The sequence below is a fragment of the Motacilla alba genome, chromosome 17 (assembly GCF_015832195.1).
Source record: "Motacilla alba alba isolate MOTALB_02 chromosome 17, Motacilla_alba_V1.0_pri, whole genome shotgun sequence".
In the NCBI taxonomy this organism is placed as follows: domain Eukaryota; kingdom Metazoa; phylum Chordata; class Aves; order Passeriformes; family Motacillidae; genus Motacilla; species Motacilla alba.
Window position 1 is genome coordinate 8,942,212 of NC_052032.1, and position 51,389 is coordinate 8,993,600.

Genomic DNA, 51,389 nt, shown 5'->3' on the forward strand with positions numbered 1-51,389 from the left:
TGGGGTTGGAAGCTCGTTATATAGGGAAATAATTAAGGTAATAAGTGTAATTATAAATAAATAAATAACAGGAATGAGATTAAATGACAATTATATTAAATGAAGTGAAAAATAAAAAAGAAAAATAAGTTGTCAGGTAGAAAAAAAAAAGAAATGAAAAGGAAATTAGGAAGGAAATAATGAAATTTATTAAAAATAAAAAACCAGACAAAATAAATGGAATTTAAAAAGTGAAAGAGGAAAAGGAAATTAAAAATATAAACAGCAAAAAAGAAATAATATAAAATAAAAGAAAGGCTAAAATGAGATTAAATACTAAGCGAGGCTAAAATAAAATAAAAATAAAATAGACTAAAATAAAAATTAAAAAAGAGACAAAAATAAAATGAAAATAAAAGATAAAATTTAAAGAATGTAATAGAGAATAAATAATTAAAATAAAATTAAAAATAAATAAACTACAAAAAATGATGTTAAGATAGAATAGAATAATATTAAAATAGAATAGAATAGAATAATATTAAAGGAGAATAGAATAGAATAAAATAATATTAGAATAGAATAGAATAGAATAGAATAATATTAAAGGAGAATAGTATAGAATAGAATAGAATAATATTAAAGAATAGTATAGAATAGAATAAAATAGAATAGAATAGAATAATATTAAAGGAGAATAGAATAGAATAATATTAAAGAATAGTATAGAATAGAATAGAATAATATTAAAGGAGAATAGAAAAGAATAATATTAAAGGAGAATAGAATAGAATAATATTAAAGGAGAATAGAATAAAATAGAATAATATTTAAAAAGAATAGGATAGAATAATATTAAAGGAGAATAGAATAGAATAAAATAAAATAACATTAGAATAGAAAAAATAATATTAAAATAAAATAAAATAAAATAAAATAAAATAAAATAAAATAAAATAAAATAAAATAAAATAAAATAAAATAAAATAAAATAAAATAAAATAAAATAAAATAAAATAAAATAAAATAAAATAAAATAAAACAAGTAGAACACCTTCCGAGCCGAAGGCAGCAGCCCGAGCCCCGCGGTTCCCGCCCCGCTCCGGGCCGTGCCCGCCCCTCCCGCGGCCCGGCTTTGGGGCAGCGGGCCCGGGGGGGTTCGGGGTGTCGCGGCGGGTCCCGCCCCCCGCGGCTCCTCCCGCGGCTCCCCCCGGGCCGGTGCCGCCCCCCGCCCGCCCCCGCCCCGCGGGCGGCCCTGGCGCGGAGCCGCTGCCGGTGCCGGTCCCGCCGGGCCGGTCTGTGCGGCGGCTGCCGGCGCTGCTGGGCGAGGTCAGGGAAAGTCCATGTGAGGAGCGGCTGGAATCACTTCCTGCCGCCGCCCGGCCCCGCCGCGTCAGGCCCAGGGCAGCCTCGGGGGCCGGCGCCCCGCAGGTGAGCGCAGCCCCGGGACCCCGGGCCCGGCCCCGACCCCCGGCCCGGCCCCGCCACCGGCCCCGGCAGCGCCCGGGGCAGCGCCGAGCCCGCATCGCCCCCGGGCCGGGCCGGGCCGGGCCGGGCTGGGCTGGGCTGGGGGGACGCGCTCATCGCGCCCGCAGCCCCGCGGGGCCCGGGCAGGGCGGGAGGGGACGGGCAGGGGCGACCCGCCGGGCTGAGCCCCCGGGACCCCCTGGGGAGCGGGGTTTGGGGGTCCCGCCTGGCTGTGCCCCCTGGGAAGCGGGGTTTGGGGGGTCCCGCCGGGCTGAGCCCCCTGGGAAGCGGGATTTGGGGGGCCGGGCTCCCCCTGCCGGGCTGAGCCCCCTGGGAAGCGGGGTTTGGGGGACCCCAGGGCTGTGCCCCCTGGGGAGCGGGGTTTGGGGGACCCCAGGGCTGTGCCCCCTGGGGAGCGGGGTTTGGGGGGTCCCGCCGGGCTGTGCCCCCTGGGGAGCGGGGTTTGGGGGACCCCAGGGCTGTACCTCCTGGGGAGCGGGGTTTGGGGGGACCCGCCTGGCTGTACCCCCTGGGAAGCGGGGTTCGGGGGGTCCCGCCGGGCTGAGCCCCCTGGGAAGCGGGGTTTGGGGGTCCCGCCGGGCTGAGCCCCCTGAGAAGCGGGATTTTGGGGGCACCCCTGGGCTGTACCCCCGTGGGAAGCGGGGTTCGGGGGTTCGTGGCGGTGCTGCGGCCATGCGGGGTTGGGGTGTGCGGGAACCCCCCTCGGGGGGCTGCGGGTTCGCGATAAATGCAGGCGCAGGCTCGACTTTCGCTCCCAGGGGAGGGAAACGCTGCGGAAAGGGTGAGATTGAAATCCAAAACCCGGCCGAACCTTGACAATTGGGGTTTGGGGATGGACCTGCGAGCCGTGGGGGCTCACGGGGGGGGTCTCCTTGGAGGGGTGCGATGTGCCCCCATCCCAGCGGGGACCGGAGCCGCTCCGGTGCAGGGAGCGGGGTCGGGAGTTGGGCTCGGCCGGGGCAGCGCTGCCCTGCCCGCCGCAGCCTGCTGTAGTTACAGCGCTCAAGGACTTCTCCAAACATCTTCCCTGCCCTAGGAAACCCCACCGCCAGCGGTACATCGCGTGCTGCTCCGCCGGCCCGGCCGACGGCGAAGTGCAGGATCACTTCCAGCCGAGTCTCCATTACCCGCCGGCTCATTAATTTGAATATTCCCTTTTTTTTTTTCCTCCTCCTCTCTCCCCCCTCCTCCTTTCCGGAGGCATTTGCGAAGCTTGTGGGCAGCTTGATGTGCTCGCTGCCTGCCAAGTGTTTGCCTCTCGCCCTGCGTAATTGAGGGGCTGGCGTGCCGGCTCACCTTCTCCAGCTGAAATATTAAACAGCAGGAGAAGCTGGGATCGGTAAACAAACCGGGATGATTGCTGCTGCTGCTGCTGCTCCGTGGGGATGCTGCCCCTGGGGTCCTCCAGAGAGCCGGGGCTGCTCCAAACTGCAGCATCCCAGCACGCCTCCCCCCCCAAATTTCCTGCCAGATTCGCAGCCTGCTCTGAAATTCTGCAAGCTCTTAGCTAAAAAGAGCAAAGCTGAGCTGTTCCTTAGGAGCTGGCTTGCTGTGGCTTGCCCAGCTGAGGACAGCTAAGGCTGTGACCCCAAGGTGAGGATGATGGAGGTGATAATGTTTGGATTTGAAGTAAGTGGCAAGTATAAAAAAAAATTAGGGGTCCCATCCTCTCCCTCCTGAGAGTAAATGTCCTTCTGTGGCTGTAACTGCTGTGTTTTGGAGCTTTTCCTCCTGCAGAGGCCTTTTAATTAAGGCTTCACTGGGTAAAAACTGTTGTATTGGGACAGAGGAGGGTGGGGATGGATTTCTGAAACTTAAAATTTGTCAATAAAACCCCTCCCAAGGCGGCTGGAATTACAGAGAGGGGAGTAAAGCCAGGCATCAGGGCAGGAGCAGGGGGTCCCACGGGGGCCAGAGATGTGCTTTGTGACTTGGTTGGGCTGTGGCTGTGCAGGACAGTGTTCCCAAAACATTGTCCAGGGCTCCCCAAGCTTTTCCCAGAGCCCCCCCTTTGTTCTGAGAGATGGATGCCATTAGCCAGGATGCGTGCGTTGATGCTGGATCACTTTGGAAGTGATATTTTTGGAGCCCTCTGGCAGTATAAAAGCCTTTTAGCTCCCCCAGCCATGACTGTGCTTTCCTGAGGGAGCCTGCTGGAATTGGAGGCAGATTTTGGCTCCTCTTGGCTGGTGCCAGTGGCAGGGCAGCATCCCCACGCTCGGGGGGGACACAGAGCATCCTCACTGCTCGTGAGTCCAGGAGAGAAAATTCCCTTCTCCTTGAACTTGAGCCTGGCTGGAGCATCCAGGTGAGTCCCCCTGGGCTGGGCTTTGGCTCAGAGCCCAGCTGGAGGTGTCAGGAGGAGCGAGGCCACTTTGCAGCACTGCTGGCCAGGGGAGAAACACCAGCAGAGCTCCTGCCAGAGCCTGATCCGCCCGGGGAGCTCTGGGCTGGCTTGGGAGAAACCTCCAGCCTGCGCTTTCCTGGCTGGGGACACAGCCCAGCTCACCTTGGAACGGAAATATTTATTCCAGGCTGTCCCGTGGCACAGCCCCGTGTCCCTGCCCAGCCTCCTGGAGGGCTGTGGAGTGGCAGGGATGGGATCAGAGGTGGCTCTGCTGGCACAGCAGCACTGGGGGGACACGGATTGGGGACAAACACCCTGGAACAACCCGGGAAAGAGTGCTGGGACTCGGCTCCTGCTTTGCTCTGTGTTTAAAAATACTCCAGCCTGACAAAATGGGGTTAGAAGGAGGGTTCAGCCATGGCTTTTGAGTTTTTCCAGGTTTTCTGAGCCAGCAGCTTTTCAGGTGGGGAAATAGGGTGGGATGTGCTGGGCTGAAGGGATCTGCTCCGAGACAGCTCCAGGGATGCTGAGGAGCAGGGGGGGCTGCACTCGAGTGGCTTTTCCCCTTTCTTTCCTAACCTTTGAGTTTACTTGAATGTAATGAAAGAAATAAAACCCAGGCATGCAGCTGGAGGAAATTAAAGGGAATTGTGAGTTCCCTGCCATACCTAATGGCCAGAGCAAGCATCGAGCATCGGATCTCGCTGCAATTAGGCTTCAAATCGAGCTGAGCCTGTGCTTGGCATCCCAAGAGCAGCTTCCCAGCCCATTTATTCCTCATCCAGGGAAGTGGCAGCGCATCCCATGGCCCTCAGCACCCACTGGGATGGGCACACCTACAGGAGGGCGTGTGGGGTTTTTTTTTTTTTTTTATTTTGTTCAATCAAGCCTGTAGAGCAATTGAGAAATAGGTGAAGCGTGCTTAAAAGAGGGTGAGGCTGTTGGTTTTCTCTACCTGACTTTATTTGCAGAGTGACAGGAATTTTGACAGGCTTTGTGTCTTTTTTAGCAAATCAAGTGTCATGCCAGGTTTGCCTGTGGATGAGATCATTTGCAAAATATGTTTCCCAGCTTGCTTCAGGCATAATTCATTGTGTCAACTGCAATTGCTCATTTGCTAGGAACTGTGATTCATTAGTGGTTTATTTTTTGTTGGGGTTTTGGGGTTTTTTTTTTTAAGTTCAACTTGTTTTTGAGCAAATGTTTGGAGGCAGAACAGGCATCTGAAAAAAAAAAAAAGAAATTAAATCTTACATTCTTCACAAATTCTGCTGTGAAGGGAAAACTTGCTAAAATGCTGTGTTCCTGGGGAGGGAGAGGCAATCCCAGGCGAGCTCCCCGGGCAGGATTGCACTCAGCTTTGTCATGTGGTTACTCCTAAATGGGGACGGAGGTAATAAAAATCACACTGCTGGGACAGAGGATGGAAGCAGAGCGTGGAGCTTCCTCCTTCTGCTGCTGGGGGGGTTCAGCCCTGTGAAGGATCCCAGGGATGCAGGCTGGGCTGGCCAGGAGGGATGGGGGATGCTGTTGGGACGGTGGTGACGAGAGCAGTTCTTTGGTAACTGTGACCAAGACCCCCTGAAAGCTCCAGGCTGAACGGGATAAAATGAAGATAAATAGCCCTTGGCACAGGTTTTGTGCTGTGTGTGTTCCCGGGGCTGCTCGCAGCCGGCGCAGTTTGGCCTCAGGCTTTCCAGAGGTCCTCACGTCAGACTTTGCACAGAATTTTGCATGTCAAGTACATTTTTTGGTGTTGCGTTTCCTATGAAGACAAGTATTTCAGTGAGTTTTTTTTCCCCTAGGTGGGTGGATGGAGGGGGGGGGCAGGAATTGCAGCCACAAACTACCCAGCACTAACAGCCTATGTGGGCTGAATAAATTGATACACTTTCCACCAAAAGATTGAGTTTATTTTTTTTCATAAAACATCTAAGTGATTATGAAATGTACATTTAAGCATAACTAACTTGACAGCTTGTTTTTTTTTTTTCCCCGTGCAACAATTCTCTATAAAGCACTCTTAAAATGTTTTAGGGTTGTTTTATTTTTTTTCCCTGAGTATTTGCGCACTCTCTCTGGTTTTTAACTGATAAAAGACTTTTTACAAGCCAGAAAAAAATTGGGAAAGGGGGAGAGGGAGCACAGGAACGTGGGGAGTCTGCTGACTTCTGGCGCGCCGGCGCCGTGCCCAGGCCCTGCCAGTTTGCTCAGTGCCAGGAGCCAAGGGCAGCAGAGCGTGAGCAGAGGGAGGTGGCTCCATCACAGTGACCATATATAGGCACTGGGATGAGATTAAACCCTTCACCTCCCCGGTGTCATCCCCACGGCCGTGGAGCCATGACCAGGAGCTGTTCATCATTCCTTAGAAAATCCCTTTTTTTTGCCCCTGCGGCGTCATCGGCAGCGCTCAGGGCTCCTCTGCGTGAGCAGGGCTCCTCTGGGTGTGTGGATGGGGGGACAGCGGGCAGGTGTTTCTCATCCTGGGGTGTCCGGGGGCTGGATTTCAGCAGCACAGCCTGTGCAAGGGGCTGGGGGTTCAGTGGGGCTGAGCTGGGGGTGGAGCAGGGTCCTGGCAGCCGTGGCTCTGCTCCACGCAGCGTTCCTGCCGTGGTACCCACTGGCAAGCATATGGCAGCCTGGGATATATATATACATTTTGTGTGGGGGGACATGTTTTACATGCCAGTTCTCCCTGTCATAGGACAAACATTTACACTTGGATTATAGGAAGCATTAGGGAAACGGGAGAGAGAGCATCGATGCTTGCAGGGAGGCTGTAGGAGAGGCTGGGCAGTGGTGACAAGGCAAAGGGGGGATGGTGTTTTGGCCCTCCTGAGCTTTGTGGGGTGATGCTCCACAGAGGTTTAGTAAAATTCAGTCAAAGGTTGGTGTTTCGTGGTGTGCCGTGCAGGAGGCAATGGCCAGGTGCCCAAAGGAGGTGGGGAGTGAGGGTTTATCCATTTGAAGGTGGATAAAAGGATTTGATTTCCAAGGGAAGAGGCAGATGGGGCTTGCTGGGGGACTTCCAGTGGGATGCATGAGCCTGGCTGCCCTGTGGGAGTGCAGACCCCTCCTGGCAGAGGCACTGCTCCATGGCTGAGATCCTGGGGATGAAACCCCCACAAGCAGGAGTAACCTCTCTCCATAGGTGCCCCTTCACTGGAAACCTCCCTCAGCGCCTCACCAGCTGCAGAAACCTTAGAAGGTTTAAACCTGAGTAGGAGAATGTGCATTTTGGTTATTCTGTTGTGGCTGGAATCGCATCCTCATGGCAAATCTAGGGATTATGATTTCCTGATGGGTGTAATTGCTCATAATTTGAATTCCTCTCACTGGACTTTCTCCCTTCTAAGAAGTTCTGATGGACTGGGGAGGAAAACTTTGTGGTTTTTGCATCACCCCTGCAGCTGCAGCTTGGTCTCGGGGCAGGTGACAGAGCCATCTCTCTCACTCATTTCTACAAACCAAAGTTGTTTAAAACTTCATCTGTCTGCTCCCCAATTATCTGCTCCTTCTGTGCCTCCGTTTATCCACGCTAACATCATCAATACATGCCCATGCTTAATGAAACATTATTGCTTAGCTTTAATTGTCTTCTAATTAAGTAAAATAAAATTTTGCACGGCGGTTGCAGCAGCATCTTTCCTGTCTGGGGATTCTGCTGTGCTTGAGGTGCCAGAGCCCAGGGGTGGTGGCAGCCACAGCAGTGCCATTCCATGGAGAAGGGGATGGACAGCTTCACCCCTGAACCTGCTGCTCCTCTGTCACCCTGCTTAAATCAGATTAATTGCCAGCTTTTTTTTTGGATAAACCTCCTCATTTGGTAAAGCTGCTGTGGTTGTTTTTTCATAAAACTTCTAAGTGATTGTGAAATGTACATTTAAGCAGCAGTAAGTTGACAGGTTGGGTTTTTCCCCCCCCGCCTAAAGACACAACGTGGGGTTGTGCACCTGGGGAAAGGTGCCTCTGCTCAAAGTCAGGGCATGCAAGTGTGGGGCTGAATTTTTGACTCTTGTCTGAGCACAGTTTCTACTCTTAATGCATCATTAACATGGTTTTCTGCATTTCATTCAGTTCCCATTACAGCGCTCAGTTCTGTCTGTTAATTTTGGTATGTTGATATTTTTGTTGTCAGCAGTTTTTGGTTTTTTTTTTCGTTCTTTTTTGAAGCATATAAAAACCATTAGTGTGAAAGAAGATTAAAAAGATACATTACAATTAAAATGTTAATGAAATCGGCATCATACAACTTTTGAAACCATTTAGGCATTAATCTTTCTTGGTCTCATGTCCATTAACTCGGGCGATTCTTATTCCACACTGACCCCTGCTGAGAGAGTCGTGCTATAATTGGATTTTAAGAACTGGGGGGGGGAAGAAAAAGGAGGGAGAGAGAAAAGCCTTGGAAAAAAGGGGAAGTTGGGAAGGTTGCCTGGGCTTTCTGCGTGGTGTCTGTGGAACTGAACCCAACACAGCCCAGCCCTGTGGCTCCATCGCTCCCCAGTGACGTGTTCCCCCCAGGTCACACCTGGCAATGTGGGAATGCCAGGATCAGGGGCTGGGGCAGAGCCCTGGGAAGCTCCAGGAGCTCCAGACTGGGCTCCTCCTGGGCTCTGGCTGTCACGGTGACCTTGGGCAGGACACGAGCACCAGACTCTGCTTTGGTTGATCCCAGTGTAACGTGAGCAGGGCCAGGGCAGGATGGTGAGAGGCCTTTTTAAGGCCCTGGGAGGAAGGGAATGGGAGAGCAGCAAGGAATTGTTTGTCATTATTGCTTCAGCTTTCCCCAGTTCCTCCAAAATAGTATTTCTGCATTTTATCTGTTTGGGTTTGTTTTTTTTTAAGAGGCTCTTTTTCAGCTTACACAATCTTTGAACTGGGACCAGCCCCCCTCCCCAGGCGAAAGAGGAGGATTGACTAATTCACAGGCTGTGTAGTGAATCCAACATCAGGACTTCTTGACTCACCACACGGCTCCCAGGATCCGTGCCATGGCTGCATCAGGGCCATGGGCTGTGCTCAGCCCCTCCAGCCTCGCCAAGGCTCCAGCCCATCCAGAACACTCTGTGCTGGTCAGTCCCAGCCTTGCACACTCCTGGACGCCTTCTCCAGAGCTTTGCCTGTGCCGCACAAGAGCTTTACATCTCCTGTGGGATGTTGGATCAATTGGGAAGGGCAGGTCCTTCAGGGAAGAGCATTGTCCTTGCCAGCACGGTGACAGGGTTTGGGGTTTTTGGGAGGGCGGGCGTGCTGCTGTCCAGGCAGTGATGCACCTCAGCACTGGCTGAGCTGGAAGTCAAGGGATGAGCACATCCCGCCGAGGGAGGAGTGGAGTACCAGCCCAGCTTGTGTTTATGCTGCAAGCATGAATTTTTATTTAGATTTTTTTTTAAAAAAAAGCAGAAAGCTGAACAGATCCGTGCCAGCCGCGGAGCTGCCGCCTCCCAGCCGCTCGCGGCGTTCCGGGGCGGGCAGCAGAGGAGGGCTGGCTGCTGCTGGGCTGCCCGGGGAGCCCAGCGGAGCTGAAACAGGCAGCTGAAACATCTGCAGGGCTGGGGAGAGCAGGAGAGCTCCGGGCTGGCAGGGCCTGGGGCTGGGTTCGTGCCGTGGGCAGCGAGCTGTGCAGCACAGAGCGTGCCGCTGGCGCCGCATCACAGGGACCAGCGCTGGGCACCCCGGCTGGGGAAGGGCTTCTTGGAGCTCTGCAGTGCCTCTGCACACGCAGCAGAGCCTGGGGTTTAATTGTTTTACTCCCTTTTTATGTGGGTAAAAAAAAAAATATATAATAATTTATAGTGGTGTTGTTTTGCTGTCGAGGCATCGCGTGAATTTACAACCTGAGAGAGCTGGGGATGGGGATCCAGAATTGTCAAATAACGGCAGGGATGGGGGAGGGCCTGCCAGAGTGGGAGCCATCCTTGTCCCAGCTCAGCTGGTCAGATGAACTGGGGGTGTATTCTACAACAGGGGGTGGTTTGTGCCTTTGGGTGAAGCCAGCAGCGTTTGTGCCAGGCGAGCTAAACGTCCTTAGGGGAAGGGAAGGTTCTAGGCCCAGGAAGAGGGAGCAAGGAAAAGCAGCCCTGGACATTCCCGGTGAATTTTCTGGCCCAGCACACAGGTGGGATTTCTAGCAGGGTGAATTTCTGTGCTGCAGGCTGAGTGAGAAGCACACCAGAATCAATATCTCAGTGGTGCAATAAAACCTGTGGGAATTTCATTTCAGCTCATTTCCAGTGATCTAATAACTGGCCTTTCAGATGACTGCTGGGTGTTCGGTTTCTTTGTGCAACTGTAAAAATGCAGATGGAGCCCAGGGCCCTTGCAGTGCTCTGTGGGCAGTGGGAGCCTCCATCCCAAGGTTTGCTCTGGGGTCAGGCAGTGAGGGCTGGGGGTTTGCCTCTGGGTGGTTTCAGATCCACTGGTGGATTCTAATTCCAGCTGGCAGCACTGATTTAGTGTCCATCCCACCTCTGCAGTCCCTCGGGAGCCAGTGGGAGCTTCAGCAGAGCAGCTGGAGGTGCCTGAGCCACGGGGTACCTTCATGAATATTTTTGCAATCAAGTTTAGAAGTTTCCTCATTTACCTTCCCTTTAAGATCCCAAACTGGCTGTTGCTTTGTTCATGAGTGCCTTAGGAGAGGTGTATCCTGCAGCAGTTGCTGACTAATCTGCATTTGGCAGGAGCAATGGTGCAGGAGGGAGGGCTTAACTCTTTGCAGGGGGACAGGAGGGCAGCACAAGTTGGAGGGAGGGTGGAGAAGCCAGGAGAAGCTGCAGCCTGTGTGTGTCTGGTCCAGGCTGTCACCCCAGCACAGCTTGGCAGAGCACTGAGCTTAATTTTTTTTTGCTTGACCATCATGAAAACCCAGAGAGCTCCAGTGGCACGCTGGTGATGTGCACAGTGCAAAGTGTTGCGAGTGATTTTAAACAAAAATATTCCAGGGGTTTTTACCACCCTTCTCTGAGGTTCTGTAGAGTGACAGTCATGATTTCTTGGCTCTTTTTCACACCTCCCAAGTGGTTTTTTCCCCCCCCAAAATCCTGGAAGCACAGTTCAGCTGCAGTGTATTCATGAAGCATTGCAAGTGATGCCAAGTGCCAGCCCCACGGGAGCCCTGCTCCTGCAGCCTCCCCTGGCTGTGCCTGAGGGATTTGTGCTGTTTGGCTGCTTTGGTGTCCGCTCCCCGCCCTGCAGCCTGCTCCTGACCTCTCCCGGGTGCCTCAGGAATGTTGTGTGAGACCCAGGGTGCAGCATTAGCGATGGAAATATTTGGTGCAGGCAGGTCCCACACCCCTGGTGCACGTGCTGGCAGCTCTGGTGTTGCCTGGGAGGAGTTTTCCCTCCTGCTGTCCAGGTGATGGCTGTCCAGGTGCCAGCAGGTGGGTTGGGAGCTTAGGAGTTGTGTCTGGTGGTACCACCCACCAGTATGGATGGATACGTCGGTTTTGGGGGAAAAAGGGAGAGATTTGCTGGCGGTTTTTGGAGAAAAACCCAACCTCCCAACGCTCGCAGACACATCTGAGGAAGCCTGGGCTGAGGTGTAGCAAGGAGCTGCTTGGAACTTGTTTCAAAAGGTATGAAAAGGGGAGGTGGGATGGGGTGAAGGATTGCTCTCCTGCCCATCGCTAGATGTAGTTGGACGAGCTCTCCAAGTTACCAGGGAATGATCTCATGGTTGTGGGATGGTTTCATGGCCAGGGCAGTGCTCGAGCTGCCTCAGCGAGCCCAGCCTGACATCCCAGAGGCTCCTTTCTCCTTGCCTTGGCCGCTCAGATCTGGTATTTGAATTTTAGCCTTCGTTTTGTAGGTGGGACGAGAACCACCCACCCCACAGGCTGAATGATGCCCTGTTGTGTGTGTCACAGGCGTGGGTGGCACTGACTGTGCGTGCTGCCCACTGTGCTCCTCAGGCTGCCGTGGGCACAGTGGCTCTCTGGGACACACTCTGGTCTTGGCACTGCCCTTGGGAGCACAGCCCGCCCTGTGGAGCCTGCTCCATGCTTCACCCCACATCTGAGCTGCAGCATTTGTGTGTTTGGTCCCAGAGTGTCTCTCTTTGCTCCTGATCCCACTCCTGATCCCATCTCCCCCTGTCTCAGGAGCCTCCCTCTGTTCCTGGTAGCTCAGGGAAGGCTGGCTCAGGTTTTAACCACTTGCCTGTGGCTGTTAATTCCTGGTGACATATTAAGTGTTTAATACCCGAGTGCATTAGCTGCCCAGCCACATCCCCCTTTGGAGGTGGGCTGAGGGAAGTGGCCCACACCTGACAGGATGCTGCCCAGCAGAGTTGTACAAATGGCTTCCTCCTGGACCTCTGCTGTGGTGTCTGGTTCCTGCCCTGATTAGCCACGAGCGATGGCGTGAGCAGAGATCTCTGGCTGCATCCGGCGCCCCGTCCCTCGCAGGGAATTTCGGGAGATGCCTCCCTGCTGGAAGGGACACCTGGCCCTGCGGGGTGTCACAGTCTGGCTTGCCAGTGCTCCATCTGTGAGGCAGCTGGGCCAAAGCAGGAGTCACCCAGCTCCAGCAGTGTCCCTGCACCTGGTGGCGGGCAGGGCATGCCCTGGTGGCAGCGTGACAGGGGAGAATCCACCTGAGCAGCCCCGGCTGATGGTGTTACAGCTTCATTTCTGGGCCCTTGCTTAACCCCTGCAGCACATCGGAGGCTCTTGTGAAATGTAATTGTGCTGGAGCAGCAGCGCAGGAAAAAGCTCTGCCTTCTGTGAAGCCAGACTGTTGCAGCGTAATTTGTTTTGTAAGATTTTGAAAGGCAGTGTTGCAATCTGTAACAGTAGAATAGTGGGAAGATGGTCAGGTGGTTCTTGGGACTTCAACAGACAGATTTCATGTCTGTGTGTTTTTGCAACACCTTTCTATAAAGGGAAACATAATTTAAAATATGATTACTTAGTGTTGTAACAGTCTTCTCAAACGTTTTTGCATTATGCAGAGATCATTATCAGAGGCTGATATTAACTTGCAAAGAATATTATGCAAATCATTCTCCTGTTCTTCTAAAAAGAAATTTCCTTCATAATGCAAAGCGTGACAAAAAAAAATTGTGCAGAGGCTTTTGGCAAAATTACATTCAGAAGATGTAACAGTTTTTCTGCTTACTAGCACAATCCGTTTCTGCCTTTTGACTGGATTTGCTCAACTCAAGCTGATAAAGGCTGAATTTTAAAAGCAGGCTGGGGCTGGGGGGAGTGAGTGGGACCTCGTGGGTTCAGGGATGGTCAGGGAGGGTTTTTGTGCTTGGATCTTTGTTTCCAGCCTGCCCTGATGGTGATGCCAGGCTCTGAGACTCTCAGCCGTGTGGTGCTCTCTGGAATGCCGTGGGGTGGGGATGCTCAGCACCACCCTGGGCACCAGCAGCAGTTCTGGGGTAGATTTCACAGGGACAGACTCCCCAGGTGTCCAGTGCCACCAGTTTGAGCCTCTGGGTCACTGGGACCAGCCAGACCCCCCTGGATGGGGGCACTGGGAGGTTGGACCCCAGGCTCTGGGGGTGGGATGGGTGGTCCTGCCCCTTGCAGCCTTCACAGGATCACTGGGGCTGGAAAAGCTCTGGGATCATCGAGCCCATCCTGTGACAAACCCCACCCTTGTCCCCAGCCCGGAGCACTGGGTGCCAGCTCCCAGCCTTCCTTGGGCACCTCCAGGGATGGGCACTCCCTGGGCAGTGCCTGGCCACCCTTTCCATGGGGAAATTCCTGCTGGTGTCCAAGCTGAGCCTCCCCTGGCCCAGCTGGAGGCTGTTCCCTGTCCCTGGGAGCAGAGCCCACCCTGCCCTGGCTGCTCCCTCCTGTCAGGGGTCTGTGGAGAGCACCAAGATCTTCCCTGAGCCTCCTTTTCCCAGCCTTGGCATCTCCCTTGTGTTTCTCCAAGCACCAGCCTGTTCCTGGAGGTAATCCTGGCCCGGCTGAAGCCATTGAGGATTTTGCCACTGACTTCATCCCTCCTGTATGTATTTTTTTGTGTGTGTGTGTGTGTTGCAAACTGGCTGTATCAGCTCAGAGCTGCCCCTTTCTCACGCAGAAAGCAGGCCCTGCTGAAATCCAGCGGGTTGTTTTACAGGTATTGGCTGTTCCGCTCTTCTTGTGGATTGATTGACAAAAATAGAGCCTGATAAATATTGTAAATGACTCAAATACTTGCAAGCTGTGCATCGCAGCCAGCTTTGGAGAGGCTCTTTTGCTGTAGAGCCCCGTTCTCCTGACACTTAGCACCATTTTGAGAAAGCAGGTCCTGGTTTCTCAATACAAATGTGATTGAGAAAAGTCAGTAATATTCAGACATGCAGATTGAATTAAAGCAGCAGGGAGAGTTTTCACCAACGCAGGAAATTTTCAGGCTCTCTTTTTTTGTGTCTGGTTAGGTAACTCAATATTTAAAAATCAACCCAAATTAGATAAATAAGCTGGAAGTCATAGTTAGCATTCATCAAGCAACTTAGGCTGGATGTTCCTGCCCTGCCTGACTCCACCTCTAGCTGCAGGGTTTCCCTGTTGTGAACGGGTGAATTCTAATCCTTGTTTATTCCCTGCTGCAGAGAAATGGATTTATCCAGGGTTTTCTAAAGCCTTGCAAAGGGTGCAGGGGGTTGGAGCCCCTGGGGCAGGTGTGATGTGAGATGTGAATTCCACCCTTCACACCTTCCACCAGCCCCAAATCCTTTATTTCCGTGACACGGAGAACTTTTAACACCCCAAAAGTGGCCCCAGGGTGTGGCTGTGACCTGAAAAGTCAGAGCAGTGAGGGGTTACAGGAGTTGGCTCTGCTTCCCTGGCATCTCCTGGGGTCAGGCTGGGAGCTGCTGGGCGTCCCTGCTGCACCCACTGGGTGAATTACAGGGAAAAGCTCACTTTTTACTTTTTAAACCTTGCGAGGAAGGCTGAATCAAAGTGGGGAGGTGTTGTATTCTGAGCAGTGTGGCGGAAAGGAATCTTTTTATCTTCTGGGTTTCTTTGTTTCTGGAATGTTTTGTAGCACGGACTTGTAGCAGAGCGGTGTTAAGCACATTCCTGCAAATCTCTCTCTGGTAGCCTCTGGAAAAGGGTGATGCTGCCAAAATCAAATCAAATATTTAGCTCTAGACTCTTTTTTTTTTCTCCCTTCAAAGGATGAACTCTTTATGACTATTTTTTTTTTGGGGTTGTTGTATTTCTTAGAAGAGCATTTGCAGTGTTCATCGAGCTCCTTCCAGGGAAGCTGGGGCTGCCCCTGGGTCCCTGGCAGTGCCCAAGGCCAGGCTGGACAGGGCTTGGAGCACCCTGGGACAGTGGAAGGTGTCCCTGCCGTGGCAGGGGTGGCACTGGATGGGCTCTGATGTCCCTTCCAACCCGAACTCCTCCGGGATTCTGTGATTCCCTTTGTTTCCCCTCTATCCCAATTAACCTCATTTCAGTCTGTGAGCCCCAGCAGTGGCTTTTACCCTCTGCTGCCCTTCTGCAGGTTTTCCATCCCCACCTGCCTCCCTCCAGCCGTGCTCTTCCCACCAGGCATGCATAAAACCCCAGCAGAGGCCGGCGTGATCATCCCCTGCCTCGGTCTGCTGCAGGGAGACTCTTCCCAGCAGAGGGAAAATTGCAGGTGGTTATGGAAATTATGGGGCAGGGGAGAAATAGCATTCCAGCCTGCTTTAATTTGTGAGTGGATGTCCTGGAAATGAGGTAGAGCAATGCATAGCACAGGTTGTTCCAACGTGGATGTTGGGCTCGCCCTTGTGTGAGCGTGATGCTGCCTCACGATGTGGGAGCAGATATTATAACCTTGAAGAATCTTGTAGGACATAAAAGTTTTAATTAAAAATCCAGCTTGGTTGAGGGTATTTTGGTTTAGTATGAATGTCTTCATTTCTTTTGAAAAAAGAATTAAATGAAACCCTTAGTATTCCTTTTTTTTTTTTTTTTTTTGATTCCTGCATATTTATTCTTGAAGTTGAGGCATTAGAAAATAATTGAGTAAAACAAAATCCACAAGGCTTCAAATTACCTCTAGCTTAATGTTTTATTTAAAAGGTTTGCTAACTGACATTCTTTATAATGAATTAGGTCACGAGGCTCCGAGGAGTGTTGTCGGTTTTCTTTTTTACATTTAAATTTGAGGCTGCTTCCCTTGAAACTTGGGCTCTGCTGCCAGAGCTGTGACTCCCCGGCTCGGGGAATCTCACTCTAATTATTCTCAATCACACCAGAGCAAATGAATATATCCATGTTTGGAGGATGGAAGCGGTGTTGTCATGGCAATCTCCGTAAGGTCATGAGAAACTCATGGATATTGTTCCCTGCCTCTCCCGGGAGCTGCTCCTACCTTTGCAACGCTCTTGGAGGGTTTGGGAAGAACTTTGGAGCAGGATCTCCTTGGGGTTTGGCTGGAAGGATTTGCTGGTTCCTGCTGGGGGTTCAGCTCAGGCTGGTGGAGGGCTCGTGGCTCGCTGCTCCTCCTCCTCCTCTGGGCACCACATCCCAAGGCAGGACAAGGCCAGGCTTGTTCTGGAACGTTCCGGGATCCTCCTGAGTCTCAGGGGCAGCAGAAGGAGCTTGGGTTGGTGCTGGTTAATGGGGCTCAGTGCTGGGGTGAGCTTTGGCTTGGGTTTTGTTGGGAGAGCTTCGCTTGCGTAACTTAAAACTTGAAACTTACTCATGCTTGTGGGCTTTGGAACTTAAAAAAAACCCAAACCTAACCCCAAATAATAACCAGCCCCAAAACAACAATGAAATACCCAACTTTGTTTTTCTTTAAGGCCACCTTGGGTGGAGCAGCCTGGTCTAGTGGCAGGTTCCCTGTGCATGGCAGCTCTGGTGATTTTACAAATACGTGGTGTGGAAGGACAAAGGAATTCACTGAAGCTGGAATCCACTGAAATTGGAATTCACTGAAACTGGAATCCACTAAAATTGGTGTTTTGCAAGTCTTGGTTGAGGTGATCCTTGTAGTTGTAGTTTTATGGTTTTGTATTTCCAAATTCTTTTTGTTAAAAAAAGAAAAAAGAAAACCTAACCAGAAATAAATGCTAATGACAGAGAGCCATCAAAGCATTTTAATTTGCAACTAAATCTGTGTTAAAACTGTAATTATTTTGCTAACCCAAGACATAGATACATATATGTGTATAGATATATACATTTATCTCTTTGAGCCTTCAGACAGCTTTAGCACATCCCTCTGCCAGTTTTTTTGGTGCAGGTGGCTTGGTCTGAAAGATCTGACATTATTTCATGATTGATACCAATATTCTACAAAAAAGCCCAAAACCTAGAAGAAAACCTTGCCCTTTGCTGGCTGCAGAGGAGCCGTGGCTGTGCCCGCAGGGTGTCAGGTGAGCCTCTTGCATTATTTGTGTTATCTGCCCTTAATTGCTTCTGGTTGCTGAGTCTTTGGAGATGTTGAGCCTCTCTGATCTTGTCCTCTCACACCCAGCGTGTTGTCACGCAGCAGGGGAAGCAAACAGGTTTCCACAGGGTTTTGCAGCTGGCAGGTGTGCCCTGTTGGCCCATCCCTGCAAGGCCTGGCTTGCAGAGCCCCTGCCCTGCCCGGGTGTGCCCCTGTCCACACAGGACACCCCGGGCTGGCCCCTCTGCCCTGCCACTTCTCTGCCCACCGAGGAGCTGTTTGGACCTGACTTTCTCTAGGACTTGGCACGCAGCTCGGATTAAGGGGTTTTAAATTGGGATTTTAGGTTGGCAGAGCTGGAGTGTCGAGGTGAGTTGGTGTTGAAACGCTCGACAAAGCACTAAGCAAGTGGAATTTACAATTTCAGACCTATTTGCATTTAAAAATCGTTTCAGTCGACCTTCTGCCCCCCCTGGCTTTCTCATTGGCTGTGGGATACCCATTTACACTTCCAGGGCTCCTGGACTTGCCAAAAACCCTCTGAGCAACTTTGGTCCACTCTGCCTTGCCCACCCAGCACCTGGAGGAGTGGCCAGTGAGCTGTGAGGGGAAAAACGTGTCTGGTGAGGTCAAAAAAGGCACAGGGGAGCCTTTAATGCTGGGAAAACAATTAACTGCAGCTTCTGCAGTATTTAACAGGGCTTCAAACCCCTCTGATTATCCCTGGCCTTGGCTTTTGTCGATCCTAACATGTCCCTTTCAGCTTTGGTGACAATAAAATGTGAGTAAGCAGAAAACTCAAGTTTCTGAACGATGGCTCGTGGCAATTTCCTAATTTCCTGAGTGAGCACAGGCTTCTTGGAGTTTCATTCCCGTGCCAGAAAGACTATTTGCTCATACAAAGTTCTTCATTGTAATAGGAAAAAATCAATTTGATTACTTTCATGTCAGCATGCATGTCTAATGGCTTAGAAGTTATTGCAGCCATAAAATATACAGTATCATTTCTCTCTCACTCTGAAATTTGACAGGATTAATATAGTCAGCATGAAATCTTAGTCATAAAGTCGACCATAAGTGATGGTAAAATTAGCTGCTGAAATCGTCTGCTTATGGAAAGCATCTCCTGTTTTTCCTTCAGGGGAAAAAAATACCGAGGGGCTGGCGTGTGGATGGGAAGGAAGTGTTTGCTCTGGTGGGAAGATGTCCATTTTAGTTCATCTTCGTGGATCTGTGGTGCCCCTGAGAGCCCCAAGTGTGGCTTCACCACCCGTCCATCGCTGCTGCTGGGGCTGGGCTTGGTGTGCAGCACCAGTGTGAGCCACAGAGGAGCTCACTGCAGGCCCTGGAGAGCACCATCCCCTGCAGGAGCTGCATTTTGGGCTGGAAATCGGGGCTTGAGGTGTGTCCATTGGCACTGTGTGCTCCCCAGGGCAGCGTGGAGCGTGCTGCTCTGGTTTACCTGATGCAGAACGAGCCTTGTGTGGTTGAAAGCTGTTTTTTTCCCTTGGGTCAGTGAGGTTGGAGGGAGGAGAGGTGCAGGTGAGGTTGGTTTCACCCATGGAATCGAGTGGATGCTCTTCCTCCTGGTGCTGCCTGCTGCCACCTTTTTGGCCACCCTCTGTCCTCCTCTCATGGTGCCCTTGGGAGGTGGCTGAGCACCTTCAGGGGGGCACAAAAGGGAGCTCTGAGCTGAGGTTGAGAAAGTTCTGCTTAAAAGTTGAGTTTCCTTCTGTGTGGCTGCCCTGGGAGGCACAGCAGCCTCTCCTTCCTGCTCTCCCACCTGCAAACCTGCCCTTGGAAGTGGAGAGGAGGTGCTGGCTCAGGCAGGTGTGTGATCCTGCACCAGCCCAGCCTCTGAGCTCCTTCTCAAATGGTTTTGTTTCAGGATGGCTCATTTCAGCTGCATTGGGTAAGGTGCCCGTGCTGCTTTTTCTGCTTGTGAAGCTGATTACACAAAGAATTAAGGAGCTTGGTGTCTTTAATAGCAATGAGCTGCTATCTTTAATATCAACTTTAAAATTAAACCAAGGGGAGGCATCATCCTGCTTATGGACATTAATTGCCCGTTCCAGAAGGTCCCGGAGCTGGGTTTTCTTGCCAGCCCTTGGCCAGCTTGGCTTTGCAAGGGGAAATTTCTCCTGTTCCTTGAGCAAAGACACAAAGTTTTGCTCCTCTGGGGGGAATCGGGGGTCCCTCACAGCTTGGCTGGGAGCTGTGTCCTGCTGGTTTCACAAGTCCTGCCTGCCTTGGCAGCCCCGTGGTGAAAAGTTAATATCTGGTCATTGGTTTTGGCTGCATCTCCAAGGCAACTTCATTCATAGGCAGCTCGGGGTTGGGTGACTAACTCCAGCTCCTGTTACACCCCAGAGGAGCTGTTAACTCCTTGAGTACAGCAGGGAGCAGGCACAGAGCAGTGGATGCCATAAACTCCCAGCAGTTCTGACCTGCTCTGTTGGATTTCCTTCCCGGTGCCTTTTTCAGCGTGGAGAGAGCAAAGAGCTCGTTGCTGTTTAAGATCCTTCTCAGCGCAGAGAGGTCTCAGAATAAGTTTGTTTCTCCTGGAATTATTATGCTTCATTATCCTCTGGTTTGGGCAGAACGTTGCCTTTGGGATCTGCACTTACTGCAGAATTTCACTGGGGGGAAAGGAGCTTGGCTGGTCTCTGCAACACGCTCTGAAACGCAGGGGAAATGGAATTCTGCATTTCGTGCAAAGCCAGGGGAGGATTTTGCTCCGAGGGGCAGGTGATGAGGTGAGAGCACCCTGTTCCCAGCTGTGCTCAGGATCCACGAGCCTGTGGGATGCAGGGGTGCAGGTTAAACATGGACATGGCCTGGTCCCTCACTGCTCTGCCTGCTCCTGGGTGAGTTCTCCAGATCCAGATTTGCAGCCTCCAGAGACTGCTTCGATTCTCACCAAAAGATGTAGGAAGGAGGGGAGGGAGCCAAACTCCGGGCTTTTTGCTGTTTGTTTCTCTCAGGGCAATGCAGAGAGGTGCTGTTCCAGGAGATGATGGTTTGTCCTTAAAATCCTCGGTGCTGGCTGGGATGGATCCTGAAGCAGCAGTCCCCAGGAAAGCATCCCTCTCCAGGGAGGAATGGGGCTGGGAGAGGGGCAGAACGAGCCCAGCTCAAACCAGCACCAAGCAAAGCTTGGCTTGAACTGGCTGAGCATTGTAAAAGTGTGGAATGGTTTGGTTTGGGAGAGACCTTAAAGCCTGTCTTGTTCCAGCCCTGTTCCCAGAGCAGGGAACCTTCCAGTGGACCTGGGATGTGCCCTCTTCCACTGAGGTTTGGGTCCATGCTCCCACCCTGGGTGTCTGGTGCTCCTTGGAGGCCCTGCAGGTGATTTGGCAGGAGGGGACAGGTAGGAAAAGCTCACTGGGTTTCCCTGGACACATCCCTGCAGCTCAGCAGGGATCAAGGTCAGGCTGGCTCTGGGGGTAGCTGAGATGCACAAACCTGACACCCTGTCCATTGTTAATGCATTTTGGGAGATGTGTTATGCTCGGGCAGAGAGTGGGACACGCTGGGGATGTGAAGGTGCTGGGAATCAGGGTGGTGCAGTGGGACAGGGTGGGAGAGCTCGTTAGACATGGCACAGGTGATCCCAAGGACCTGGGGTGCAGCTTGGGTCCCCTAAAACCTGGCCAACCTCCCTGCTCCAGGTGCTGCTCTCCCTTCCCAGGGAGGGAAGCCTGCTCTCGGACTCTCATGGAGCTGCTATAACTCTCAAATTTTAATAATAGATTACCATTAGTATCAGCTTTATATAATGCACAGCTCATTATTGCTTACTCAGAATAATTTTGCAGCCTCCTTATAGAACCTTGGAACTTTATTTGCTGAGTATAAAATATGCAGAAATGCATGAATAGTTTTAAGACTTGGTACCCTAAACTAATACAGTGTGCTGCTTTTTTTTTTTTTTTTCCAATGCACCATGATTGAAGTCAAATTAACATATTTACCTTCAGTGCTCCCAGGAGTAGCATTAAAAAATTCAAGAGGTGATTCAGAATAGTCTCCGATTTACTGTGTTTAAAGCCGGATTTCATTTCTCAGTAAAACCATGCAAACACTTGACTCCCTTTCAGCTTTCCAGCCTCCTTGCTCCCCGTGCAGGTCCTCAGACTTACCAACAGATGGGAGCAATATTATTACCGCTGCGTTCCCAAAAGGAAGCTTTTTATTTTATTTTATTGGTTTTTCAGGATGGTGGAGAAAGCAGGGGCAGAGAGTAGAGGAGGAAATGAGTTCTAACAAATGGCACAGAAGTGTAGCTGCTGTTTCAGACCGGAGTAAGGAGAAGGATGCAGTGTGGTTTCTGTCTTTCCTAGGGCAAATCACCCAGGCTGACTTTGGCTCTGTGTTCCCATTTTCCCAGGAAAAAAAGCTGTGTAAAGGCCAGGGTAGGAAATGGAAACTGTTGTTTTATTGCTCAGTAGTTTGTTTATTCTCACGAATGACACCTGTGCCATCCTGCTGTGCTTTGATTTGCCCCTGCAGCTGTAGGGTGCAGCTCCTGTAGCTCCAAGGATTTCAGACCCCACAACAGTCAGCTTGTGCAAATCCTGCTCCAAAGCCCCCAGGCTGCTCCACCACCATCTCTGTCTTTAAAACATGGAAGTGCTGCAGGAAAACCTTTGACCTGAACACTTTTCCTGCCCCGGGGAATAAATATTCCAGGGAGAGGGTCTGTGAGAGGAGGCTGGGTCTGCTCAGTACCCTCTGAGCAGTGCAAATCTGCACTAGAGATGCTGCTCTGGGTTTTTTCCATGCCTGCTGCTAGATTAGGAAGTTGTTTCAGCAGATGTTGTTTCCTAAGAAAATGGGTTAATGCTTGGTGGTTAGAATGGTGTGGCAAAAAAGCTTATTTGTGTGAGGTTTTGGCTAATTGCCTTGCAAGAGTTACAGAGCGTTGCAGCAAATTTCCTGGGTTTCGCAATCGCCACGGCTCTGGTTTAACTGGCCAGAAAGATTTGCACAAATACACAAATAAATGGAAATGTAGAGGTAAAAATCACTGGCTGGCTTGCTGCAAAAAGCTGGGGGACCTTGTGGTGACCAGGTCTGAGCGAGTGGCTGAGGCTTGGGACTGAGTGGATCTCAGGGTTTTATAGAATTCCAGAATGATTTTTTTTGGAAGGGATCTTAAAGCTCATCCTATCCCATCCCTGCCGTGGGCAGGGACACTTTCCACTGTCCCAGGATGCTCCAAGCCCTGTCCAGCCTGGCCTTGGACACTTCCAGGGATGGGACAGGGCTGCTGCCCACGGCTGCCTGGGCTCCTGGGACTGGCCCCAGCGCAGTGATGGAGCTGGGAGCTGCTCTGAGCTGGGATCACAGGGAGGAGTTTCCATCTGGAGGCAGGGATTTGGTAAATTGGGCCAGGAAAATGCAAATCAAGTGTTGCTGTTTCTAAGGGCATCACCATGAGAAGACTTTTACTGCATCAAAAAGCACCACGGCGACGAACTGGTGGGGCTGGGAGGGACCTGGGGGCTCTCCTGGGAGCCCTGGGATGCTCCAGGGAGGGGTGGCCACTCCTGCCATCCTGTGCCATGGATAAAACTCTGTCTGGGCCAGAATTCCCAGAGCCACGTGCCAGCACAGTCTGGGCTGGGGGCTCTGGATTGGCCAGCTGCATCCCCCAGTGCTGCTAAAATCACTAATTCAGTTCTGTCTGAGCAGCAGCCTAAACCAGGAATAAATGGACTTGGCTCCATAAACTTAGCACTTAAATATTTTCCCAGGCAGGAAAAAAAAAAACAAAAAAACAAACCACCAACATTTGCTTTCCATGCAAAACATATAAATCTTGGAAAAGTTCCCAAAATTGTGTGTTTAACTGTTCATATCTGTGTGCTTGTAGCAGAGAAGTGGTTATTCCCCTGCATAATTATTTGCCTTTTTAAAAAGGAAGCTGGAATGTTTGTGAGGAAGACATTTTAAGCCAGTGGTGGGGATGAAGGAGAGTGAGGTTGGATGGGGAAAGGAAGCACCTTCCCCTCATTCCCTCCCTGCCAGGACTGACCACAAATGCTTGCTGTGTTTTGAGGCTGTTTCTGCTTGTCTGATGAGTTTTACTGAAACGTGGGTCTGGTTGTTGGTTTCTTGTTAATCCTACCCCAGTACAAGAGCTGTTAGTGGAGTTTTTTTAAAGTTAAAATCGTGGATGTTGCATAAAACTCAGCCCTTCCCTCCTTCCCAAAGGAGGAGCAGGTGGATGCTCCTTTATTTCCTGCTCACCCCATGACAGACCCCGCTGTCGTTATTCAAACAGAGATGCAGGGATGGATTTATTTTCATATAGAATCCCTGCTTCTCAGGAAATCCCCGAGGAGATGCTGAGGGAGAGCCTTCCCTGGGGCTGGGGTGATGCACAGCTCACACTGGCACCACCCTGTCCCCGTGCTGGGCGTGCAGGTGGCACTGGGAATGGGGACTGGGGAGGGAGGAGAGGGGCTGTGCTGACTGTCCTGCCCAGGGAGGGAATTTCCCAGCACACTGACCCTCCATCAGCCCTGTGAGCACACAGTGGGTGGAAGCTGGGACACGAACCCACCCAAACCCCATCTGCAGAGGCAAAAATCCCAATAACCACCCTGCAGCTTGTCCCTGCTGCTCTCCGTGCCTTGCTGTCGTTGCAGTCCCCGTTCCAGAGCTGGAGATGTTGAATTTATTTGTGTTCTCCTAACACCTCTGTGTTTCATAACAGGAATCACTCCTGGGTTTGGCCGGGAGGCAACGGAGCTCCCTGTAATCCAGGAGTGAATCAAAGCAACTTTTTACAAAACAAGATTCTCTCTCACTGTTGCAAAAGAGCTTTGGGGAAATCTGGTTTTTGTGGTTAAGGATCTTACTCTTGATGCACAAGGAAAATTATGTGTAGCTTTTATTTGGCCCAAAGGATTCTTACAACATTATCCGTATTTCCTTTAATTTGTGGGATTTCTAGTAAATGGGCTTAAAAATAGGTCTGGGCAAGATGCCAGGGTACATAAGAAGAGCAGAAAAGCTTTGCAGGCTGTGAGCTGCTCGCTTTCACTTCTCCCTGGGTGCAGGCTGGGGCCACGGGGCGGTTGCTCACCTTTTGGGGTTAAATTTAATGATGTCTCTGGAATCCTTTGGAAGTTGATATGGCAGGGAAAAAAAATCATTTAACTCTTTCTTAGAGTTGAACTGCAGTGCAGTTGCTGAGCTGGAGTCCAGTCTGGAAAGGGGCAGGATGAGCTGCAGCACCAGGGGAGGGCAAGAATTGGGGAGCTCAGGACCCATTCACTGATGGGATTTAGGGACCCTGGAAAACCAGCACGCAAGTAGGAGCAGAATCTGGCAGGAATGTGCTAATAACCATTTTTATCCATGGATATCGAGGTGCTTTGCAGATAGAAAGTCTTCTGGTGTCCCTGTGAGATGGGGGAAGTGGGGTCAGTTCATCTGTGCAGGTGAAAACACCTCTCCCCTGTGCCCTGCTCATCTGTGCAGGTGAAAACACCTCACCCTGTGCCCTGCTCATCTGTGCAGGTGAAAACACCTCTCCCCCGTGCCCTGCTCATCTCTGCGGGTGAAAACACCTCACCCCTGTGCCCTGGTCGTCTTTGCAGGTGAAAACACCTCTCCCCTGTGCCCTGCTCATCTCTGCAGGTGAAAACACCTCACCCCTGTTTGCCCCCAGGGTGCAGCCTCGGCTGATGCCACGCTTTTCCCTAAAAGCTGATAAATTGGGTGTTGCTGTGGACCAGTCCTCCAGGATTTTGGTGGTTGGACTGAAGTCCCACGAGGCGCTGCCAGCACCACGCAGCTCCCCAGGATCCTTCCTGGGGGAGGCAGGTGGATTTGCTGCAGCTCCCATGGAAAGGGCTGATGTTTGGGATGCGTCTGGAGAGAGCACAGGGCTCACTGGTGCCAAACCTTTCCATGGCAGGGGTGGAATGGGGTCTTGAGCCTTTTCCACAGGACTGGTGTCCCACTGAGGGGCAGCTCCTGCCTCTGAGGGCTCTTCCATGTTGCAGGAGAAAACACAGCAGAGGAGAACACGCTGTGCTGCCTCTGCCTGGTTTTGGTACATTGTGAGCAGGAATCATTTGTTTCCTTCTGGACACGGAGCTGCTGAGTGCCAGCACCCCAAAACTTCCCTCATGAAACCTTGGGAATGGGCAGCTCCCAGCCCCAGGGCTTTCTTTTTCCCTCTCCCAAATCCAAAGCCCTGACCTCCAGCCAGCCCAATTAGCACAAGTTCAGGTTTGAGCTGATGTTTCAAATTCACCTCCTTTGCCTGAGATCAGCTTTCCCAGGCACCCCGGAGCAAAAGGCTCCTGGTGTTCCTCCAGAGACCAAGGTTAAATGGGCAGCTGCAGCCCAGCCCCGTGGGAAGGGCAGGGCAGGTTTTTGGGGATGGTTTTGGGGAGATGGGCTGGCACTGGGGGAGTGCTGCTGGGTCCCTCACCAGGGCTGGGCTGGGCTGTGTCAGCTCCTCTTTAGAAACAGACAGAGTGAGCCCCTTTGATTTTTTCTTTTTAAAAATAATTGGGTTTGTGAGCATGATTTGGGGGGGGGTGCTGTTTAAAAAAATTTTAACTGAGAGCCAGCAAATTTAATATTTTCTGTGTCTTGGCTGTGTTGTGATTTACATTTGATTTTAGGCATAATTAGAAATGCAAGTGGAGCGCTTTGTGTTTTACCTCTGCTCCAACTATTTATGGCATGATATGCAAATGAAGCGAGCTATGAATATTAAAGATTAGAGTGTGTTACAAAGTATCACTGTCTTTAATGAGTTGGGTAATGGGCACAGGCTCTGGAACATGGAGGGATTGGCTGCCGTGTGCCTGCTCGGCGCTCCGCAGCCCCGGCTTTGGTTGCATCCCAGGAGAGCAGGGCTGGGATTTAAAGGCTCTCCAGCCCCTGCTCGGCTGCAGTAGGTAGGTGAGATTCCCCAGCGTTCCCATGACAAAGGAGGCTGCAGCTGAGGGCTGCTGATGGATTATTTCACCGAGGCTGTTGCAGTTCTTGTCTAGGTCAATCCGTTTCGTCTGCGGCAGCGCCGGAGATGGATCTGGGAATATGAAAGCGCTCGCCGACCTTTCAAGGTGCTTTGCAGCCATGGGAGGGAATCTTAAACACGCTCCTGCCAAAATGGAGCTGCAGCTCCCCCGGCACAGCCACCCCAAGAAATTCCTTCAGCTGCTCCTCCAGGATTAGGCTGGCTGGCAGGGAATTATTGGGGGGGTTATTGACACACGTCTTACCCACTGGAGAGCAGAGGGTGGGAATGGGGCTCCTTGGATTAACCCCTTCTGGGTGGAGCAGTCAGGACAGCCTGGTTTTAGCTCTGGATCACTGCCTGGTTTTAGCTTTAAATCAGGAACTGGGTTTAATTCTAAATCAGCAAGTAGTTTTAATTCTAAAGCAGCAACTGGTTTGAGCCTGAAATCAGTCACTGGTTTTAGCTTTAAATCAGTAACTGGGTTTAATTCTAAATCAGCAACTGGTTTTAGCCCTAAACCAGGCACTGGTTATAGCCCTAAATCAATCACTGGTTTTAACTCTAAATCACTAACTGGCTTTAGCCCTAAATCAGTAACTGGCTTTAGCCCTAAATCAGTAACTGGTTTTAACTCTAAATCACTAACTGGTTTTAGCCCTACATCAGCAACTGGTTTTGGCCCTAAGTCACTGACTGGTTTTAGCCCTAAATCAGTGACTAGTTTTAGCCCTAAATCAGTAACTAGCGTTAGCCCTAAATCACTAATTGGACTTAGCTCTAAATCAGTGATTTTATCTCTAAACCAGTGACTGATCTTATCTCTAAACCAGTGACTGGTTTTGTCTCTAAACCAGCCTCAAGAGCTGTAAAAGAGGAAGGGGGCTGTGTGCTTTGGGGTGCACACAGAGGCTCCATCCAGGAGAACCAGCTCTGCTGGGATCCCTGTGGGATGCAGAGGGTGCTGGGGGGCTGCAGGAGGGGGGAAAACCCTGCCAGATACAGAAAGCAATGGATTTTATTGCAAATGGGGCTTGGGGAGGGTGGGCGGTGGGGAGGGAGAATGAAGCATGCCCCAGGGAGCGTGCTTTTCAGATTTGAGGTATTTAAATTACAAATTTTGATGAGGAAGATTGTCAGCAGTATTCAAAACAGTGCTTAAATTCTTTTGAAACACTGTCGAGCTGTGCTGTGGCAGTTGAAAAGTTTGGCACACAAGAACTTGGCCCAGAAGTTGCTGCTTGGGTTTTTTTTTTTTTTTTCCTTTAAAACTCAATTCATCTGTATTCAAGTATCCCACATGCTTAAGGAAAAATAACCCCACCAGGCTCATACTGGTTTGAGACAGACCCTTGCCTGCAGGAGAGGCTGCAGAAGTGATTGATCTCTAATATTAGAGGGTTCTGTGTTGGTTAATCAGCATTAATAAGTATTTATACTTGGAAAGAAGAAAGGGTTTTGCAGTGGTTTTGCCTGCTCATGAAAACCACCAGCAAACTAAACTGGGGTTTGGCATTTTTTGTGTTTCACTGGATTATGAATCCATTGAATTAGATAGACCTGTTTACATTTTTGGGGGCTGGTCAGTGTTTGTTGGTGTGGGGCCAGCTCAGGTCGTGAGCACTGGGGAGACTTCCTCACTCCAACCTCTGACCTCTCTCTGCTGCAGAGATTAAAAACACCCCCGATTTTAGGGGGCTCTCCCAGCAGCTCAGGACTTGTCAGCTATTGATGGACATAGTTTAGCATATAATATATATATAAAACCAATATATCGATCATCCATCCTCTAAATGATAATATTTCATATCTATAACAATCAGCAGTATAAATATAATACAATATTCTGGGCTGCAGCGTTGCCTGGGGGTGTTTTAGGGTGTGATACAGAAATAGGCACATTCTGAAGCTTTGGGCACAGTTTGTGGCCCCCAGTGAGGGGTTTTGCTGCAGGAGGAGGGGAGGCAGAGATGAAAAGTCAGTGTTGAGCCTCCTGTGCTCGATGCTCCTGGGAGCAGGGATCAGTCTGGAGGGGTTTTTCCCCCAGGGAAAGGGGGGACAGGGAATTCTTTGCTGGACTACGAGCAGTAAATGCAATATATAAAAAAAAGCAGGTTTTCAGCTTTGCCTCCATCTGCCTGGGCAAAGTGGGTGTCAGGCTGGGGGGGCCACCTCGTGTCAGCAATTTTGGATTTCTCGGGGGTTTTGCTGGATGACCAAGCCCCTCATTTTTGGAGAAGCTCCTGTGCAGTCTCATATTTGCCTGTCTGAGCCCAGAAGCGCAGAGTTAAATTTCTGCAGTCTCTTAACTTCCCCTGTCTGCAAGCTTCTATTTCCATTAAAGATCAAGCCCAGATGCAATTGTAGCTTTGCTTTATTGAGTATTAAAAGTTTAATGTATAAATGTCTCCCTTCACCAGAACTTTTTGGCAGCCCTGAAATTCCTACAAAAACACCAAGATCCCAATTGCTGCACGGGCTCAGCTGCCCTTGAAGGGTTAATTACACTATGTCTTCTTTTTTTTTTTTTTTTTTTTTTTTAAGCAGGGAGAATAAGCTGTAGCCAAAAGTAAAAGTCATTAATTTTAAGACAGAGATGTAAGCAAAGTTTCCTTCCCCTCTGCAGGTTGGTCAGGGTAGGCTATGCAGTAATTGAAAAGTAAAGGCAATTGAATTACAGGCTCCTGTCCAAACCGAGTGCGATTTCTTCTTCTTCTTCTTCTTCTTTTTTTTTTTTTTTTACAACCTCCATTGCATCAGAACTAGGCAGTATTCCTGATGTTCTCATGTGTGTTAATGCTGACTCACAGACTAACTTGCACAAGAAAAAAAAACACACAGGCAGCTCCACCATACTAGGTAATGAGCTCTAGCGAGAAGCAGCGTCTGATGTTTTGTAAGCTTTTTTTAATTGACCTTTTAAAGATATTTACTTTATTTTAAAGCTTTCTGTTCCGTCGTGGCACGGTGCTAGGACTGAGTCATGCATGTTATATATTGCTAGCTCTGCTGTTGTGCACTAGGAGTGAGGAGAATGGGATTCAGCATGGCACTTGTCTTTTTTGATGTGTTAGGGATGGGAATTAGTGCTTGTGATGGGATGCTGCAGGCAGGGTGATGGGGTGCTCTGTGCTTTCCTGTGGCCGCAACTTACTCGGGGTCTTGACTTTTTATTAGATGGCAAAATACTCCGTTCTGCAGAATAATTGTATTTTCTAGCCGTGTCTCTCCCTTCTCCCTTCCCCTTGCAGCAATCTGAGAGAGAGAGGAAAAAAAAAATTAAAATGTTGCATTTTCTATTTTTGCTTCTCTTTGCTTTGAGAGCTCTTAAGATCAGTGTTAGGGAAAGGGGGAAAGAAAAAAAAACAACAAAAAAAAGGAGCCTAATTAAATAATAATGGCAAAACCACGCTTTGCCTTGGCTGAATGACGGCACTTTTTGGAGCTGCCGGGTGGGTGACCTCGAGGAGCCGCGGTGCGCCCGGGCTGCCGGGGACCGTGACTCACCTTGCAGCAGGACAGAGCCCGGGGCTGCGCTGCCACCCGCGGGGGGACACCGGCTGTGCGGGGGTCCCCGCAGAGAGACCCTCGGGGCTGGGATGGGGAACCGGGAGAGACCCTCGGGGCTGTGATGGGGAACCAGGAGAGACCCTCGGGGCTGGGATGGGGAACCAGGAGAGACCCTCGGGGCTGGGATGGGGAACCAGGAGAGACCCTCGGGGCTGGGATGGGGGACTGGGGAGACCCTCAGGGCTGTGCCAGGGACTGGGGAGAGACCCTCGGGGCTGGGATGGGGAACCAGGAAAAACCCTCGGGGCTGGGATGGGGACCAGGGGGAGACCCTCGGGGCTGTGCTGGGGTCCCTGCAAAGAGACCCTCGGGGCTGTGCGGGGGTCCCCCCAGAGACCCTCAGGGCTGCGATGGGGAACCGGGAGAGACCCTCGGGACTGTGATGGGGGATTGGGGAAACCCTCGGGGATGTGATGGGGGATTGGGGAGACCCTCAGGGCTGTGCCAGGGACTGGGGAGAGACCCTTGGGGCTGTGATGGGGTCCCCATAAAAAGACCCTCGAGACTGTGCCAAGGATTGGGGAGAGACCCTCGTGGCTGTGATGGGGACCAGGGGGAGACCCTCGGGACTGTGATGGGGTCCCTGCAAAGAGACCCTCGGGGCTGTGATGGGGGATTGGGGAGACCCTTGAGGCTGTGATGGGGAACTGGGGGAGACCGTCAGGGCTGTGCTGGGGGATTGGGGAGAGACCCTTGGGGCTGGGATGGGGTTCCCATAAAGAGACCCTCGGGGCTGTGATGGGGAACCAGGAGAGACCCTCTGGGCTGTGATGGGGAACCAGGGGAGACCGTCAGGGCTGTGCCAGGGACTGGGGAGAGACCCTTGGGACTGTGCTGGGGTCCCTGGGACTGTGCTGGGCTCCCCATAAAGAGACCCCTTGGGGCTGTGTCAGGGTCCCTGGGCAGAGACCCCTCAGGGCTGTCCTGGCATCCCTGTGGCTGTGCCAGGGTCTTCAGAGAGACCCCTTGGGGCTGTGCCAGGTCCCCAGAGGAGATTTTTGGAGCTTGGTCCCCAGGGAGAGCCCCCAGGGCAGTGCCAGGGTTCCAAACTGAGCACCCAGTGCCCATCCCCTGGCAGTGGGGCTGCCCACACCTCCTGAGCTGCAGCATCAGCACGATTTTAATTCGCTTTTCCACCTTTTCTCCCCCATTTTCCCCTGCCCAGCCTCTGGGGCTGTACTTTCTGTGTGAACTTTGAGGGCTCTGGAGCCGTGGTGGCTCCGTGCTGCGTGTCTGCTGCGTGGGGGCTGCCCGTGTGTTACTGAGTAATATTTGCAAATTCACTTTCTGCTCTTAATAAGGCAGAAATAATCTTCTTTCACCCATTGCCACTGGCTGCTACACTAAAAATAGGGTCCGTCCGCGCCGCTTGCCACTTGCAGCATTTCAAAAATAAATACTTTGGAGCTGCAGATACCAGTGCTGCAGGAGAGGAGGCTCATTGCCATTTGATTACTGAACTTAACCTTGTTTTCTCCCCCCTGCCAAACGCTGTGCAGGAATCCAAACCTGAGCTCCAGTCCCTCTGCCTTGCCCTCCTGGGTTTTCTCACCTGGCCCAGGGGATGCTCAGTTGTTGGGCTGGGGGTGCAAAGGCTTTGCATTTTGGCTCCTTGGCTCCCTGGCACAGCCTGTGATGCAGGGGTGGGGGGGAATGTGCTCAGCCTAGACCTGAAGTGCATTTTATTTGGCTATTCATTTTATTTAACTCTTTCATTTACTGAACTCTGTTTTGTTTAGCTCTCTGTTTTATTTGAGGCATTACAGCGTTCTGGGCTCAGGCCACTTGGCCACTGAGTTTGCAGTGAGCTGTTGCGTATTTTCCCCCGGGTTTTTACATTTCCTTTGCATTAAAAAATGGGGAAATGACCCCCAAACCCTGCAGTGAGAGCAGGGCAGGTGCCACCCCTGTGCCTGGGGGATAGGGTGGCTTTGGGGACCCCCTGCCCAGCTGGGTGACATCCCCCTGCCAGCCTCAAATCCAAGGGTGGGATTTCCCCCCTCTCTCCTCATTTACAGAAGAAAGGGAAGTTTCCTTTGACCCTTTGAGGCCTTCAAGGGCAGGACTTTTCAGCTCTTTTCTTTCCTGGGGCTTTGGCTGGGGGGGCGAAAGCCTTTGGCTGCTTTGTCTCCCACCCCCGAGGGTCCCTGTCCCTTTGTCCCTGTCCCAGCTGCTGCCCAGCTCACCTTCCAGGGGAGCTGCAGGATTTGGGGGGTTTTGGGGGAATGATTCCCCACCCAGTCTCTCTGTTGTTTGGCTAAGAAAAAAAAGGCAATTTAAATACATTATCTAATTATTTCTGATTACTCCTGGGGGAGCTCTGATGGCAGCATCTCCTTCTAGGTCGATGCTTTTTTCCTTTGTTGCTGTCGCCTCGCCCTGACCTTTCGGGCCTCGGAGCAGGGAATTGGTTTGGAAAAGAGCAAACCTGCTTTTTTCTTTCCCCCAAAGCAGATGAATGCAGAAACTGAGAATTCCCAAACTCTGCTGGAAGTTGTCTCAAATAACAGCTGCATTTTTTATGAACATCTTGTGACAAAGGCTATGACTTTACAAAAATCAGGCAGAGATGTACAAATTATCCTCCTGGATCCACGAGCTGGAGAAAGAGGCTGCCATCAGAAAACAAAAGGATGTTTTGTTTGAATGGACACATACATAAAATTATCAAAGTGGGGGATGTTCGTCTGGTTTTAATCCAGTTTTATCCAAGTTTTCCCATTTGGAGATGTCCTGTTGATGGTCTGTCACCTGTAGGACTCTCCAGGCCAAAGGGGACTGGATTTTTTGGGGTGATGGTCATGCTGGGGGCTCCTCCTGCACCTTGGGACACAGCTCAGCTTGGGAGATGAGATCGGAAAAATACAATTTGCATCTGTAATTGCAAAGGTCATTTCTTCTGCAGCACAGCTCTTCTTGTGTCAGATGGGCTGAAGCCATTTAAAACCCTTCCAAAGTCACTTGGTGCTCCATTTAAAAGAAAAATTATCATATTTAATAGAGGAATTTTGAAGTTAGGAATTATTATATTGCATTTGCTGTCTAATCACAGTCGCTTTTTGTTGCTGTTGTTTTTAGGGAATGTGAGGTTTGGTGGTCAGCAGGTTCTCCTGGGCTTTCAAGACCGTTTTATTTTATTTCTTCATGATTTGGGGTTTTGGGTTGGGTTTTGGGAGGCTTTTTTAATATATTCTGGTCACAAAGAGGAAGGGGCAGAGGGAGGAAGAAGGAAAAACTCCAGCAGTCCTGGCCGATGGTTTATTGGGGTGGTTTGGGCTTTTGCAGCTTCCATGTGAGGCTTTGCTCCTGTTCCTTGATGCTCTTTCTAAACCAAACACTGTTACTTTCCCTGGGAGCTGCATTTTGGGAGGGACCACTTGTGTGCAGCACCTGGGTTCAGACTCTCCTGGGAGGTTTTATCTGACATTTGCCAAAGATTTGGGATGCTGGGGCACTTTGTTGCTTCCCTCTGGCTTAAACATACCCTAAACCAGCCCAGTTTGGTGCTTTTAGGGAGAGGCAGGGCTTGCTCCTGACAAGCCCGTTTGTTTATAGAGCAAATCCTAAGTAATATTAATAATTGATATTTATTTTAAGTTTGGCTCGTTCTGTGCTACCGAGCTGTCCTTGGCTGGTCCCACACATCCTGCCCTGCTGGGTCCAAGGAGGTGCATCCAAGGCCTCTCTGGTGTCCTCTCCAGCTCTGAGGGAAAAGGAGGAAATCCTTCTCCACCCATGTTCTTCCCATCCCCGTGGAAGGATGAGGTTTCCTTGGGTGCCTGAGCCGTGGTGTTTTTCCTTTAACTCGGGTTTTTCTCAGTAATTTTCACAGATCCAGAGTGGGTCTTTGCTTGCCAGGGCAGATTCCATCCTTTCTCCAGCAGAGGTGGGGTGGTGTCATGCTCGGGAGAGGTTTTGGGCTCTCAGGCTTGGTCGTTGTGGTGTCAACTCTGATCTCCTCATGGAGATGTCACCTCGGTCCCCTGTCAGCAGCACCAGGCAGGGACCCCAGTGGCCTCCTGAGGGGTTTGGATGAGTGTGGTGAGCATTCCCACGGCGGGGAGCCCTGCTGTGGGAGCTGTGGGGCTCTCCAGGCTCCGTGGGGCTGCAGGTCCTGTGGGATTTGGGGCAGCTGGGTCACAGGGCTTTGCTGGGAGCACGGCACTCCCCTGCCCTGGCCTTGAACTTCAGGCACCAAACCTCCCCTTGGATGTGGAAGTGGAGCTGTGAGCAGGATCAGGAGGGAAGGGTCAGGCTGGAGCATCAGCAGCCCTGTGCTCCCTGCAGTTATCCTGCTCTGGGGATGGCCTCACCTCTCATCCCTGGAATTTTAACTGTGTGTGACCGTCAGAGCACAGCAACTGAACCAAACCCGAGGCCAGTGGCACAAGGGAAAACGCTCGGGGGCAAGGGAGAAATAAGCAAAGGGAGGCCCCACCCTCTTTCCCAGAAAAAAGCACCAAACATGCTCAATAAACGCGAAGGTAATTTAAAATCTGAATCCAGGAGACAATGTGACTGGGATTTCATTACTTAAGCAAATGGATTTGCTTTTAGTGGATTCAGCCACAGACTGAAAGAAGCTTTCCCCAAGGGGTAAACATTTTTCCTGCATTTGAAAGGCTTTCTTGTATTTGGGGGTGGGGGGGCACGGGATCTGGGGGGGCAGGAGGCTGGACTGTGGCTGCCCGAGGAGCACCTTTATTTTGGGCAGATTTGGGCATTCCCAAAGCTGTGCTTTTGGGGAGCTCTTGGGGTGGGATACTGGGCCAGGGGGGAGGATGCTGAGGGGATGCAGGGCTTGTTGAGGGGGTGCAGAGGATGCTGGAGGGATGCAGGAGGATGCTGGGGGCATGTGGGGGTAGCGCAGGAGGATGTCGAGGCCATGCAGGGGTGATGCAGGAAGATGCTGGGGGGATGCAGGAGGATGCTGAGGGGATGCTGGGGGTACAGGAGGATGCAGGGGATGCTCACCAGCCCTGCTCCGTGCCTTCCCCTGGCCGCAGGAGTTAACCAGCAGCAGTGCCAGCTCTGCAGACTGTTTGGAATAGTTTAAATGCTTTGACACTCTGGATGTACTAGATGGCAGGGGAGGCAGTTTACAGCGTAATTCATATGCAAAACTGCACTATAAATTTAAAACCTGTCTCAGTTGCCGTGGCACCACTAAGCATTTCATCAGCATACAGTACAGTATTTCTGCCATCTTTGTTTGCATTGCAGTGACTCATCAAAAGTCTGTCTTGTACCAACACTGAGAGCATTCCTCTGGCACTGATATTTCTCTGTTTTTAAAGCTTCGGTTTGAAACTGGCATTTACTTCAGGTCCCTAATCAAAGGGCTCTATTCATTGCAGAGAGCAGCCTGAATGTTAATCTGCATCCGGCCTATTCATTTAGATGCTGTGCGCTGCCGGGGAGATTTGACTTGGTAAAAGCTTGAGCTCCAGCAGATACAAACCTAGCTCTTGATACTATATTTTATTTTCCCCCTCCCCCGAGCCCTGGGCGGTGTGGGGACCGGAGCCCCTCGGCAGCGGCCGTGCTGCTCAAGGTACGTTCGCTCCCGGCCGGGCCAAGGCACCGCGAACTTCCTCGCTTGGAAGATTTTTTTCTTTTTTTTCTTTTTTTTTTTTTTAACCATGCAGATACAATTAAATTGGCTCCGAGTGTGTTCCCTTTTCTTCCTGTTACCCCGTGGCCTTGCAGATAGGACTTTTTTTTTTTTTTTTTTTCCCCTCGGCAATGGGAACAGAGCAGCTCTTTGTGGGTTATTATTTTCTTTCCAGAGATTTTTTTTTTTAATCTTTCTCAGATAAACTTCTAATTTTTCCCCCTTTTTTTTTAAATCGTTCTTCTGAGCTTCCAGCATTAGTTAAACGTAGTTTTTCTTCAGTGGTATTGCAGGATTTTAAAGCTCCTGGACTCTCGGGGAGGGAGCACGGGGGGGTCTGGGCTCGGTGCATCCGCAGTGATTTGCTCCGCTGGAGTTTCAGCGCCCAGGCTGCACCAGCGCTACCTGCTCGGGCTCTGCGCACCTTCCAGCTCCCTTCCAGCGCCAGGCTCTTTTTCTGGGAGGTGGAAGCAGGAATTCTGCCCATGGCCAAAAGGTACAGCCGGCCCTTCAGAGCCGCCTCCAGCCCGGGGTGGCTCGGAGGGTCCTCGCTGCCGGTACCGGGGGCTCCAGGCTGGGGCTGGGGGCTCTGCCTGCGTGCCAGGGGCTGGGCTGGGGCTCCCCCTGCCCCGCTCGGGATCTGGGGGAGGAAAATAAGAAGACAACTTGGTAGGCGGCTCGCTGCGGCAGGCACGTTGGTTTGTTTTATTGGGGCTCAAATATCTGGCTTAATTTGGAGATAAGCCTCGTTTTGTTGGAGGATAAATCTGTTGAGAAGGGGTTTAACTGTTGAAATGCTCCCTCTTTCTGGTGCAAATGGGAAGATTGCTTTTCAAAGTGCTTTTTCCTGGGAGCTCTGGCTCTGGCAGAATCCTGTATTTATTTCGGGCAGAATGGCACATTGTTTTATAAATATCTTTTCTGTAGTTTCAACATAGCTGCTGGTTGTTGTGTTTCTTATATAATGCTACCGAGATCTGTCTGACTGCCTTTCCTTTGCTTTACTGTTCTCTCCCATTATCGTTCAGATTTTCCTGCATAAAGTAAAAACCCCCGGGGGAATAAATCAGTGGTGCTTATTCAAACAGACCACAACTCAAAGGAAATTCTTGCTTTTTTTTTGGAATATCCTTTGCCATCCACCAATGGCATTCCCAACGCTGCTCGAAACCATCTATAAGTAATTTTTGCAAGCGATTGCTTTTCCGCCTTGGCTCTCGGAGCCCGGCTTGGAGCCTTTGATGTCGGGTGAGGTGGGCTCCTGTGCTCCTGCCTGCTTTGGTGAACTGTCTAAAAAGCCTTGTTCCTCTCTCCCCTGCCTTCTCCGTTTTTCAGATGTGCCCTACTTTGGATATTCCTGCATTGAATGTCTGAGGAGCTCCGGCCGATCCTGAGCCATGTCGCAGATGTTGCACATAGAGATTCCCAACTTCGGGAACACCGTTCTGGGCTGCCTGAACGAGCAGCGGCTGCTGGGGCTCTACTGCGATGTCTCCATCGTGGTGAAGGGCCAAGCCTTCAAGGCTCACCGGGCGGTGCTGGCCGCCAGCAGCCTCTACTTCCGAGACTTGTTCAGTGGGAACAGCAAAAACGCCTTTGAGCTGCCGGGCACCGTCCCCCCCGCGTGCTTCCAGCAGATCCTGTCCTTCTGCTACACCGGCAAGCTGACCATGGCAGCGAGCGAGCAGCTGGTGGTGATGTACACGGCGGGCTTCCTGCAGATCCAGCACATCGTGGAGAAAGGGACGGACTTGATGTTCAAGGTCAGCTCTCCCCACTGTGACTCTCAGACCACCATGATCGAAGACCCCAGCTCGGAGCCGCAGAGCCCCTGCAACCAGCTGCAGTCGGCCTCGGCGCCCTACGTCATGTCCCCCTCCATGCCCATCCCGCTCCTCACGCGCGTCAAACACGAGAACCTGGAGCTGCAGGCCCTGCCCGGCCTGCCCGCCAAGCGGCCCCTCGAGCCCGGCGCCCGGGACGGGCCCGGCGGCGCCGGCGGCGCCAACGCGGGGCCCCTGAAGCTGTCGCGCGTCTCCTACTACGGGGTGCCCAACCTGGCCACCCTGCTCCCCAACGTGCAGCAGGTGCAGTACTCGCAGGGGGAACGCACCAGCCCCGGCGCCAGCAGCATCCCCACCACCGACAGCCCCACCTCCTACCACAACGAGGAGGACGAGGAGGACGATGAGGCCTACGACACCATGGTGGAGGAGCAGTACGGGCAGATGTACATCAAGTCCTCGGGAGGTTACTCTGGTAATGGATGTCTCTCTCCTTGGGTTTTCGGCTCCCTGGCGGTGGTTGTGTGGGCCTCGTCCAGCCACCGTGGGCAGATTTGGGTTGGTCACCAGGTTTTGGTCTTTGGGGGTTTCATTTGTTGGGGTTTTTTTTTGTTGGTTGGTGCTGATGTCCAGGTGTGGCGTGGGCAGGTCTCCCCGTGCCATCGTGCCATCACTCCCCAGCTGGGAGTGAGACTCTTTAGATGAGAGGCTCCATCCTCCACCAGGGTCTTTGCTTTTTGGCTGAAGCTGCCAGCGAGGAGCCTGGTGGTTGCACGAGCCCTGTGGTGGTGGCATCCATCCCAAGGTGATGGCTGAGCAAACCTGCCATGGGTCATCCTTGGCAAGGGGAGCACCAGCCCTTCTGGCCCAGGGTCAGATGGTCATTCTGGGAGCTGTCTTCTGTCCTGGCTTTTTGGAATGAGAGTTTCAAAAAAGTGATGAACATGGGATATTTGGAGGAAGGGAGAAGAACATCAACTGAATCATTTTTATAGAACTAGGAATATCTGCAAAAGGAAGGAAAGGAAGGAAGGCTTTTCTCCCCACTGCCTGAAGTGCTCCTCTCTCCTTTGCCAGCCTTGTCCCACACATCACTGTCAGAAAGGGAAAAGCATTTTTGGGGCTTGATGTTCTTTTATTTCCCCATTAGAAACACAGTGCCCAGAACAAAGTAAAATCCCTCTGCTGCCCTTCCAGAATTTGAGATTAGGGGATGAGTGCGAATCCCTCGACAGGCCCCAGACAGAGGAGGCAGCTTCACCTTGGTGGTGCTCGGCTGGAAGCTGCTGCTCAGCCCCAAGGTGGGCACAGGGACACGAGAGGTCCTTTCCCTCCCACTTCCTTGGGCACACAGCCCCTTTCCCTGGCACCTTGCGGGGCTCAGAGCCTCCTGAGGAGCCAGGACAGGTGGGGTGCAGGTCCAGGGGCTCCGTTCCAGGGGGAGATGCCCGCTGGGTGCTGTCCTGTGTGCATCCCCCATGGAAGCAGCTCCCAGCACCCCGCACAGATGGAGCTGGCAGTGTCCCACATGGAAGCTCAGCCTCGCAGTGGCCTCCTCGTGGGAGCTGCAGGTGTTTGTGGCAGCAGCTTTGATCCTCGGGAGCTCCCCAGGGAGGGACATCTTCCCACTGGCTCTGGCTGCACACAACATCCCCTCACCTGGGGCTGCTTCCCCTGCTCTGGCTCCTGGAATTGCTGCACTCATGTTGCAAATATTTTAGATCTGGTTCATTGAGAGCTTTCCTCAAAGCCATTGGATTTTAGTCTTCACCAAGGAACAAGATTTGGCAAATAGGACAATTTTTGTTACATGAAACAGGTGGGCTTCCTTAGTACTGACAGTGGGCTCACCCCAGACACTGTCCCATCCCATCCCATCCCATCCCATCCCATCCCATCCCATCCCATCCCATCCCAGGAGCTCAGCATCCTCTTGCCACGTTCCCCTGCCAGACAGCAAGCAGATAAGCAGGATTTTCCAAAGTGGTTTTTTTCACTAAGCCAAATGAAAAAGGGAGAAAACAGTGAATTTACTATTTTAATATTAGAATTATTTGTTAGGAGAAGTGGACAAGCAGTTGTAGGAAATGAGCCTCAAAGGCCTGAGTACTCTCCCTGTCCTGCTTCAAGTCCCAGTGGTTGGGATGAGGCAGGAGAGGAGTGGGATCAGGGGTCAAGGTCAGAGTCTCCTCCATGGCTGCTGTTGGAGCCAGACTGAACAGGAATTGTGCTGTTGCCCACTTGTTTTGGGTTTATTTTGCTTTTCCCTGTAGAGCCTGTGGTGAGCAATGTGGCTTTGCCTTCAGTTATTCCTTGGAGCAGTGGGATCGTGCCCTTGGAGTGTGTTTTCCATCCCTGTCACGGGGCCAGTTCCTGCAGGAACAGAACAAAACCGATTCAGAAGGCAAGGACAGGAGCAGCCCGGGGATGGTGCAGGCAGCAGCTCTCAGGCTGTCCCTAATCCATGTCGGGCAGGAATCATCCCAGCTGGAAAAGTGAAAATCCGAGCAGCTTGCTCAGGTGTCACTGGAGATGCTGCAGCCCTCGTGCCAGGGCTGGCCATCCCACAGCCAAGTTTTCCTGCTTGTTTTCTGTAGGGAGAACCAGGTGGTGATGCTGAGGCCATGCAGGGAAGAGGCAGGTTGTAAGGCTCTAAATATCCCACATTTCTGCTGAAATTCCTCTTCCCCCCTCGCACCTTTCGAGGGAGTTTCCTGTCTGAAATAAGGCAGCTCTAGGTATCAGGCTTCCTGGAAAAGAGGGCACTCAAAGAAGAGATTACAAAAAGTAAAACCTAAGCTGTTCCATTATGGTTTGGACTTGTAGAGCTAACTGTGTTTTAATTACTCAGGATAAACTGTACCCTCTCAAAAGGTGCAGAATAATGAAACTGTAAGATGGAAGAGAGAAGGCAGCTAATCCTGCTCCTGGCATGGAGATCCCGACAGCCTCACAAAGCCCTGGGGGAGGGGGAGCCCTTTAAAACAGGGATTGCCAAGGTTTCCAAGAGCCCTGTTTGTGAAAACAAAAACAAAGCCAAAGAGGAGCAGAGCAGACGAAGCTCTGAATTTCAGAGAGGGTTGCTGGATTTTTTTCCCTGCTTTTTCTAGGCTTTTTTGTTCCCCATCTGAAGTGCTGGTGCTCGTGAGGGTGTGGTGGGACACTGGTGGCTGAGCTCTTCACCTGCCTTCAGCATCACCCACCACCCTTGGAGGGGTCACCAATCCTCTTCTTGCCCCAAGGCTGGGGGTTTTTGATTTATTTTCTTCACCCTTTTTTGTAGTCAGAGCCATTCTGAATCTCCAAAGCTGGATCAGATCCACATCTCCAAATCATGAAGGTTGGAAAAGGCCTCTAAGATCAAACTTTGACCATACACCACCAAGAGCACTGAGTGCCATGTCCAGTCATTCCTTGGGCACCTCCAGGGATGGGGACTGCAAAACCTCCCTGGGCAGCCCCTTCCCGTGCCTGAACACCTTTTCCATGGAGAAATTCCTCCTGATCTCCAACCTGAACCATCTCTGGCACAGCTTGAGGCTGTTTCCTCTTGGAGGAACCCCGGGAGAAGAGGCTGGTGCCACCTGCAGTGTGAGGGACCAGGACAAGTGTTCGACCTGCAGGAGGACCAGCAGGATTAAACTCAGGAGGGTCAGGCTTAGGTGTTGGCAGACAGGGTGGCAGCTGGCAGAGGGGTGTAGGAAGAGCTGCCTCAGTTTCCCCCCAGGCTCTGGCCGGGTTTGGTGGCCGCAGCATCGCCGGCGCCGCGCCGGGCTGGGAGCACTGCGGTAAAATGGCTCCCCGCTCCATAACTAGGTCTGGTTGTGGAGAACATGTGGGCCTCGAGGACACGAGCGAGACTTAATGAGGTTTCCAGCATCTGATCTGAGGAACGCACAACTCCAGAAAATATTAAACAAAAGCAAAGTATTTTTATCCCTGTTAATTACAGCGTCGTGGGCCTGAGCTGAAGTGGGTTTCAGCAGGACTTGCAGATGCTCGGCGCTTTTCTGCACTGAGCCACGTTCTTGTCAGTCAGCTCTCTGCTGAGCAGATGCAGTTAATTTAATTTTGACAGGCACCAGCGAAGTTGTGCAAGGGTCCGTCCTCCTCCCCTGCTCCTGCTGCACCGGTTTGCAGGGAAAAGGGAAAATCTTTATGCAGCAAATGGCTGGAATGTAAAGGCTGGACTTGAAAGTTATGAAATCCTGAACTGACAAGAGCACACTTCATTAAAAATTCATCTAAAATAGCCATTATAGAATAGTTGTGGTAATTAGCTGAGAGAATAGTTTTCTCTCCTGGCCTCTGATTCCTGACAGTAAGGAAAGAGGGCAGGGAACAGCCCAGAATCCCAAATGATGCAGCATCCCGGGCAGCATCCCGAGCGGAGCCGGGCACGGCGCGCTGCAGCGACGTAAATCACGGCAGCGACGCCGGGAATTGCAGCGGGATGGAGCAGCTGGCTGCCACTGCAGGGACAGGCCCCTGCTCCTGCCAGCTCCCGCTGCTCCCTGCGGGGCCAGGCTCTGCACAGGGAGGATGCTCAGCACAAAGAGCTCGTGGATTTTTAGGAGATGAAGCGGGCGAGGGCGGCGCCGGTTATCCACCAGAGCACGCCGGCTTTTGCAGAGGGATTCAAACACCTGCAAACTGCTGAAAGCCAGCCTGTGTGTCTTCGTGTGACAAGGTGGGGACTGGTCACAGATTGGACTCGGTGGTCTTGGAGGTCTTTTCCAGGCTGAGGGGCTCTGTGGTGGCACTGCCCCATCCTGACCCTGGCACGGTCGGAGCGGAGCAGGGGGAAGGCTGAGCCCCAGGCTGGGGACACTCAGCCTCTGGCCTTTTTTGGCATTAAACTTCCAGCCCCATTTTCCTCCCTCTGAACCACAGATGTTTAATTTTAGGCTGGCAGATGTTTCACTCCTGGCTGAGATCTGAGGCGAAGGCAAGATAGGGGTATTTATAAACCAGTAATATTTTTCCTATACTAATTCCAGATTACCTCCCTGTATAAATAGGTCACAAATCAAAGGCTACATTTCAGTGCGTTGGTATAAATGTACTATTTGGGAAATGTAAACTCTCCCCGTTGGGACTCTGTGATGGATCTATCCCGTGCTGCTTGCGTGTGTCCTCTGCTACAGGTTTACATCTGCAGCAGATGCTGGGGATGCTGAGGCTGTGGAGGGAAGATGTTTTTGAGGTGGTTCCACTGCCAGTGGAAAATAGGCTGATGGGAGAGAAATGTTAAAATATTGCTGTTTGAAAAGGGACTTCTGGCCATGTAGGGAGCAGGGGAGGATCATCCACGTGTTTGCATCCGTGGTGGAGCAGGTGAAGATGGGTTCTCTGGCCTGTTCTTCAGGGCTTGAGATGTGTTGTTACATGCTGGGACTCCGCAAACATCAATTTTTGGGTGAGGCTCCATCACTCTGATCTTTCTGTATCTCCTAATCCCATTCCAAAATCAGAAGCAGTTGTTTCTTACCCACAGGAGCACCTTGATGTTTATGTGCAGTTTGGAGAACCCAGACTGGTGGGAACTGGGGCTTCACGACTCATTTTGAAGCCCTGCTGGTTGGGCTGGCAGGAAGTAAGGAGAGGAGTGAGTGCTGGTGCCAGGTGTGTGTCCAGCAATTCCCAGGCACTCACCTGAGCAGCCCATCCCCAGCAAATCCCAGGTGGGACGTGCAGAAATCCCAGTGTCACCACACCACCAAGGGCTCGGCACTAAGGGGCTCTGAGGGGTCTCTGGAGTGTGTCTTAGGGGTAAGGAGGGCACGTGCCCCAGCATCATGCAGAACCTGGAGCATGGACCAGTGAGTTAGTTTGAGGCTGTTTGTTCAGCCAAAAAAAATCCAGGAAAATGGGTATTTCCCATTCTGCACCACCTGTTGCAGCTGCAGCATCCAGCTAAGTTTGGGATTGAAGCATATATCCAAATAAATAAAATATTCCAGTGTTCGGCTGGCAGCTCTCGTGGCTTCCTCTGTAATGATTTCCTGCCCCTCTCTGCTGGCTGGGAGCTCCTTTCTTGTTCAGGAACAAAACTGTATTTAACAATACTTCCCATTGTTTGCCCTTTCATTCAAAGGGAAGGAGCCGCTGCCCTCTGAAGATACAAATTAATTAGAAGCAAATACTCTCCTGTTCTCTGGAGCAGAAAGGCCAAACAGAGTGGCTTTCTGTGGAAACATGGGACCAAAGTGGCTCTTGTGTCCTGCTCCTTTACATAACTGATTGCTATCTGCTGCACTGAGGTGCCACTGAAAGCCCCAAAACCTCTTTTTGTTCGGTATCGTTGATTTTGTGCTAATGCTTGAATGGAAACAAAGTCCCCCAAAATGATCCATGGCTGTGTTTAATAAGAGATTTATAGACAGTGAGCCAGCAGGACAGATGTGGCCAAAATCCAGCCGTGGGTTGAGTTGCACTTGGTCTTTTTAGCTGAATTTTGGTTTGGTTTATGAAGTATGGTGCTGATGGGTATTGTGGGTGCTTTTGACCTGAGCCATCGGTTAAAGTAAAAAATGAAGTGTTAAAAATTCAATTTTAATAACCTGGGCCGAGCCTTGTGCTGGGCTGGGATTGTGTAGGTCACATACACAGCTCCTAGGGGTTGTATATTTGATTTTACCTCTGAGTAACATTTTGCCTCTGGGAGGTGACTGAGGCGTCCCTTCCTCCCCTGGAGCTGCCCTGGTGGCCCTGCCTTGCCAGGGAAGGGCAGCAGAGCAGGCCTGGTTCCTCAGCACCCACTGTCCCCTCGCTTTTGGTTTCTTTAAGCTGGAAAATATCGGGATTTAATGGGATATGGTTTGCTTATCACTCTGTAAAAGCCTCAGAATAGAGCTGGTCCTTGAGATTCTCCCTCAGTGGGAGCTGGCCCCCATCTCCAACGGGATCTTGGCTCTGGATGCTTGGGAATGCTGGGAATATTGGAGCTGGGAGTGTCAATGGCACAGGTATCACACTGATAGTGGGATTTTGGATCTGGATGCTTGGGAATGCAGAATACTCTGGGAATATTGCAGCTGGGAGTGTCAATGGCACAGGTATCACACTGATAGTGGGATTTTGGATCTGGATGCTTGGGAATATTGCAGCTGGGAGTGTCAATGGCACAGGTATCACACTGATAGTGGGATTTTGGATCTGGATGCTTGGGAATATTGCAGCTTGGAGTGTCAATGGCACAGACATCACACTGATAATGGGGCTGTGATGGCACAAAGAGTTAAAAAACCCCCTGTGAGTTGTTCTGCTGCTGTTGGGTCCTGTCTCCCTGAGCAAGGACCATCCTCCTGCCATTCCAGAGTCCCTCCTGGCGTTCCTCAGGGACACAGGGAGCCCTGAGGGTGGGGATGCTCCAGAGCCTGCCATAGGATGCCACAGCCCAGCACGGCACCGCGGGCATGTCCTACTTAGAACACTGCTCCCTTTGTCCCCGAGCCATCGCCCTGGGTTACTGAGCAACAAGTCTGCAAAACTTGTTATTTTATCTGCAGAGAGGAGAAGTGGCCCCCAGAACTCAGGGATAATCTCAGGAAAAGACACCTCTGGAGCAGGGGACGTTCTGAGAGCAGAGACGCTCGTTGCTGGGGTTTCTGCTTCTCTCAGTGTTCACAGATTTCGAGCACAGGGCTGGGTTTGGGTTTGTACGTGGCACTTGCCACTTCATCAAACAGTTTTGGGGAAGAAAGGTGGATCATGGCAGAGCTGGGCTGCAGTTCAGCCCTGGAGCTGTTCCCACCATGGCCTGAGGGCATGGTCAGCCTTCGTTGCTGTCAGAAATTGTCATTTTAAGCAATCAGGTGGTCTTGGACTGTAAATGTGCTTTAGAAACCAATCCTCTGTGTGCCCGCAATACCCAGGTTTGGAGGTGCTGGCAGGACAGCCCAGTATTTCCAGCTTTTCCATGTTTCTGGTGGCTCCTGGGCAGTGGTGGGCTCTGGAGAGGGTGCATCAGGGCGGGTTGGGAAAATCTGGTATTTTAGTTTTCAAGCTACATCTTAATAACATTTTTTGCCTTGTTGGTGGGGGCTTCTTTTGTTACTGAGAGGAAAAGCTGGCCTGCAGAAGGCAGAGGAAGAGGAGGTGGCTGGAGGTGGCTGGTGGCTGCATCTCAGGAGAGGCTCTGGTGACCTTTCTCAGAGCAGAGGTGTCTGCAGGGTCTGGAATTTTACTTCAGCAGGAAAAACCATCAAGGGAAGTAATGATGGAACTGCTGCGGGTGTTCATCAAGCTGGGGCAATGCACTGCCTGTTTGGAACCCCTGGTGAAATTCCTGCCACCCTCCTGGGGTGTGTGGGGCAGCAGCTCCGTGTGCCGCGCTTGCAGAGCGATGCCAGCTGAGCAGAGCTGTCCATTTTCACAAAAATTTTAACTCAGGAGATGTTAAAGCATAATTAGATTCTGACAATCCCTTTTGCAGAACCTGAGGCTGCCGTGGAGGGGGAGACCAGGGGATTTTCCCAAGCTTTCAGGTGGCACCTGCCCCGTGGTTGGACGTCTGGAGGGGGAAATATTTCCAACTGCTGCGTGAAGAAGTCAAAGCCTGACCTTCTGTCAGCGTCGTGACAAGTTCTTTTAACGATTTTCCCTTTTCATTTTGAAGTTGCCCAAGAGAAGCCAGAGCAGATCCCTCTGGAGAACCGCTCGTGTGTCCTGATCCGCCGGGACCTGGTGGCTCTGCCTGCCAGCCTCATCAGCCAGATCGGATACCGCTGCCACCCAAAGCTCTACTCGGAGGGAGACCCTGGGGAAAAACTCGAGCTTGTTGCAGGTAGCTTTTCCTTGGAATACCTTTGGGTTGCTGCTGTTTTCCTTCTGGAATGGTGCTCTCCATCTTGCTGGAGTCGTGCATCTTGTGTGCCCTTGCTGTGTCTTTCTGGATTATTCGTCGCCGAGCGTCTTTTGGAAAGTTCCGAGTTGCCTTTAATTTGCTGACAGAAAAATGTGTCATTAACAGGATTTATTCAATTGAATTAATTTAGCATTTTAATTGAATTCTGCAGCTTGTGTTCTTCCTGCTCGGTGTGGCTGCAGTGAGTGTGTTTTCATTTAGAGTCACAGATCTAAAAATCCAACAAACCCCCCCCAAAACTGCCACATTGTAAGATTTACAAAGCAAAGGAGATAAAATCTGTGTCAATGAACAAGCTTTGAAAAACCTGTAAAAGTTTCTTTATAAATTTACTAAGTGGTCAAATGCTGCAGCGGGAGGAGAAGAAATTGGGTTTGGTCCTTTCTTCTGTCTTTATTTTCATTTTGGGGGGCATTTACAATATTGGGAGAATTTACTCCTCTAGAAGAGATTCCTGGCCAGTGTGAGGTGGAAGGTGATTCTGCTTAGAGAGTGTAGAGCTGAAGGAGTGAAACCAGGTGGCTGTGCCAGCCCAGGCACACCCAGCACTGCACAGAAAGTGTTAAGCTGGAGTGACCAGGTCAAATTCCAGTGGAAATAATCATATTCTGCTTTTAGAAGTTCCCCCCAGCTTTACTCTGCAGTGGCCTGGCTGTGAGTTTTTCCCTTGGCTGTGTGGGGATGGCTGGGCAGGGCATCCCAGACGTGCCCCCAGGTGGGGAGGTTTAATTAATCCCTGCAAAGCCCTTGATCCAAGAAGGACATGTGGCAGCACAGCGCATCCAAATCAGTTCTTCTTCCCTTCCAGTCATTTCTCTCTTGGTGAGTAGCATGATTTCACTTTCATTCTGGAGAAGGAGTCAGGATTTCAGGGGATGCCCACAAAGGTTTGCAGCTGATGGAGGAAGGACTTTGATGGAAGGCAAAGCGCAGCGTGCGACCTCAAGTATTTATTTGGGATCTGGAATATTCATTTTGTACCCATCTCCATTTAATGTGAGACTTCTTAAAACCATCAAGTGGTGCAGGTTATTTTCACAGTGAGAGCTGCAAATTGGTTTGAGGCAACTCTGCTTGATTTACATTTTTCAATCTGGAAAAAAAAGTAGATTAATATCACTAACCGATAGTGGCTGCCTGGTTATTTTTCATTTATTAAAGTGAAGTTCCCCTCAGTGGTGGCTGGTGTTTGCTCTGATGCCTTATCTCTTAAACTACAAAATAAACTCCCCTAATTCCTGTCTCAGACCTGGAGGGAGGGCTTGATCCTGCTGTGGAAGTTTTCCTCAACTCTCCAAGTGGGAATGTTTTCCTTTTGTTTCTGCTTTTTCATGCTACAGTTGATTCAGCAAACTTGAGCAGCTCTCTCTGAAAAAGGGTCTTTAGCAAGGCTTGCAGTCACCACAGCACATCTGAGGGAGGGACTGAGGCTGTTACTCAAAAAAAAAACCAAACCAAAACCCAAAAAACCTCATTAGATGGAAGAGAATAGAGGGAGAATTCCTGGTGAGACGTGGCACGGCTCAGAGATCCAGAGGGATGCTGGATCCTGGGCCAGGATGTGTCCTGGGGTTCCAGGGGAGGTGCAGAGGGTCAGGCCCAGGGGCTGCCCTGAGCTCCAGCTCAATCCAGAAGGTCAGGGACAATCCTCTTCCCTGGAAATCCAGGAGGAGATGTTACTTCTCCAGCAGATGTTTTTTATGTCTCGAGAACGGAGTGTGTTCTGGATTCGGCTATGACCCATTATTTAATCTTAATTAAAAGCAAACACCAAAACCCTCTCATGTAACAGAATGCTTGAAAAATGGGATAGCCTCTCCCTGGAAGCAGTGCTGAGGCAGGAGCAGCTTGGTCTGTGAGCAGAGTAAAAAGGTTTGATATCAAACCTTCTGTAAAGTACTGCCAGACCTCTGGACGTGTCCAGCTGCTTTGCACAGGGTTCCTTTTTCTTCCAGAAAACATCCTTAAAGGCAGCAGGTTCAAAGGCAGCCGTTCCTGTGCATTAGAAGGAAAATTCCCTGCTCACCAGAGGTAGCAAGAGGTGATGGGCTGGGGTTTTGGAAGCAGTTAGATCTGTAACCAAGTACCTCTTTCTGTGCTAGATGGGCTTTTTCTTTCATTTCCAGCTCTGTGTTCTACAGTCTTGCACTGGGGAAAAAAAAAAAGAAAAGGCCAAATGGATTGGGGTTTTCTCACTTCAGAAAGAATAAATAATCTGGTCTGTACACATCAAATCACAGTGAAAGCCTTGCACGGTGTGCATTGGTGAGAAAATCAGAATCCTTTCATTTCATTCCCACAGACTTCCTGTCTGTACTGATAAAATTAGGAGCTGTTATTGCCTGGGACTTGCCAAGGCCCCAAGGATTTGTCAGGATTTTCCAGAAATCCCTCTGTCCTTGTTGCAGCAGGTGAAGAAGAGGTTCCCACCAGCCAGGAGGAGCTGTGGGTGGCTCTGTGGGTGTGCCAGGGGCTCATTTGGGATTGTCCCTCTCCTCCCTTGCAGGCTCTGGTGTTTACATCACCCGGGGGCAGCTGATGAATTGCCACTTATGTGCTGGTGTCAAACACAAGGTCCTGCTGAGACGTCTCCTGGCCACCTTCTTCGACCGGTAGGTCCCATCCCGCTGCTCCTCGTGCTCTGCCAAGGGATTCCTTCCCCATTCCCTTCACCTCCCAGGGGCTTAACCCCGTGTCACGAGCTCTTCATCCTCTGCACTCAGCTCTGCGTTTATTTAATGATGCTTGAGAACTTTATTCCATTTCCATGCACATTTCCCACTCCTCACCTTAAAATCCTGCTGATGCCCCCAGCAGGGCCTGAAGGGACGAGGGCAGGGCAGTGGCTGTCCCCTGGTCCCCTCTCCCAGGAGCTCCCTTTGCCAAATCCTGCTGATGCCTCCAGCAGGGCCTGGAGGGGGAGGGCAGGGCAGTGGCTGTCCCCTGGTCCCCTCTCCCAGGAGCTCCCTTTGCCAAATCCTGCTGATGCCTCCAGCAGGGCCTGAAGGGACGAGGGCAGGGCAGTGTCCCCTGGTCCCCTCTCCCAGGAGCTCCCTTTGCCAAATCCTGCTGATGCCTCCAGCAGGGCCTGGAGGGGGAGGGCAGGGCAGTGTCCCCTGGTCCCCTCTCCCAGGAGCTCCCTTTGCCTCCCCACAGGAACACGCTTGCCAACAGCTGCGGAACTGGAATCAGGTCCTCCACGAGCGATCCCAGCAGGAAGCCCTTGGACAGCAGGGTCCTTAATGCAGTCAAATGTAAGGAGAGGGGTGTTCTGCTACTGGGGTGGAGCAGCATGGCCCAGCCCTGGGCAGGGAAGGTCATTGTGTGATAATGGTGGGAATAGGTTGTGGAAAAATCAATTTATTTTTTATTTTGCATCGTTTTTTGGTCGCCCAGAGAAGCTGTGGGTGGGATCTGCTCTCCATCACTTGGAGTGTTTTGGGACAGGAGGAGCTGAGGGCTGGAGGAAACCCTGAAGGGTTCAGAAAGATCTGTTTGCCGTGGGCTTCATGTGCAGTGGGAATCACTGTGCTCCCTCACCCTGGCTGAATTCTGGCGAGTAAATCTATGTGTAAATATTACTGTGCTGGAGAACAAAACTCTTAAGCAGTTTTTTTCATTTAGTTTTTAAGATTTGGAAGAGAAATCTTTCCCCTCCCTAATTGTAAAGTCCAGGGGCCTTCCAGCTGCCCCGGGAGATCTGTGGCATCTGGGGAAAAGGGAGAAGAGGGCAGATGTTCAGTAATGTGGCTGAACATGGTGGAGCCAGCTCCCTGTTAGCAGTTTTATCCTGGAGAGTGCCAACTCTGGACTTTGCAGCCGTGGTCCTTCCTGAGGGGGGCTGGAAGGGCATTGGCGCTGTGTGCCAGGATGTGGGGTGGGTTCCTACTGCCTGGATTTGTCCCTGTGCACCAGCTTTAGCTGACACTCATTCACCGTGGCAGTTCCTTGGACGCTGCCCCACAGCATCAGGTGCTTGGCTCCCGCGGAGGAGCAGGGCACGAGGGACTGCAGGGCTCTGCAGCTCCCACTGCTGCTGCCTGCCAGGGCACGTGCCAGCGGAGGGACTCTGGAGCAGGCAGGCCTCTGGGCCACGCAGGGGTGGCGTGAGGAGAGGGACAGGCAGGGGACAATCCCTCGGGCAGCCCCTCGGCTCTGACATTTCCTGCAGCGCTGTGGGGTCGGGAGCCATTAATGGAGCTGCTCCTGGGGACTTGGTGGGATCTTCTCTGTGTCCGCCTGTGGTTTGGCCATCCCCACGTGCTGTGGGGGTCCCCACGGAGCGAGGGGCCCTTCTGGGGTGTTCATACCTTCTGTCCTTCCTGGTTGTCTCCGGCTGAGGGGCTCTGCCTGTGTGGAGAGCTCAGGCCCGCGGGTGAAGCTCCGCTCCCACCTGGCAGTCCGGGCTGCCCTTCGTGTCCCTCCCCAAGAGAGCTGAGCCCCGTGTCTCCCTGTCTTTGCAGTGTATTGTCAGAATTTTGCCCCGAGCTTTAAGGAGAGCGAGATGAACGTGATCGCGGCCGACATGTGCACCAACGCGCGGCGCGTGCGCAAGCGCTGGCTGCCCAAGATCAAATCCATGCTGCCCGAGGGCGTGGAGATGTACCGCAGCGTCATGGGCTCCTCCACAAACACTGTCCCCCTGGAGCCCGACTTCCAGCCCAACGCCGCTCAGGTCTTCGAGCAGCGCATCTATGCAGAGAGGAGGAGCGAGGCGGGGACTATCGTGGCCTTGAGAACTAACACGGTGAACGTGGAGCTGAGCAACGGATCCAGCCAGTCCTTCGAGCAGGGCGAGGACGCCGAGGCCGCCGGCTCCGTCATCCAGGAGGCAGCTGCCACGGATGCCGTGGCGTCGGAAAGCCAAAGCACTCCGCAGCCCTTCGAGCAAGGCTCGGGCTCCTCCAGCCGGCCCGAAACCCCCGTGAGGAGACAGGATGGTACTTATGGAGGGACTTTATAAAGAGAGCAAACATTTCGTGACCTATAAGGGATCTGTAATACTAAAGCTGCTTGCATGCATTACTAATACAAAACAAAAAAAAATGTGATCAAGCCACTTACCTACTGAACTGCTACTGTTGCCTGAAAAAAATGTGATTTTTATTCTGCTTGTATTTAAAATTTATGAAGGAAATAATCGCATTCGTTATACTGTAAACGACTAGGTCTGTGGCGACCTACTTAAAAAAATATTGGGCTCCTTTTTTGATATTCCTGAGGTTAGTCTATAAGATTGTAGCTTTTTCTCTTTTTTTTTCCTTTCCTTTCCTTTTTTTTTGTTTGTTTTTTTTCTTTTTTTTAGTTTTTTGTTTGTTTGTTTTAAGAAGGGGAGGAGAAAAGCTAGCCACCCCCCACCCACCACCACCCCGTCATCACCCCATCCATCACTCAGCTCAGAAGTAAAG

General features: G+C 51.3%; 1 protein-coding gene across 3 annotated transcripts; it reads left to right on the plus strand.

Moving 5' to 3' along the window:
- The first annotated feature begins 1,116 nt into the window (after positions 1–1,116).
- On the plus strand, positions 1,117–51,055 carry NACC2 (NACC family member 2). 3 transcript variants are annotated; one of them, XM_038156319.1, is made up of 6 exons: positions 1,117–1,410; positions 36,664–37,587; positions 45,733–45,900; positions 48,488–48,593; positions 49,138–49,235; positions 50,445–51,055. In XM_038156319.1, exons 2-6 carry the CDS (start codon positions 36,726–36,728, stop codon positions 50,942–50,944), a joined length of 1,734 nt encoding a protein of 577 aa, XP_038012247.1. In that variant the 5' UTR covers positions 1,117–1,410; positions 36,664–36,725; the 3' UTR covers positions 50,945–51,055. The 3 variants fall into 3 exon arrangements, with proteins under 3 accessions (XP_038012247.1, XP_038012249.1, XP_038012248.1); XM_038156321.1 differs by lacking the exon at positions 1,117–1,410 and adding an exon at positions 29,019–29,040; XM_038156320.1 differs by lacking the exon at positions 1,117–1,410 and adding an exon at positions 35,058–35,824.
- The last annotated feature ends 334 nt before the right edge of the window (positions 51,056–51,389 follow it).

What these genes read in the sequence shown, in the direction of transcription:
- NACC2 (XM_038156319.1), top strand. Translation starts at nt 36,726, where the DNA reads ATGTCGCAGATGTTGCACATAGAGATTCCCAACTTCGGGAACACCGTT. An exon ending in GTCCTCGGGAGGTTACTCTG is followed by an intron (nt 37,588 to 45,732) that starts GTAATGGATGTC and finishes TTCATTTTGAAG; the next exon opens with TTGCCCAAGAGAAGCCAGAG. An exon ending in CTGGCCACCTTCTTCGACCG is followed by an intron (nt 48,594 to 49,137) that starts GTAGGTCCCATC and finishes GCCTCCCCACAG; the next exon opens with GAACACGCTTGCCAACAGCT.